Raw genomic sequence first — 72,089 nt, 5'->3', positions numbered from 1 at the left:
TCCCGGGCACACTTTGTGGTTACCAAGTCTAACCAGGCAGGCAGGCATAGCACAAAGTCTACTCGGAGAAGTTTACTTCTTCAAAGCCTACCCAGAAGACTTGTTTTACACTTAGGATTATTTTGAATATGTAATTTGGATATATACGATATATTTAGGGTTTTTAGAAGGAATGACAACTGCCCGGAGGTGTCAGGCCTATAAACGGAATATTTAGGGCACACCTCTGGAGAGCGGCTGAATACGATACTAAGTTAGAACATTTATTGAGCGACGACTGTTCTTAGAACTGTATGGACATAACTTTCCCATCAAGAAACCCTGGATTGATTTATCATTTGTACGATTAACCTTATATAAATGGAAATCTTTCAGTGAATCTTGTGTATTAGTTAACTTTATTTGATTACTCAACAACCAAATCATTTGTTATTGATTCCGCCTTTATCAAACGGTTTCTTTCTAAATATAGCAACCTGTCATTAACTCACTTGTCAACACATTATTGTGTGAGTTATAACTTAATTTGTTAACGATCTCCCTACAATCGGGGACCTTACATGTCTAATGATTCTCTTTCTAAGTAACTCACAACTAAGCCTTAAATTTATATAACAAGACTCCTAAAGAAACCGCACAAAACTGGCAAGTGTACCGATCACTAATAGTATAGCACTAAGGAAGTCCGAGTATCGAACACAAGGACACGTGAAAACGTTTTTAGTACTTAATCCTAACCAAGACTCACCTAAGAATAATATTTTTTAAATGATTTTTAATTATTAACTACTTGACCTAACTTACTCTAACTAACTTAAAAGACTTAACCTTACAAGACTAGACGAAACTTTGAGAATGAGACTTATAAATGGAGAAAACGTCTACCTAGGTAAGAATCATATTGAAGGTATAATAATCGAATGGATTGAAGAATCTCACGACACCGGTTTCTAAGGATGACACAACTAAGGCTCACTCAAGAAAGCTAGATCACCTCTCGGTCTCACTAACAAACCCTAATTTACACTTAGTAGATTTAAGAACAAACCGGGGAATGAATTGCTAAAGTGTTCTAATGTCGACTCTCCTCTCGGTCTCACCGACACACGACCCTATTGGAAACGAATACTACGCAACCAAGGATAGAGGAACCATTTAGTTTAACTTAAGATAGGTAAACTAATTGCTTACAAACCCAAACCCGACAAGAACCGAACCCGCTCTCGCGCGATCCTAATCTTAACAAGTAAAAGCTATGAGACGTTTTTGATTCCTATCACCTCTCGGTCTCTAAGAAGGTGCCTACCCACTGAATTTAACTAATTAACATACCCAACTAAACCCTATGGTTGTACTTCTCGCAAACAATCTCTAAACACAAAGTAAAGAGTTCAAACATGCTAAAATCAACCAAAACCGATTCAATCAATCAAAGCAAGAGGTATATGAGTATAACTAATCAAATCACAGCCACTAAACGCAACCTAATTTAATATTAAACCAAACTTTCATCAAAAATTCAAGTCATGAAGATCAACCATCCATATTACTTACTAAAACCTAACAATATTCATCTAACCTAGGTAGAACTAACAACTTTAGCCTAACATATTATTTGGACAGCAGCTATACGTCAAAGTAAACATCGTATAACTCAACCAAAACATAATTAAACTCATTCAATGATCAAGATCAATCAAGCACAAGTCAAACTTCAATTCAATTGCAAAACTATTCAAGTAAAAGATCAAAATCAACAAGTTAAGAATGTTGAACAAAAGAACAAAGTTTATGATTTTAATACTTAATATTAGGGCTGAGTTTATGGATGAATAAAGACCCTAATGCTGTACCAAGTCCCTCTTAGCCTTCTTCTTCCTTTCCTAGCCGCCACTAAGCCACCACAAAATATTTTTCTCTTCTCCTTGGCTGCTGCTGGTCCGATCGGACTGAACTAGGGCAGGTTAGGTTTTGTTGTTTTTTGTTATTTATCATATAATAAGATGTAAAAGGCTTGGGTCTTGTGGGATTGGGTCGGGCCTTGAGTTGTATTAATTCAAAATTGATCAAAAAGGCCCCTAGAGTCTTCAAACTTGAAACTTTTCTTCCTTAAAACTCATAACCTATAATCAATTATCAATCTTTGTAAGATCATGCAAAAACAGGCCATAACTCTTATTTATTATACAATTAAGCACTTAAAACATGGTAAAAAGGTACGAAAAGTAAGTGTGTTTTACAACACATCAAACATCCCCACACTTAAGACTTTTTTCGTCCCTGAAAAAGAAATTTACACAGGATCATAACCAAGTGAAAAACAACAAACTCCCAGATTATTTATCATTATTAAAGCACAAGAAACAGCTCGACATATTGACCGCAATTGCCGATATTGTTGTCCACTTTAACCCAGCCACCAGCCAATCAAGCCCCCCTTTTGCATTAAACTTTTTATGTCCAAAAATCAAGGCTACACCTACCCCATCTCAGACAAAGAGAGCTAGAAGAACTAGAGTCAAAGCAAACTGGTTCGACAAATCACCATAAGCCAAGGACTCGTTGATTGTACTAATTAGATGCACTCGGTAAAATTTGGATGGATGAATGGTCATGTGGAGGTCGTACGAGCTATTCTTAAGTATTATTGGACTTTGTCCTATAAATTCCTAGTTTGATATTTATTGACTAAGAACCTTTGAGCCCCAATAATGTAACCTCATAGTCACTATCCCTAAGGTAACACGTAAACTCTAAGTCTCGTCTAGTATGTGCATCTTTGGCCTCTTTTACTAACTTTAAACAATGCTTCTTTGGCATTTTACAATACATAACTTTCTTCACAAGCATTTGCTTTTCTTGAACAACTTTTGATAATACAATGCATAACTTTCATAACAAACTTTCAAAACATACTTTTTTTAAGTCTTTTATATCACCCTAAAATATATAAATATTTCTAAGCTCGTAAAAATATGGACATGTGGTGGTGTGCTAGTTTGAGGTGCATTTAATTCTTACCATCTCAAAATTTTCAGATTATAGTAATCCTCCCTAAGCATCGAAATTCGGTTTCACCGTTGTAGGTTCCCAGCCGGATCTACACGAGATATCTCGTTCTACGTAGGTGCGGAATCCCTACGTAAGACGTTACGAGGGTAGAAGACGATACGATTAAACACACGTTACAATAACCAAAGACTCGTTATATTGCAACCGTAAACACGTGATATCAATCACAAACACTGGACTCGTTACAACTCGATAACTGATTAACTCTCTCGTACTTCTCTATTCAGCCGTAACCTAATGCATATATAACCACGACAACTTCGCCTGGCATGTTCAGGAGAAGTTGTCACTAACTTCGCTTATCTAACAAGTTCGCCTATATCAGCGAACTTGTTTGCTAACTTCGCTTAATACACAATACTAATCCAAACGACTCGATTACAGACACTAGACACTGAACTACTGACATCATATACCAACAGACTCCCCCTTGGCAGTAGCTTCATATCTTTATCTTCAAAACACGTGTCTTGTAATCTTCAACAATCTTGCATCTTCATCTTTAAGCATGAACTCCTTCGCGTACACAAACTGATACAACTCTTTGATATTTCTTCGCTTTGTCTTTCCAAGCAGGAATATAAAATATCTTCTGTTTCATTCAGCACCTGCAGATCAGCTTGTGACAAGTTCACTAGATGCATCGGATCATACACTCTCAGCAGCTCTTGTTCATCTTCGTCCTCCATCACTGCTTCAGCTGTCTCACAATCTACAAACCACCACTTCAGATCTTTCAGCACATCCTTGGGCATTAGTTTCATCTGCACTTCTTTAAGACACCGGATCGGCTTATACTTCATAATCATCCAAGGTTTACCATCTGCTCTCAATCCTCTATCTTTGTCTTCAATAAGTCTTCCCTTTTGTGGTTTCAACAGCTCGAACTTCTTTTCTTTTAGACTTTCCATCCAAACAATCTTCCCAATGACTCTAGCCATATTATCATCACTTCGGTTAATCAATCCCAATCTGGCTAAGTCTTTCACTTCACACTCTGGCAATGTATTCAATGATCTCAACATCCTTTTGAAGTACTGAATACCATCATACCTCTTAATAACAAAGAGCCTCAACTGCTCATCATATATCCAGCATATAATCCCCTTTCTCGATTCAGCATAGCCTCTAATGTTGTAAGTCTTCTTAAACATAGTAGGGGACCGCCGGTTTCTTCGTTTTGACGAACCACTGAGCATAGCCTACTTTCCATCTTGGCTGCTCTTCCATTCCGTCTCATCACTTCCAATCTCTTTACTCATATCAGCCTTATCCACTTCCGGAATTTCATGCTCAATATTCTCTTCTACTATCTCTCCCTCTTCAATCTCATTATCAATCACAATCTCTTCACCAATCTTCTCTATCTCATCAACAGGTAATACATCATCATCACCTATGAACTCATCATCCATCTCCTCAACTTCCACGACCACCACATCATCACCACCAGCTGCACTTGTTGACTCCCCCTGAGTTGCGGAAGTCCCAAGAGCTTGTTCAGTTCTTGGCAACTCACCACCTGCACCTTTTGATGCATTGGGATCATCGTCTCGATCATTTCTCTTCTTGGTCCTCAACTCATCGCCTTTACAGCTCGTCTCCCCCTGAGATGCCAAGAACTCCTTCAAAGCATCAATGATTTTGCCATGTTCTACCAGCAGGGACGACTGTATCTGATTCTCTGCAACGAGGCGTTGAATAGCATGGGTCTGGATAAGATTCACCCTTGATTGTTCTGCCACGACCCGTTCAAGTGCTTCTATTAGCTCAGAGTCTGATAAGGTTGCATCGAAATCAAACCTCAGATGAGATATATCTTGAATGTACTGAGGAGGGATTTCCGATGTAACCAGGACCTCAGAAGTAGGCATAGACGTAACCGCAGGTGGTATCGTCACCGATAACCCTGCAGTGGCCACAACCGTCGACTCAATAAATCGTGCCACGACCTCCGTTGGAGTAAGAGTTGGAGGTGGCAACGATACAATCTCCGGAGCCGAAAGTTGGAATGAAATGGGTGGGAGGCCAAATGTAGATGAGGTAGCCACCACGGGAACATCCGTGGCGCTTGGCCTTGTAACTTGTAATGTTGAGGGAACCATTGTCATACCGGACAGTGCGGGTGGAGTGAAACGTACCACCCTTGATCTCTCACCAGCTCCCGAACCTGCACCTATCCGTTCCCTTCTTGATCTGCGAATCAACTGTTGTTCTTCTTCCTCATACTTTAACTCGCTGTTATCATCAGTTCTCTTTCGTTTCCCATGAATACGTTCTTGATTTACCAAAAATCATCTCGCTAAATTCACATCATTATCAGAATCAGAGTCAGCTACCATTGTAGCTGCCCTAGTCACGTTCACACTCGAGACTTGTGCAATCGAGACTTGTACATCTTCCTCAGGGTCAACCCTCTCCATGTTAAATAAGCCTTGACCGCCAAACGCGGCATCAAGGTCTACGTTCTCCTCCGGTAACACAACAGGAGCAGCAGGTATAGCTTGAGGTGCTCCAGCCTGTTGTGGTGCCTGGTCCCGAAACTCTTCCCCACGAGCAGGCACATACTCCGGGTTGATCAAGTACACAAATAGTGGAGTATGTCGAGGACGGAGCTCAGGTTTACTCCTCGCACTGGAAGATCTGCATTGGGCGAAGATTCTTTTACTCACACTTTCTACATATCTGATTGGGCGGCGCTGAGGTAGCGTTGGAGCAACATGATTCAAGATCATTTGGAGAAATCTTTGATACATGAGAAATCTCTCACGCGCCACCGCTCTTCTTTGTCGATCTATCTCATAGAAGACCATCTGACTAAAGCTGTAACGCTTATTATAAGTCAGAGCAGTCATCGCCGACTGCATGGTCGCGCCCCATCCCATCAGTGCCCGCCTTTCTCCCTGACATGCACACAATCATGACATGCATGAGAAAGCGCCACTGGTCAAGCAAGAACCCCCTTCCTTCTCTGAGTATCTCCCAAGGGACCAAAGTATCCCATCCTCAGAAACGCACCATCTCGGAATGGAGCTACAAAGTCTGTCGGGTCATCTCTCGTCTCTTCTCCAAACCGTAAAGCTGCCCGGATCTGTTCAGATGAGAACTGAACAAACTGATTGTTGACCGTTGCTCGCATCACCGGGGGCTCGACGCGACAGTCATATTCCACGGTCTGCCAAAAATCCTCGATGTTTGGCAAGGATATCGGCAGAGTTGTGGTAATCGCGTGGAATATACGCGAGCGTAGTAAGAACGTGATGATCTCGCGGAAATCATCAACACCACTCGCGTCCGGGTCTAATGTTATGTACATGTTATGACCCGGGAAAAACAGTCTTTGGTTGTCCCCTCCATCATCACCACCTGCGCCTCCTGCTCCAGCTACAGCAGCCATTTCTGCAACAAATAGACTAAGTTAGATAAATGTCAAGGCAAATCACAAGTTCACCTATTACCATGAGCGAAGTTGTGATTTATTCTGTATAGGCGAAGTTAAAGGTGGGGTGAAGTTGGGAAACAACTTCGCGTCAACTTGAACTTCGTCTGTTAACTGTTAAGTAAAAAGGTCCAGGCGAAGTTAATGATAACTTCGCCTAACCACAACATCGCCTCAAATACTGTTACATAATAAATTATCAGGCGAAGTTAAACCTCAGGCGAAGTTACGGATAACTTCGCCTAAACTGTAACTTCGCCGAATACGAATCGGCAACAGTTAAGGTTTCAATTCGACGTGTAGATGATGAATTTGGAGATTGAGGACTCCGTAACACATGATTTTATGAAGTTTTAGACGTTCAAGTAGATTACGACCACGTAATAACTAGTTTGAAATCGGGTGTTTAATGTTTCGAAAGACGAGGTCGAGAATCGAGTCGAAACGACCGATGATTAACCTCAATAACATTGATTATACGATACTATAAACCTACACACCTTTACTCACGGATTGGAATCGAAATAAGAACACAGATTGAATCGAACGATAAGTTCGCTGAGGGTTGATAGTGAGTAAGTTCGCCGGGTTTTGGAAATAATGAACAGTCTGACCTTTAAAACTTCTTTATATAGGGTCAAAATTTTACAGGCGAAGTTATGGATAACTTCGCCGGTATTAAAATTTTCAAAACAAACCCTATAATTTGAACAATTTGCAATTAAGTTTTAAAACATCCTTTAAAGTGTTAAATGATACGATCAAGACCAAGTAACCAGGCATAAAATCAAACAGCTACATAAGTAGAAAAATATTTTAACGATAAAGTACACGGGATCAAATTTCAGTCTCGACAGGGACTACTACGTTTTAGAAAAGATCCGAACAGAAATCATACTAACTACGTGACTGTCACACTGATCCGTGTTCAGCTGTATTATGACAAAAGAAATAGGTTGTAAGCAGGTAAATAACTTAGAATGGTTTTCATCGTTTCTGTGATACGGGTTAGGTTCAATTAAGCTCAAAACTTAAGTGGGCAACAACTCAGAGATTATGATGCCTCCTATCTATTCTCAAAGCGTATTTGGCTTTCCCCAAGTCACCCCGAGTTGACCTCGACCCGTAGTGTCTGATTAACTAGAAAGTACTCTTCGATCTTTAGACTCTGCTTCCCGTTCTCTTTCTTACACCTTGATTGAGAAGTATTAATTTATGAACTCTAGAATGTCTCAATAAATCACATTTTTTTTTATTTTTTATTTTTTTTTAACATTTACACAACTTCCGATAAACTACTACAAGTCCCGAATCAGGATCACTGCAGTATCTTGACACGTTATCTTCACGGGAATCAGAACACTCACAGGCTCGTGTATGACTGGGTAATCGCTTTTCTACCTATCATTCGGAAAGATATATATGAAGACATGCACAACTCTTAAAGAGTTTCCACGTAAAATCGAGTAGATTTAGTTAGTATCACTTCTACTTTTACGCACCATAAAAAGCTACCATGACATACAATGACTGTTCTAAAGTCTTTAAGGCGTAATACTTCACTAGTTAAGCACACAGAATCAGTATATCTATCACTTTCCAAGTTTGGATCAATTTTCTATTAAACATAGTAAAGTAACTTCTTACGAAGTAGTAGACTTGAAAAATAATTTCATCTCCCTTAAAAAAATTTCAAGTTCTATCGCCCCAATCAAGTCAAAGTCTTCAGGTAAACGGCTATCCTGAAGATCCAAGGGATCAGCTGGACCGACCACATACAAGTATGTGTCCTTCTAACTAAGTATGATCGACTAATTTTCAGCGAAAGAAAAAAAACACATCATAAACCGCCCCGGTCACTTTCAGTCATCTGGTTAATGGCTATCCTCATATTCTACAAGTAGAAATGAGGACCAAACATTTCCGAAGATATGTCCTTCAAACTGAGGCAACCGACATAGTTCTAAGCGATAGTGACATTTTTTTTTTTTTTTTTTTAAACAAAGTCACAAAGCACGGTTACTCGGGATTGATCATCCCATTCAGCTCAACAAGGTTTTGAAAACGATTTTTGTCAAACGCTTTAGTAAACAAGTCAGCGAAATTATCTAACGTATCAACCTTTTCGAGCACAATCAGTTTCTTCTCAGCACAATCCCGTATAAAATGATGACGGATGTCAATGTGTTTAGTTTTACAGTGCTTTACAAGATTGTTAGTTACTGAGATAGCAGCAGTGTTATCAATGCAAATAGGAGTATGAGTGAAATTCAGACCGTAATCGCGCAACTGTTGTTGAATCCAAAGAACCTGGGAGCAGCAGTTGGATGCTGCCATGTATTCTGCTTCACAGGTTGAAATGGCGACTGAGGTCTGCTTCTTGCATTGCCATGACACTAATCTGCCACCAAGAAACTGACATCCACCTGTAGTTGACTTCCGACTCTAATTGCACCCTCCATAATCATAATCCGTGTAGGCGACCAACTCCAAGTCTCCTCCTCTCATGTACCACAACCCCAGCTTAGGCTAGCCTTTGAGATACCGTAGAATCCTCTTCGCACCCTTCAAGTGAGATTCCTTTGGGTTTGCCTGAAAGCGAGCACAAAGACAAACTGCAAACATTATATCAGGCCTAGAAGCAGTTAAGTACATTAAAGAACCTATTATTGCCCGATATTGGGTTGGGTCCACGTCTGCATCGTTGTCTGAATCAGCACCCAATTTGTGATTGACGCAGACTGGAGTATCGTATGGAGTGTTGTCCTCCATCTTGAAGCGTTTGAGAACATCATGGACATACTTAGTCTGATGAATGAACATCCCATCTTTCTTCTGATCAACCTGCAGTCCTAAAATGAAAGTTAGTTCACCCATAGCACTCATTTCAAATCTCTTCTTCATGACGGCCTCAAACTCCTGACACATGGCGACTTTTGATGCAGCAAAGATGATGTCGTCCACGTAGACTTGCACCAGTAGAAGGTCGCTCCCTTTTCTCTTAAAGAACAATGTGCTGTCAATCTTACCTCTTTCAAACTAATTCTCAAGCAAGTAATCGGATAAAGTTGAGTACCAGGCACGAGGTGCCTGATGTAGTCCATGCAGCGCTTTACTTAGCTTGTACACGTGATCGGGAAAGTCTGGGTCAGGAAAACCCGGAGGTTGCTCAACGTACACAACCTCATCGACTTTACCGTTAAGGAACGCACTCTTCACGTCTAGCTGAAATACCTTCATCTCCTTGTGTGCAGCAAATGCCCAAAACAATCGAATGGCTTCCAATCTCGCCACAGGAGCAAACACCTCATTGTAATCGATCTCCTCTTGCTGATTAAAGCCTTTAACAACCAGCCTCGCCTTATTCCTGATAATTATCCCTTTCTCATCTCTCTTGCATTTGAATACCCATTTTGTGCCAATCGCATGCACATTCTTTGGTTTTGCAACCAAGTTCCATACCTCCATCTTCTTGAACTGGGCTAACTCTTCTTGCATGGCTTCGACCCACGAGCTGTCCTTGAGAGCCATTTGATAGTTCTTTGGTTCAATCTGGCTGATGAAGCAGGTGTACAAGCATTCATTAATTATGCCCGTATCTTTAATGATTGTGTAAACACAGGTGTGCTCATTCAAGCTTTGTCTTGTTTGTACACCATCGGACAGATCACCTATCACGTTCTCTATAGGGTGATTTTTGTGAATTCTCGTAGTCGGAACCGAACTGACATTTAGATTGTCTTCCAGATTCGAAGATAGCTCATAAATGGGTGATTGTTGTTGAGAGTGAAACGGATTGAAGAATTCCTCTTCTGTAGAGGCAGCAGGGGTATCGACAGCATTTGACGAGGAAGGCTGACATTCATCATACTGCGGACGTTGCACCAAAGTGTCTTCCTCATCGTATATCATCTTCGTAGCAATTCTTTCATCAACTTCTGCACAATCCAAATAAGGCATGTTAAAAGATTTAAAAAGTCTATCATAGTCGAAAACCCCAGCGGGTCCCGTGCTTGGTTTTGGTGATTTGTAACTTGTGATATCAGTGTTACACACCACCTCAACCTTGCTGGTCGATGTTTTAAAGACCCGTCTGTTGGGTGTCTCAACAACGTATCCGACTAAAATTCCTTCGTCGGCTACTTCACCAAATTTAGAATTTGTCTTTAATATCGAACCCGGGGACCCGAATGGTTCAAGACCACTCAAGTTGGGCTTTCTCCCATGCATAAGTTCATAACATGTTTTATTTAATCTTTTAACAGTTAACACTCTATTATGGATATAACAGGCTGTTGCAACAGCTTCAGCCCAGAACACCACAGGAAGTTTCGAATCAGCCAGCATGGTTCTGGCTCCTTCAATTAAAGTTCTGTTCTTCCTCTCAGCCACTCCATTTTGTTGCGGAGTATACGGAGCGCTGTACTGGTGTTCAATCCCTTTCGGTAAGCAGAAGATCTCCATCTCATAGTTTTTGAACTATGTCCAATTGTCACTCCTGATGTATTTAACCCTTTTCCCCATGATATTCTCAACCTTGGTAATCAAATTCTTTACCATTTGAACCGTTTCCTCCTTTGACTTCAGGAAATATACCCAAGAATATCGAGAGAAGTCATCAGTTATCACCAAGCAATATGATGTTCCTCCTAGGCTTTTTACATTCACTGGACAGAAGAGATCCATGTGAAGTAGTTCTAGGGTACTGACTATTGAGTTAACCTTCTTGGTGCGATGGGATTTCTTGTGTTGCTTTCCCTTTTTGCATGATAAACATTGGTCTTCAAAGTTAAAATTCTTCAAGGGAACACCCAGCACCAACCCATTCTTGACAATGTAGTTCATTTTCCGAAGATGAATATGCCCCATTCTCCTATGCCATAACTCGGACTCCGATTCAGTTGCTTTTGACAGAAGACACGATTCTTCTGTGGCCATCTCAGTCGACCTCATGTCCATAATATACGTGTTCTTTTCACTTGGAGCCATCATAACAATCCAATCCTCTGGTATCTTGAAACCAGGATACAGCACGATCGCCTCATTCTTGGTAAAGTGCATGGTGTAGTCTTTGTCACAGATCTGGGAAACACTCAGCAGATTATGCTTCAGTTCTTCAACGAAATTTACTTTCTCTAACGTCATCTTTCCGTTAGTCACAGTCCCAATTCCTGTGATCCTTCCACCACTTTCTCCAGCAAAACTCACTCTTCCTCCCTGAACAGGTTTCCATTCGTGTAACAAATTCTTGTTACCCGTCATGTGCCGGGAACAGCCGCTATCCACAACCCATAGATTGTTTGCAGCCCTGTTCAACTGTTCCTGCACGATTAAAGCAGAGGATTAAAATCTGGGGACCCAAGACCTATTGGTCTTGGGTCGATACATCCCGTACCTTGGCTGTCCAAAGTTAGTATCAGAATAATTTCTGTAAGTCCTGAACGGATACCTTCTTGGAGATTGACTATGAGGCCATCCTAACCTTCGTGAATTAAATGAATTATTACTTATGGTTTGGTTGTTAGCAGTGAAAAACTGAGATCGATTTCTTTGAAAACCTAGATTAGTCCAATTTCTGAATTTTGATGGGTTTTCATTTTTACCATTATATTGATTACAGTTAGTTCTTTTCTCAGATTTTGAAGGCCTCACACCTCTGAATCTCTCCTTCAGAGGACAATCAGCAATCAGGTGTCCTAATTGATTACATCTGAAACAACTCCTGTGTTCAACTTTCTTCTCAATAGTTGTTTTAGATGTTGAGGCTCCATTACTGCCAGTTTGTCTCACATATGGTGGGACATACGGGTTTAGTGGAGAATTCTTTTCAGTTGTTTTAATTTTCTCTCCACATTTTGGTAACACTTCCTCTTGTTTTGTCTCACTCGACTCGGATGACTTGTCCGAGTTTGATGAGACAGGACTAGGAACAGAAATCTTCACATTAGAGACAGGCTCTCGTTTCGCCTTTACTAACTTTTGGATCTTTAATAGTTACCTTAACCGGAACTGTCTGACCAAAATCAACATCAACAGATTTCTGATTACTAGGATCATAAGTGTAGTTATGATTGTAAGGTGGTGGAACTTCATGATATCCAATTCCTCCCCTTTTAACTGGGGAACCTTGATCACTAACGAGGTGATCAAGTATAGCGGAGGAATTTCTAAATTGCTCAAGTTTCCTGTTAAGTTCCACCACTTTCACCTGGTGATCAGCTATCTGTTTATCCCTTTCAGCTATTAGTTTGGTTTTCTCTTCTAGCACTTCATAACTAAGATCAATCACTTGAATTTTTTCAGTTAGATTTGCTTTAAGACTTCTAATATCTTTCTCACTAGCTTTTATTTTTACTTTATAACTGTTTTCTCTAGCTTTAGTGAAATAATGATCTTCTTTTAGCGTTTTAAATTGAGCATCCAAACTAACAAACAGATCAGTTATAGTTGTCAATTGTTCAGACAGATTTTCACACTTAGTACAAGGGAGTTTGGTACTTACCTCAGAGAGCTGGCCTTTCACATCTGCCATGTAAGCTTCATTTTCGCCAGTCTTTTTCTCACTTTCTTCAGTTACGATGTTCGCTAAATTGGCCTGTTCGAACACCTCTTCGACATGCAGATTCCAGTTGTAGTCCCCATTCTGTCTAGAAATCATGGCTCTATTCTCATTACCGCCCCCACTCTGATGTGTAGACCTGTTTTGACTGCGTTCTACACGTTCATTTGTGCACTCATTCGGAAAGTGGCCATTTTGTTGACAGTTGTAACACCTAACCTTCGACCTATCAAACCCTGGTTTTTCACCAACAAACTTCCTACCGGTCTTCTTCATAAACCGTTTAACCCTTCTAACAATCATCGCCATCTGCCACTGTAGATCCATCTCTTCCAGATCATCAGCATCGATCTGATCATAATCATCATCCAAAGTTGATGGATCAACAATCTTACCTTGAATGTAATTCTCATACGAAGCAATGAAAGATGCATAGAGAGCAAACTGCTGTTCAGCAGATTTAACACTCATGGGCATCTTATAGTAGTTGTTGTTAGGAACACTTAAAGAGAAACTACTCTTGGTTTCTTGAGGTTTAGAAGCATTTGATCCTCCAGCTATAAAACACACATCACCATTCATGTTGAGAGATACATGACCTTCATGTGTTGAGTTAGCGCCCGACTCTCCCCCTTTGAGTGATAGGCAGATGATTCAGACTTCGAACTTGAACTTGTGTTAACCTTTGCACCATACATTCCCGGATCTTGAACCTGATCAGTAGGTGTCTCTTTTCGAACCATGTTTAGTTCAAAAGTTCGTAGCTTGTTAACTGCTGTTTCCAAGTCATAGTCGGCAAAGTCTTTGTCTTCTCTCATCAACACAGTGTACATCTCCCATTTCGGTGGGAGAGCATCAAGAAGCTTTTCAACAATTTCATCTTCTTTGTAAGCAATTGAATAATTGCTGAGTTCTGTCATCAGATGATAATATCTAGTGATGATATCATCAAGTGACTCATTCTACAAATACTTGAAGACCGAGAACTGGGTTTTAAGTAGTTTAATCTTTGATGCACGAATCCCCACATTACCCTCAAACCGGTTTTCCAGTGCTTCCCAATGCTCTCGACAAGTTTTATACTTCCTGAAGGTGTGAAGAATCTCTTGTGGAAGAGCCATTGTAATTGCAGCATGAGCTTTGCTTTTGGCCTCATACATTTTCTTTTCTTCTTCTTCCATCTTGTTGTATTTCTTAATCTGATCACGACCCTCATACTCAGCAGTTGGTGGGATGTAACCATCTTGTATGCACACCCACATTTTAGCATCTTGGTACTTGACATATTGTTCAAACCGATCCTTCCAGGCTACGAAATCGGTTCCTTTCAGCATCTTTGGTGCTTTAGTAGCTGAACCCGCTTCCACTTCCATCTTCACCAGTTCCGTAATGTATATTGAAGTTATCTTTTACGAAACACAAAGAAACCCGAAAAAACAAAAATTTTATTCTTAACAGTACTGTAGGCGAAGTTGTGGTTAACTTCGCTTAAGTCTTAACTTCGCTGATTCTTAACTTCGCTCTCTTTCTTAAATTCGCCTGATTTGGCGAAGTTGTAAATAACTTGGCTTGAGGTAAGCGAACTTGTGAAGTAGGCGAAGTTGTGGGTAACTTCGCTTAGGCGAACTTGTGAGGTAGGCGAAGTTGTGGATAACTTCGCTTAACCTTATATCTTCGCCGAAACCCTACGAATAGTGACGGCAACTTCGCCTGATGAACACGATGGTTTTGCAGGTTTGATTTCTGGATTTTGCGAGATTTGTGACGGTGTAATGGGTTGTTTATGATGTTGGGAGGTGAGTATGACACAAAAACTCGGTAAACTCGTTCCGCGAATAGTCAAACGGAACGATTTCTACACCCGCGTGATAATCTTGAACCACAATCACGAGCAAAAGCTCTGATACCAATTGTAGGTTCCCAGCCGGATCTACACGAAATATCTCGTTCTACGTAGGTGCAGAATCCCTACGTAAGACGTTACTAGCGTAGAAGACGATACGATTAAACACACGTTACAATAACCAAAGACTCGTTATATTGCAACCGTAAACACGTGATATCAATCACAAACACTGGACTCGTTACAACTCGATAACTGATTAACTCTCTCGTACTTCTCTATTCAGCCGTAACCTAATGCATATATAACCACGACAACTTCGCCTGGCATGTTCAGGCGAAGTTGTCACTAACTTCGCTTATCTAACAAGTTCGCCTATATCAGCGAACTTGTTAGCTAACTTCGCTTAATACACAATACTAATCCAAACGACTCGATTACAGACACTAGACACTGAACTACTGACATCATGTACCCACAACCATTTTTCAAATTATTATATATATAAAAACTTGCTAAAGAGGACTATCAAAGCTAGTCGAGCCTACCGACACATCCCAAATCAGATATGCAAAACATCTCTTCTATTGTTATTACTATTATATATTTCAAAAGTTCCGAGAGTTCGTTAGCACATTGGTAATAATATCATTTACTACTTAACGTAGAATAAAATCAATTTCCATGGGACATTTTTTTTTTCTTTAATTTTTTTTTATATATTCAGTCGCCCCAGCTACTTTCAGTTTTCTGGTGAATGGCTATCCTGCGTGTCTACAGGTAGATAACAGGACCAAACATATACAAATATATGTCCCTCGAACTTATGTAGCCGACATAATTTTCAGCGAAAGAACAAAACAATTTTGTTTATTTTTTTATTTTTTTATTAATTTTAAAATATAAATTTTTTTTCCTACATCTATGTAAAATAAAATCCCATCCCCACACTTAGAAAGAAATCGTTCTCGATGAGAAACAAGGAAAAAAATAAAATAAAAATTAAAGCAAAAAGTAAAATAGAGAACGGGTTACTCCCCTAGTTTATATGCAGAATCTGCATCAGTTGTGAATCAATCGAGCGACCGTATAGCATTTCATTTGCGGCCTCAATCTCAGGAGAACTAGTTCCAAAACGCCATCAGAGCTACCATGCGTATAATAATACCTGTAATAATTCAAACTCACTTGCATGTAGCGGTGTACAAAACAGAAAGCAAAAATATAAGAAATAAACATATTTTTGTTTTTTGTATTTTTAATTTTTGTTAATTTTTATTAATTCTTTTAATTCTTTTTTGTATTTTATTATAAATAACAAAAATAAAACGGATAATAAACCAAATCATAATAAACACTCTACAACTCGGGCTGTCTCCCGAGTGATGCATCCAAACTCGTCTACGCCTCGGTGAATGAGTCAAGGTAGAACATCTCGACTGTCTGATATGAAACTGGCTCGCCTATGTAGTGCTTCAACCTATGACCGTTCACCATAAACTTCCCGCTCGGATCTTGTATCTCAATTGTGTCATACGTGAATACCTCAGTGACCGTGAACGGTCCCGACCATCGGGATTTCAACTTTCGTGTGAATAACCTCAACCAAGAGTTATACAATAAGACCTTATCCCCACACTTGAACCACTTATTGCCCTTCAGCTTTCTATCATGCAGTTCGTTCGTGTGCTCCTTATACCTAAATGACTGTGCATACGCATGATCCCGGAGCTCCTCTAACTCGTGCAACTGATGGAAACGAGCGCCTTCTGCGGCGGATAAATCAAGATTAACCCTCTGAAGGGCCCATGAAGCACGGTGCTCCAACTCAACAGGAAGATGACAAGCCTTCCCATAAATCATCCAAAATGGTGTGGAACCAGTCGGAGTCTTGTAGGCTGTACGGAAGGCCCACATAGCATTCTAAGGAATTTCATTTCACGACAAAATGTTGCCAACACGCTGGCAACGATCACAACACCAAACAAACGCATGCGCGTCCTTAAAGATAGAAGGCCAGTAAAAACCGGAATCAAAAACTTTATTCGCCGTCGAAATCACACCGTGGTGACCTCCTGTCGGTCCCACATGACAATGGTTCAGAATCTGCCATCCCTCCTTGACATCTACACACCTCCTAATCAGCTGATCAGCACCGATGCGGAAAAGATACACGTCGTCCCATAGGTAAAACTTAACGTCAGCAAATAATTTCTTCTTTTGATGGTAAGACATCTTCGGGAGGTTCCCGTCAGCAAGATAGTTCGCGAAGTCAGCGAACCATGGAAAACCTTCCTCCTGTGCCGTAACAAACATAGGACTCTTTGTCAGAAAACGATCGTCCATCCTGACCCCCGAATCTCCTAACTCTGCTCCCTCTAGACGCTAAAGATGATCGGCCGCAACATTATCGGCCCCATTTTTATCACGGACCGCAATATCAAACACTTGAAGCAACAGGATCCATCGGTTATGACGAGGCTTAGCATCCTGCTTGCTGAAGAGATATCGAATAGCATCATGGTCCATGTACACAATCGTCTTGGACAAAAATAGATAAGACCTAAATTTATAGAAAGCAAATACCACAGCTAGAAGCTCTTTCTCGGTGGTAGTATAGCTCTCCTGTGCGCCATTTAAGGTCCGGATAGCGTAGTAGATTGGATGGAACTGTTTATCCCTCCGCTGTCCAAGAACCTCTCCGACTGCGAAGTCGCACGCGTCGCACATCAACTCGAATGGTAACGACCAGTTGGGAGCAACAATGATCGGGGCATTAATGAGTTTGTCTTCTAAAAGATCAAACACCTCGATACACTGCTCAGAAAAGAAGAATGGAGCATCCTTCTCTAGAAGTTTGGTCATGTGTCTCGCGATCTTAGAAAAATATTTGATGAATCGGCGGTAGAACCCGGCATGACCTAGAAAAATACGAATGGATCTCATAGATGTGGGTAGGGGAAGATTATAAATGGTCTCGACCGTTACTAGGTCAACCTCTATCCCCGCACTCGAAATCTGATGCCCAAGAACAATGTCCACGCGAACCATGAAATGACACTTCTCCCAGTTAAGGATTAGGTTGGTGTCGACACAGCGGGACATCATCCTCTCAGTATTAGACAAACAATGATCGAAGGAACTCCCAAATAGGGAAAAATCGTCCATGAACACCTCCATGGAGTCCTCGATCATATCATGGAAAATGGCCACCATACACCTCTGTAGGCTCCTGGACGGATCGTACACGGGACGTCGCTAACAACGCAGGTGCGGAATCCCTGCGTGGGTAGATACGAGTGTAGAGTATGTAGAGATCGAACACGAAAGCAATAAACCAACCACGTTATATTGATAACAAACACGTGACCCGAGGTCACAGTTACAGACTATGACACGAACACGTTCACTGAACAACTGAAAACAAAACCCTAAAACGACCAACTCCGTAAACTGTTCGCTGAACAGTATATAAACACGACAACTTCGCCACAGGCGAAGTTGTCAATAACTTCGCTGATTCAACAAGTTCGCCATAGCGAACTTGTTGACAACTTCGCGTTTTACATAAATAATCATAATCAAAACATAATTACATTACAGACTCGATTACAAATGCTAGACTATGAACTACTGACACAAGTACCAACAGACTCCCCCTTGGCAGTAGCTTCATATCTTGATCTTCAACTCTTGAGTCTTGTAATCTTGCATCTCTAAGCATGCGCCCCTTCTCTAACACATACCGACACCACCCGTTGATATTTCCTAGCTTGATCCTTCCAAGCAGGAATGTAGAAGATCTTTTTCTCATTGAGCGCCTTCAGATCAGCCTTCGATAGATTAACAAGATGCATCGGGTCGTAAACCCGAAGTACTTCTTGTTCATCCTCATCTTCCATTACCGCCTCAGCTGTCTCACAATCCACGTACCACCATTTTAGATCTTTGAGCACGTCCTTGGGCATGAACTTCATCGGTACTTCTTTAAGGCACCGGATCGGTTTGTATTTCATGACCATCCAAGGTTTTCCATCAAATCTCAGACCTCTATCCTTGTCTTCGACAAGTTTTCCCTTTTGTGGTTTCAGTAGCTCAAACTTTTTATCTTTAACACACTCTTTCCACACGATCTTCGCAATAATTCTAGCCATGTTGTCTTCGCTTCTGTTTATCAATCCCAATCTGGCTAAATCTTTTACTTCACATTCTGGCAGTGTGTTTAGAGATCTCAACTTTCTCTGGAAGTACTGAATGCCATCGTACCTCTTGATCACGAAGAGCCGCAGCTGCTCGTCATATAACCAGCAGATAATACCTTTCTTGGCTTCCGCCTATCCCTTAATATTGTAACTTTTTCTGAACATCTTAGGGACCGCCGGCTTCTTCGCCTTTACGAACCAGTGGGCACAACCTTCCTTCCATTTCGGTTGTTCCTCCCACTCAGCATCTTCCTCAGCATTCTCATCACCCAAACCTGTTCCGTCAACCTCCGGAATCTCATGTTCCACGGAGTTATCAACAATCTCACTTTCTTCTAATACGTTTTCAACCGTAATCTGTTCTCCAATCCTCTCAATCTCATCCACTGGCAGCACATCATCTGTTACAAATTGTAAGAGCCTAAGGCTCTGATACCAATTGTAGCGTAAGAGCCTAAGGCTCTGATACCAATTGTAGGCTCCTGGACGGATCGTACACGGGACGTCGCTAACAACGCAGGTGCGGAATCCCTGCGTGGGTAGATACGAGTGTAGAGTATGTAGAGATCGAACACGAAAGCAATAAACCAACCACGTTATATTGATAACAAACACGTGACCCGAGGTCACAGTTACAGACTATGACACGAACACGTTCACTGAACAACTGAAAACAAAACCCTAAAACGACCAACTCCGTAAACTGTTCGCTGAACAGTATATAAACACGACAACTTCGCCACAGGCGAAGTTGTCAATAACTTCGCTGATTCAACAAGTTCGCCATAGCGAACTTGTTGACAACTTCGCGTTTTACATAAATAATCATAATCAAAACATAATTACATTACAGACTCGATTACAAATGCTAGACTATGAACTACTGACACATGTACCAACAACCTCTGGAATGTGGTCGGAACGTTACAAAGTCCGAACGGCACACATTTATAGGCAAACGTTCCCTAAGGGCAGGTAAAAGTGGTTTTCTCCTGGTCGTCGGGAGCTATAGGAACCTAAAAGTACCGGAGAAACCATCTAATAAGCAGTAGTATTGCTGACCGGCTAAACGATCTAACATCTGATCAATGAAGGGCAAAGGAAAGTGGTATTTCCTGGTGGCATCATTTAGTCTGCGATAGTCGATGTAGACTCGCCATCCCGTCACAGTCCTAGTGAGAATAAGCTCGTTCTTTTCATTGGTGACGACAGTCATGCCACCCTTTTTAGGAACCACTTGGACTTGACTTACCCAAGCACTATCAGAAATATGGAAAATGATCCCCGCCTCAAGGAGTTTAATGATCTCTTTCTTCACAACCTCTTGCGGCTGAACGACAGTTTTGAAATTATCCTCCATGAGGATATTATGAGTGCAAAACGGAGGGTTGATACCCTTAATGTCGATAATCTTCCATGCAATAGCCTCTATGTGCTCTCCTAGAACCCTCAACAACTTCTCTTTCTCGACCTCCGTCAAAACAGATGCAATGATAACCGGCAGCTTCCTCTCTTCATCTAAAAACGCATACTAGAGGTGGGCGGGCAAATCCTTAAGCTCTAAGGAAAAGTAGGACTCTCGATGGAAGGTCGGTCCATAGGATCGTCTCGTACGATCTCAGCAGACATGCCTGATTTAGGGATATGCGACTCGGTGTCATCATCTAAGGACTGATTGGTCATGGAAACCATCTCAATCTATGAAATCTTCCTATCGAGAATCTGGGTTTCGGAGGCAGATCCTTCACAGATTTCGTTGAAAAACTCCCAACATGTTCCAATATTGTATCAATGAGTATAAAGAGTCATCAGCAGACTTGGGGTGTTTTCAGCGACTGTCGAACGTCAAAGGTGACGTTCTCATCCCCAACTCTTAAGATCAACTTACCCTCGCAGACGTCGATCAATGCCTTGCAAGGATGGTTGGCCCAAGATAAGTGGGACCCTATCGTCAACGTTTATGTACAAGATGACAAAGTTCACAGGGAAGATGAACTTGTCGACACGAACAAGCATGTTCTCGACCACCCCTCGGGGGTATTTCACAGAACGATCAGCAAGCTGGATGCTCATCCGGGTAGGACATGGTTCGCCTAGAACCAACTTGCGATACACTGAATACGGCATGAGATTAATACTGACACCAAGATCCGCCAGCGCATGAACAACCGTATTATAACTCAAGATGCAGGGAATCGTGAAACTCCCAGGATCGGACATCTTTTCTGGTAACTTTCTCTGCAAGACTAAAGAGCAACAAACACTCAGAGGAATGGAAGAGACTTCAGCTAACTTCTCTTTATTCGAAAGAATATCCTTAAGGAACTTCGCATATTTGGGCATTTGCGTGAGTGCCTCAAGGAATGGAATGTTAAGATGAAGTTGCTTCAAAAGATCAAGAAATTTGGAGTTCTGCTACTCGTCTCTATCCCTACGGACTCTCCCAGGATATGGAAGTCTAGGTTTGTAGACTCACGCTGGTGCACTAGGTAATGGCTGGTTCTCGACTTGTGCTGTACTTCCTGGGCTTCGCCTCTGATGAACCTTAGCCGGTGGAGACTCCAACTGAATCTCCTCGTCTACCTGCTCCTCTACATCTAAGACAGGTTCCTCAACGACTCCTCTCGTCACCTCCTGAATCACGGGCTCGTTACGTGCCCCTACACCGCTCCTCATCGTCATAGCCTTCGCGAACCCCTTCGGATTTTGTTCAGTATTACTTGGAAGTGTTCCTGGCGACCTCTCATTTAGATGACTTGCTATCACTTATAACTAACCCATTAAACAAAGCAATGCCTTCATCCGTATCCTTCGTCATCGATAAGTTGCCTCCCGTTGCAGTGTCGAGCATACTTTGAGTCGCGTACGTCACTCCGTTATAGAATTTTTCAACGACTACCCAGTCTTGTAGGCTGTGGTTCGGATATAAAGCAAGTAGATTTTTGAATCTCTCCCACGCCTCGTAGAAGCTCTCAGTTTCCTCCATCTGGAAAGAATGAATCTGCTTACGCAAACGAGCGGCCTTAGCCGAAGGATCGTATTTCTCAAGAAACTAGTTCTGCATGGCAGCCCAAGTAGCAACGGATCCCTGTGGGAGGGACTCAAGCCACAGACTCGCATGATCAAAGAGTGAGAACGGAAAAATGCGGAGTTTGATGGCGTGTTCGGATACGCCGACAAGATGAAAAGTGTCGCAAATACGTGTAATCGAGTGAGATGAGAATGCAGGTTCTCGTGGAGCAACCCGTAAAATTGAGCAGAATGAGAGATGGTGTTTAGAATGTTAGATGGAATTTTCCAATTCATTGGAACTGCGATGGATGGTGGTGCAATGCTGGATCTCGCGCCCGCATCGATCGGACGGGCCCGGTCTGCAACTGTCCTCCTCAGTGGTGGAATTGTGTCGCCCATAATCCTATCCTTAATGACGGATTCAGAAAAAATAGAAGAATAGGATGTATTACCAACAAACGTAGAAGAACTGGAAGACGGTCTGGTACAACGTCTCTCACGGAACTCTCTTTCTGGTTCGGAAAATCCCTCAGATTCAGGTGGTCCTAGAGATCGAGTACGTCGCATACAACTATTAAAATAAATAAAAGAAACTAAAATTAGCTAAACTGTTTAAACAAAAAAAGAAAAACAAAACAAGTAGCAAACAAGGTAAGTCCTAACTCGAGTTGTTCTCAATAAGCCTCTAACCGTGTCCCCGGCAACGGCGCCAAAAACTTGATGTGTGTCTAATGATTCTCTTTCTAAGTAACTAACAATTATGCATTAAATTTATAAAACAAGACTTCTAAAGAAACCACACAAAACCGACAAGTGTACCGATCACTAATAGTATAGCACTAAGGAAGTCCGAGTATCAAACACAAGGACACGTGAAAACGTTTTTAGTACTTAACCCTAACCAAGACTCACCTAAGAATAATATTTTTTAAATGATTTTTAATTATTAACTACTTGACCTAACTTACTCTAACTAACTTAAAAGACTTAACCTAACAAGACTAGACGAAACTTTGAGAATGAGATTTATAAATGGACAAAACGTCTACCTAGGTAAAAATCATATTGAAGGTATAATAATCTAACGGATTGAAGAATCTCAAGACACCGGTTTCTAAGGATGACATATCTAAGGCTCACTCAAGAAAGCTAGATCACCTCTCGGTCTCACTAACAAATCCTAATTTACACTTGGTTGATTTTAAGAACAAACAGGGGAATGAATTGCTAAAGTGTTCTAATGTCGACTCTCCTCTCGTTCTCACCGACACACGACCCTAATGGAAACGAATACTACGCAACCAAGGATAGAGGAACCATTTAGTTTAACTTAAGCTAGGTCAACTAATCGCTCACAAACCCAAACCCGACAAGAACTGAACCCGCTCTCGCGCGATCCTAATCCTAACAAGTGAAAGCTATGAGACGAGTTTGCTTCCTATCACCTCTCGGTCTCTAAGAAGGTGCCTACCCACTGAATTTAAATAATTAAAATACCCAACTAAACCCTACGATTTTACTTCCCGCAAACAATCTCTAAACACAAAGTAAAGAGTTTAAACAAGCTAAAATCAACCAAAACCGATTCAATCAATCAAAGCAAGAGGTATATGAGTATAATTAATCAAATCAAAGCCACTAAACACAACCTAATTCAATATTAAACCAAACTTTCATCAACAATTCAAGTCATGATGATCAACAATCCATATTACTTATTAAAACCTAACAATATTCATCAAACCTAGGTAGAACTAACTACTATAGCCTAACATATTATTTGGAAAGCAGCTATACATCAAAGTAAACATCATATATCTCAACCAAAACATAATTAAACTCATTTAATGATCAATATCAGTCAAATAAGAGTCAAATTTCAATTCAATTGGAAAACTATTCAAGTAAAAGATCAAAATCAAGAAGTTAAGAATCTTGAATAAAAGAAAAAAGTTTATGAGTGTAATTCTTAATATTAGGGCTGAGTTTATGGATGAATAAAGACCCTACCTGCTGTACCAAGTCCCTCTTAGCCTTCTTCTTCCTTTCCTAGCCGCCACTAAACCACCACAAAAGATTTTTCTCTTCTCCTTGGCTACTGCTGGTCCGATCGGACTGAACTTGGGCAGGTTAGGGTTTGTTTATTTTGTTGTTTATCATATAATAAGATCTAAAAGGCTTGGATCTTGTGGGCTTAGGTCGGGCCTTGAGTTGTAGTCTTCAATATTGATCAAAAAGGCCCCTAGATTCTTCAAACTTGAAACTTTTCTTCCTTAAAACTCATAACCTATAATCAATTATCAATCTTTGTAAGATCATGCAAAAACAGGCCATAACTCTTATTTATTATACAATTAAGCACTTAAAACATGGTAAAAAGGTATGGAAAGTAAGTGTATTTTACAACACATCAAGAAGAGAAGTATGGGAAATACATAAGAAAGCAAGAAAGTGATGTTAAAGTTTCAATTTCAAAACTTTAATTTATTAAAAGGTGAGACTTTTGAAGAGATGCTCACTCGGTTTAATCATTTGATAGCTTAAATGAACAAGTTGAAGATGGAACCAAGTGAATCTGATAAAATTGATACAGTAAATAATGCTTTACCTGGTTCATGTTCAACATTTCTAATGGTATTGAAAGAATACAACTATTTCAAGAATGAAGATCTAACGGCCATGGAATTCGTGCAAAAGGTGGAAGATCGAGAATATGATCTGAATTTTCAGAAATCTTCTAAGGAAACTCAAGATCCAACTCTTTAGGAGGTTTTATGCCTTTGAGTAGTTCTGCAACTCCAATTACTACATTCCTTACTCAAAGTGCACAAGAGGGATCATCTGCCTATAGTGATCCTAATGTATGCTTCATGTCTTTTGAGCTTAATGACAATTCTGGGGATCAGCTACTACCAATAGCTTCAATGCACTACCAAATGTTAACATGAAGGAAGCTGAACATAATTTTCCATTTCTATGTGCATTCATGACATCATATGAAAATTTGGAGGGTCGTAAGATTGCTACAAGTGAGTTGACTGATGAAGACTATGACCAAATTGATCTAGATGTTTTGGAACTAATGGAACTAAAATGGAATATGGTTATGATTGTTCGAAAGGTGTAGAAGTTTAAGCAACGAACTGGTAAAGACTTGTCATCTCTGAATAAACGAGTTGTCTTTGACAAATTAAAGGTCAAATGTTACAATTGTCAAGAGTTCGGCCTTTTTGCCAAAGAATGTAATAAACCAAAGAAGGAGTATAATGGACCTCGGAATCAAGACAACATTTGTATGAGGTTTTGGTATGTGAGTGCGAATATCAAGGTGAACGAATGAGACCTTTTGTTCAACCCATGTTCATTATATACGACAAGCCTTGCACACATTCCCATACAAGAATGAGTCCATTCGTGAACTCAAAATTAACGAATAGTCTTATTCGTTGTTTCATTCGTTAACGGGGTTAACGAATGAGAAATAAATTAAAACTCATAACGAATCAGTTAATATTCGTTCATCATTCGTTAATAATAATGATGACGAATGGGGTCATTCGTTATCAGTGTAGCGGAAGCGAATGATAATAACGAATGAACTGATTCGTTATCCAAATAAATACTTAAATAACCTTCATTCATTATCCATATTAATAGTGTGACAATCGTCAATTTCAGGTTAACTCCGTTAACGCAACTCCGTCAATTCAAACTTTAGATTATTGAATCTAAACGCAAACCTCATTACATTTAAACTAGGGTTTGAATGACGCTTAACACTTACTACATGTGTAGTAGTCTTTCGGGATTTGCACCGAAACGCAAACGATTGATGAATAAACGAAAAACACTAAAACACTAATTATGTGATAATTATGTGTTTGGATTATGTGTTATGTGATAATATTATTGTCATGTTAATTTAATGTGCAAGTTATGATAGAATGTTCTAGAAAAAGTAATACTTAATGTTAACTTAATGTGCAAGTTATGATAGAATGTTCTAGAAAAAGTAATACTTAGGAGTTGAGGAGCCAAAGTGTAACATATTCCTTTATAAATACATGGTAAACCTAAACCCTAACCTCCTACCTATTCCCCTACAAAATCGGCAGCCATCCCCTCCCTTTATTTCCTTGAGATCGATTAATATACACACACACACAATCAAGATCTTTCAAGTTTGATTGAAGATTAAGGTGCTAGGAAGGTATACACAACTATTCTATGTATCCTCTATGTTTAATTGTTAGTTTTATTGGGTTAATTGTAAACCTTTATGGCTGATTTCTTGGTATTATGATATTCATGTGATTCTTGATTTAATTGATGATGATTGATAACTAGATTGATATTGATACATGATTGATTGTTGTTCTTGATTTGAATTAAAACACAAACCCTAATCTTGTATGTATGGTGTGATTGATATGCATGGATAGTAGTTATAGTGTCTAGAGGGTTATATGGATGCATGATAGTTCATAGATTGTTATTATGATGAGTTTTGATGTGAACAGATTCTGGACAGAACGTATATACGATGTTTAACTGACTGTAACGAAGTGTAAACGTGAAAATTGATTGAGATTGTGGGTACTGCAGTAAACTAGGTTGAGTCTAGTTTCTATGAAGTATAAATTCGTAATTTTTGGATAAGTGGAAGTATACTTTTATGATTTTACAAAAACGTGATGCAAAGCTGAGCTGTTAGACCTGCTGTTAGGTTATGTTGTAAATGTTATATCTCATGAACTACGAGACCAATTGGGTTGGTTCCACTTCTGGAGGTTGACTCACTGAGTTAGGAACGAAACCCAAGTGGTCTTGCATTTATTGGATTTTTCGTTTAACGGGAATTGCAAATAACATTCTGATGTGCATGAATCTGACTGATATAAGTTAGCTGTAATGTTTTGATCATTATGAACAATCTATATGGAATAAAAATAAGATAAAAGATGTTCTGGAAACCTAAGATATGTATGCTCCTGTGGTAATTTTTGGTAAATTAATTGAGACGTTATAATCGGTAAACTAGTGCAATCTTTCAAGTAGAAATTCTGTCATAACGAAACTAGCTGCTGAGTTGTATAGGAATGCATGAAATATGATAGTTTTTATATAATTGTTGTATTTTGACCAAAATACCCTTGCGGGGAACAGTTGCTAGTTGATTGCCATGAATTGACCAAATTGCCCTTATGGGGAATAATGGTTAGTTAGTCTTTGTTTGTTGACCAAAATGCCCCTACGGGAATAATTGCTAATAAGTATGTTATTAATACGTGACACGAAAGTAATTGCTCACTCATGTATCGTATCACAATTTTACTTGTTTAAGTCACACACGATTCACAAACGAAACACGAAACATGTTACGTGCATAGGTATTATGTGCCGAGTCTAGAGACTCGTTAAACATTCCGATACTTAGAAAATCTCTTTGTTATTTTAGAACGCTAGAGAGTTTTCTACGACGCGCATCACTCGGTGATCTAGATCGGATATTCTTCGCAAACAGTGAGTTCACTTACCCCACTCTTAAACTGTTTTCAAACGTTTTTCACTTGGGGGAGATAACATACTCCGATAAACATATTTTCTGAGATAAACGCATATTTAAGATTTTGTTATAAATTATATATCACTTGTAAAGGCTAAGCGGCATACGTAACATTTGAAGTCCCACACATCGGACCGGTTAATATTTGGAATAGCGAGTCACTTTTGGGTAGTACTACTGGGTTTGACAAACCCCACCCGACGCTAAGCTCAACTGGAGGTTGAGTGGGTGTAAATTTTGGCTAACACTTACCATGGTCTGGAGGACCTGGTGACGGGCACTTGATAAACAGTCAGCTTCGGTCGCGAACCACTTAGCGATACTTGTTGTATAGATTAGCTACCTATCGATATATAATTTGACATAACACTATCTGGTAATGCAAAACACTTAAACGCTGTAACGTGGTTACACACTTAAACGCTGTAACGTGGTTACACACTTAAACGCTGTAACGTAGTTACACACTCAAACGCTGTAACGTGGTTACACACTTAAACGCTGTAACGTGGTTACACACTTAAACGCTGTAACGTAGTTACACACTCAAACGCTGTAACGTGGTAACACACTCAAACGTCGTAACGGGGTTACGCAACATTTAAACGTCGTAACGAGGTTACGCAAAACGCTAAACGATTTATCTTATTTTACTTGTGAACTCACCAACCTTGTGTTGACACTTTTAGTATGTTATTCTCAGGTAGCCGAGGCGGGCGCGCGGTTTAGGAGCATGCATTAATGAAAACACTTTTATTCTGCAAACTTAATTTTAACAGTTACATTTGGTTTTAAGTCGTCCTGCGTGACGCAACTTTTGAATTAAGGTTTTACGCTTCCGCACTTACTTTCATTTAAACGTTTTTCTTTGGTTTGGTTATAACTAATGATTCCGATCCTGCCAGTTCACACCCTCTGACGGTAAAACTCCGTTAGTGGATTTTGAGGGTGTGACAAATAGCGAATGGACTCTATTCGTTGTGATTTCTCATAGCGAATAGCCTTTTAATTTAAACAGTTAAAAAATAAAATCTTTTTCATTTTAAATTATAAGAATTAAATAATGCATCGAAACACATGTTCCGATGAACTTTACTTTAAAATCTTACCAGTCTTAGTAAGATTCAATACCTTAACGTGTTGTGCGTTCAAAACACATAACTAAAAAACAAGTAATTTAAATAAAATAATTAAAAAAAAAAATGAGAAAATCTGTTAAGAAATCACATAATATTAATCCATTAATCAAGGAACAAACTAAACCCGTTCCTGTGATTAAGGAGATTTTGAAAAGACCCATATCTTGTGATGATGAGACTCATATCATGTTTTTCAAATTTGAATCCTCGCAAAAGTGATTCATGCTAGTGAAAATTCGAGTAATTTTTAAACCCAAATTTGTTTCTAAGGAACCAATTTGCAAGAATGTGAAAATGAATGTAGTTCAAGCTGCATATTTGAAAAGAAAGTCGAAAAGACCTGTGACTTATTCACAAGCAGCTAAACCACATTTGAATTACCTCAACATTAAAACTTCAAGTGACACTAAAGAGGTGCCCAAGACTGAGGCCTAGGTGGCCTTTTTGAACTGATCATTTTTCATTTAGGTGCAGATTTCATCCAAGACTATTTCTGGTGAAAGCTGGATTATGGATAGTGGATGCTCTCGTCATATTACCGACAACAGTTAGCTCTTATCAAATTTCAAGAATATTCAAGGACAGTATGTAGCTTTTGCGGGTAATTCGGGTGGAATGATTACTAAAAAGGGAGATGTTTCAAATGATTGTATCACATTTGAGAAAGTAAATTATTGTGACAAAGTGGATCACAATTTGTTAAGCGTATTTCAAATTTGTGATAAGAAGTACACCATTGTATTTATTGATAAGGAGTGCATAATACTTAAACCAGGATATGTCATTCCTAAAGACATGGTTGTTATGCGATCTCCTCGATCAAATGATATTTATGTTTTAGATATGACTTCTAAGGCAACCGCTTATGTTGAAACATGTTTTTTCCCAAAAGCAATTGAGAAAGACTCGATTTTGTGGCATAGGCGTATGGGTCACATTCATGTCAGAAAGATGAACTATCTTATGGAAAATGATTTGGTTGATGATGTTTTAAATATGACTTCTAAGTACACCACTGTATTTATTGATAAGGAGTGCATAATACTTAAACCAGGATATGTCATTCCAGAAGACATGGTTGGTATGCGATCTCCTCGATCAAATGATATTTATGTTTTAAATATGAATTCTAAGGCAACCACTTATGTTGAAACGTGTTTTATCTCAAAAGAAATTGAGAAAGACTCGATTTTGTGGCACAGGCGTATGGGACACATTCATGTCCGAAAGATGAATTATCTTATGGCAAATGATTTTGTTGATGGGGTTTTCTTGAAATACTTCAAACTGACCGATCATTGTGTTGCATTTAAAAAGGGTAAACAGAAAAGGAAGTCACACCCTTATAAGTTAATTAATACCATTGATACTCCTCTGGAACAACTTCATATGGACTTGTTTGGTCCTGTGAATCTAAAACCTCAAATGAGATAACTATTAGAGGTTTCCAACTTCTATAAATTTTACTTTTTCCTCAACTATTTATGTTGACATGCACATATCTACTATTAAAGCCTTTTCTAGACTTTACACCAAATAAGTAAAAAAGTGGGTACCCTAAAAATTTCACACATTCTTCATATATGCAGACATCCTTCAAATAACTACCTTAAAACATTCAAAATCTGTTTTTCTCTTTTGTTACAATCAATGGGGTCTTAACTTGTATAGAGGGATTTGACCTTACTTTTTTTTTTGGACTTATCACTTTTTCTAACCTTTTCAGTCTTTATTAAATTTAAAAAAAATAAACTCAATAATAAAAACTGATTTTTTTTCAGTTTTTAAAGGTTTGCTTAAGTTTTGCAGTTTTCGGTAAGTGAAATACCGAAACCAACCAGAAACTCGGTTGTTAGAAAACCATAAACTATTTGTTATTCAATAAAAAAGGGATATGTGTATTAAATATTTTGATTTCATAAGCTCTAGCTTTGATCCCGAGACGTTTCGAGTTAACCTGTAACGCAATGTTCAGTATTTTTATGCTCATATGTTGGTTACAAATGCTTGGGATGTTGATCGTTGGTTGTCTTCCTCAAATAATTTTCTTTATATATTTATACAAAGTATGGTTTTGGGTTACTAAAAATGTTCGGTTTTCGACTTTCACGACGAGTTTGGTTTGGTTTTTTCACTCTTAATAGATTTACAAAACAAAAATTCAATAACAAAAACTGTTTTTTTTTTCTTTCAGCTTTTAAAGGTCTGGTTTAATTAAAGGTATGACTCTTTTTACACATATATCCATGTTTTTAAATCTTTTCAAGACCTTACACCAAAAAAGTATAAAACTTTATACTCTAAACACTTCAAACTTTATTCATATATTCAGTTTTCTTAAAATAGTTTTACGGTTGATACATTGATATATATTTCTCAATTCAATCTGCCTTTTTTTTTGTTTTGTAACACTCAATAAATATATTTTTTAATTATTGTTTTGTTCAGATGTCTGATTTATGTTCTCTCTATATCTAAGACGAACCGGAAAACTTGGTTGCTTGAAAAAACCATAAACTATCTGTTATTAAATAAAAAATGGATTTATATTTTTAAGTATTTCGATTTCAGGTATTCTAGCTTTGATCTCGAGACGTTTCGAGTTGACCCGTAACGCAATGTTTTGTATTTTCATGCTCATATGGCTTCTCCTCTTGCTTGGCATGTTGATCGTTGGTTTCCTTGGTCAAGTAATTATATTTATATGTTTATACAAAGTTTGTTATTTGGGTTACTAAAACCGTTCGGTTTTCAATTTTCACCAGTTTGGTTCGGTTTCAATTTTTTTCCAGTCTTTTATTAAATTTAAAAAACATAAACTCAATAACAAAAACTGGTTTTTCGGTTTTTAAAGGTTTCGTTCAGTTTCCGGTTTTCAGTACATGAAAAACCGAAACCGAACCGAAAACTCGGTTGTTTGAAAAACTATCTATTATTCAGTACAAAACAGATTTCTACTTGTGTAAAAGAAACGTTTTTTTAAATTAAAAAAAATTAAGTTATAATTTTGCATTCTTTCTTAAAGTTACTTTAAAACACAGATTTGAAATTAATCTCATTTGTCTTTACATATATCCTAATTTGATTTGACCATACATATAAAACCTCAAATGAGATAACTATTAGAGGTTTCCAACTTCTATAAATTTTACTTTTTTCTCAATTAATTATGTTGACATGCACATATATACTATTCAAGCTTTTTCTAGACTTTACACCAAATAAGTAAAAAAGTGGGTACCCTAAAAATTTCACACATGCTTCATATATGCAGACATCATTCAAATAACTACCCTACAAAATTCAAAATATGCTTTTCTTTTTTGTTGGTTTTAACTTTTATAGGAGGATTTGACCTTACATTTTTTGATTGGGACTTGTCATTTTTTCTAACCGTTTCACGTTTACCAATAGAGATTCAACTTCTTGCTTTTTTGATACATACTTAAAATGTTTTTTTGCTTTACATTTCAACATTATAAATACTACTCATTCTCCATCACATTTCAAGCAAACCCTCTTCTCACTTCTTTGTGTTCATTGGGTTCTTACTCTACTAAATATCACTCCACTCATGGAACCCAAGTACTATTATTCTCTCTTCATATTTTGTTTCATTATCATGTTCAACATACTTAATACATTTTTAAACATTTATTGATAAACATCTATATTTCTATACAGCTTGCCTGTACTCGGTAACGTTACCTACCGAAGGATCTGGATCTGTCTCGCCGTGATAATACGGTCAAGGTTCGTGTCATCCGGTTATGGAAACAACAGATGTACAACAATCTTGAACAATTGTACTCCATTGAAATGATCGTTGTTGACGAGCAGGTATATGTTTCTTCATTAATCATATTATCATTAAGTTTATTTAATAAAAAAACATCACACCTTTTCATTTTATTTTTGTAGGGTACTACTATGCAAGCAAATCTTCTTCATCGATGGATTTCTAGATTTGAAAGTATTCTCAATGAATTAGGTTATACTTTATGACTTATAAATTTTTTTTCATGTACACTCTTTACTTAAAGAATAGTCCTAGGTTTTCATCTATGTTTAGCAAATACCTCATTAATCATTGTTTTGTAGGACTACCCTTCGATAAGTAGTCTTTTTTTTGCTATTATTCATAGCATTGTAAATTGTTTGGATGATTTAGGATTGTAAATTGTATGGATCTAGGAGAATATTTTATCTCACTTTATGAAACTTGGGATTTAGATTCTGAGTCAATGTAGGTAATAAATATGAAGCTAGGTTAATACAATCGGTCAATGAATATTAGTTTGAATGGTTATACTTATGGCTGTTGCAACTTGAGATTTAAAAATTGTAAGTCTAGGCTAATATATTATGTGAATGAATATTTAATTTGAATGGTTCTAATAATAAATGAGTTGTAGTTATCACTTTAGAAAACCATTCAGTTTTTATTTAATTCCAATGATTTCAATATATTTAGCTATTAAGACCTTACAACTAAGCTAAATATTTTACAATTATTAACATTCTATAACTATAATTGTATGGACCTGTTTTCATTCTCTCTCCATTAAAAGCTTGACGAAATTATTTTTGTTTTATTTGCTGCTCTATTTAGAAAGTAACATTCTATAACTATAATTGTATGAACCTGTCTTATGATTATAATAATCTTATTTATCCATTGTTATAGTAATTTGAAATTTACACCACCTTGCATTATTAAACAATTTAATTAAAGCTATTAACATTTATTTTTTAAATCTATTTTTTCTAGATTGTTACTACATTGTCAAACCGACAATTGGTTTAAACGAGTCCAAATACAAGTACGTTGAAAACCAAAGCAAGCTAGGAATCTATTGTGACACCGAAGTCTACCGATGCAATCAATTCTCTGGTCCAACATATGGGTTTTCCTTCACAAACTTTAAGGGCATGGTTGAACAAACTATTCCTGAAAATGAACCACTAGGTAATAAAACACCTCATCAATTTTATTCATTATAATTTTACAATACTTATTTGTTTATTATATATTTTTAATGGTTATTTGTTAGATGTTATTGGATTTGTTGCTGATGTTGGAGACCCTAAGAAAATCATAACACAAAGGGGGGATGATACAAAGAAACTGAATGTCGTTCTTCAAGATCTACAGTTTGTTTTTTTCATATATTATTTAAATATAAATTCTAACTCTCACCAACTATTTGATAAACATTTTTCTTAATTAATTTCTTGAAGGATGAAAAAAATATACTTGTCGTTGTGGGGTTCTAATGCTGATATGATGCTTGAACATTGGGAAAAAAGAGAACAAGATGGTGTCATTGTTGTTATCCTACAATTTGGTTCACTGAAGTACTTTGGAAGTTCTGCTTTTGTTGACAGTTGTTTCAGTGTTTCAAAGCTTTTCATCAACTCTGACATTGACGAAATAACTTTCTTTCGAAACAGGTATCCTTACTTTAATACTAAAAGAAAACTTTTTAACATCTTATTATTTACTTCTATTAATCAGTTGATGTTTTTTTGAACAGCCTTCTAGAGAAATCTGCTGCTTCTTCATGTTCCACTCAATCTTCTAAGCTCTCAGGAATGTTTTTATCTTTGTATGATGAATTCGTTGTAAGATCTAAGTTCAATAACATAGCAAAACTGAATCTTCATTAGGTTATATACATTAATTTATTATAATAATTGCTATTTCTTTTAAGTGCTTATAACTTATAAATATATTTTTTTAGGTGAAATCTGTTGTAATTGTTGGGAAAGTTTGGTTGATACCCAGAGACTTGCCGTGGTATTATTTGGCCTGTAAAACCTGCAACAAGATGGTTAACAAAGTTTTTACTGACAAGGGGGAGGTTTACAAGTGCAAAACTGAAACTTGCAATAATAGTCTCATTCACTTTCTGCAAAGGTATTAACATATTCATGTGTTATCTTAATTACAATATATATTTCATATTGTTTATATTTGCTTACCGACTTAACTACAATATACTATTTAGGTTTAGACTTCCATTAGCTGTCCAAGACTCAAGCGGAATTGTTTCATTGACATTATTTGATCGGGATGCTTGCAAGTTGCTCAACTCAACAGCCTCAGCTCTTATCGACAAATATGTAAGTCTAATGTCCGCATATTACACATAAACTATAATTAAAGATTTTTAAAATTTTTCCTTCATTTAAAATTTCTTTATACTACAGGGGATTGATACCGGCGACTCTCCCACTGAATTTGATGTCCTTATAGGAAAAAAAATATGTTTTTAAGATTGACATCTCACAGTACAACTTAGATACCGGTTCCTCAGTTTTTGCCATTACTAAATTGACTAATGACATGCATGTCATTGTTGAACTCGAAAAGAAGGCAAACAATGTTGATGTTGTACTTCTATATTTTGGCTCATTAAAGTTTTATGTTTTAATCATAATCATTTTTTTATAATCAAGATTTTTATTAATATGTAGGTGGACGACTCTACTTCCATTGGCAACAAAACCAATGATAACCAGTCACAAGGAACTGTTGAGTTGAAGGTATGTCTTGTATGAACCTCTTTTATTTTTTTCATTACTTACATTTGTGATAGTAATTATTTGAGTTAAAATGTAGGATGCTCAATCTGAAGATCTTACTATGGGAGTCCTTGCTGTTGACTCAACACAAACTGTCAACTCAAAGGTATTTTACATGAAATACAAAATTTTGATATTATGTTTCAACTATTAATGTTTAAGTAATTATATATCTATTACATATTTTGACACGTTTGGTTTATGTTTATGTTTAGGTCGTAGCTGAATACATGACTGAAAATAGCACTCCTTTGGCAAAAACTTTGAATGAAAAAATGCACTGGAAAAAAGCATGTGGTTGAAGCTGTAAAATTTAAGAGGAAGTCAAAACATCCAGAATTAAAGAAAAACTTAGTTGACAGTTTTGATTCTGAGGATGCTGGCCAATTGTCTACCACCAAGCCCCCTTCTGATGGCAAGCCAACTCTTCTTACTCCTAAGATTGAAAAATGATGTCTTCAAAATCTTAATGTTCAATGTTTAATTGCCGTATTTTCTTTAAATGTCTTTGCAATTAGTTTCATGGTTTAAGAACTTCAAAATTGTAGGACTTAGTCCAAGCTTTGTGTTAGGAAATTTCATTTCCTTTTGTTGGGGTAACTTTTGTAACGTTTGTTTGAAACTATTATTATCTTTTGATTCTTTATGTGACGTTTATTGTTAGTAGTTGGATGTTGAATTTCTTGGTGGTTTTATGTTTTTTTAACGAACTTTTTCCAAAAAAAGTAATCTTTATTTTATTATAAACTTTTTGACAATTGCAATACTCCTTTATAAATTCAAAGTCTTACATCTTCAAGTTTGTATATTAATTTTTTTAACGGATACAACCATTAGAAATACATATACAAAACTTATGCGAAAGAGAAGGAAAATTATATTTGGATGTCAAAAGATCAAAACTACTCAATTCCGATTGCAACGTCAAAGTTCATATTCTCAATACTATTTAATATGTATCATATTCCAAATTCAAATAAATGAACACTTAAAAAAACACTTCTAATTTCTTACTATTTTAATTGACTGTTTATGTTAGGTTTACACAACATACAGCAAACTTTAAACCCGCTAATAGATTATGGAGGTTTTGGTTCTAGGCCAACAATGCTTAGTCGTTGTACGTCAAATCCATTTGAACATACCAATATTTGTTCCCCAAACGTACATGCTAGAAGTCCATTATCTAACATTACAAATGGTATAAATTTACTTTGTGTGTGTGTATTGGTTTTGTTTTTATTATCATAACTTGTATGTTTTAATTTTGTATAGATTCAAAAGAAAATAGACTAATTAGAAAAGAAAAGATGGATAAAAGAAGATCCAACAACGTTAAAGGTGAGATATTTCTAAATATGGTTTTTCATATTGAAAGAACACTTGCTGGATTTAAAGTTAAATTCAAACATTTATTAATAAATTTACATTTTTTAATAATATGTTTTTGTTTTTAATAATAGCTTTGCATAACATGGAAATCAGCTCAAAGAAATTAACAACTAATGGAAGTTCGGCTTATTGAATGAAGTTGTTAGTCCATATAAATCAATTCAATATCATCACAACAATATTACTTCTTTACAAACACATGCTACACTTCCGTTATCAGACATTATCAATGGTATAGCAAAATAAACCTTAAATGTTGTTTTCTTTAAAACCAATTAAATTATTCCAATACTTATGTTTAATTTCAAACATTATGTTTTGTAGCTTCAATTACCAATGATGGTCATACTACCCCCCAAATTACGTCGACACATCAGAAAACAAATTACAGATACAAGAAAGTAAAAAAATCAACGTACTCATTTCACATTTAAGTGTTCAACGGCAGCAAGATCTATCCAACTATCACAAACTATACCAGGTAATATATATTTTAAATTAAACTTTTTACCTTCAAATTCTATAATAGCATCAAATTCTATAATAGCAGAGGTTTATAAATATTTATATATAGATTTTACATATTAGTTCCTTTGTAGGTATATGTACGTCCGATAACAATAATCAAGCATCTTCATCCAATAATTCACAATTGAATGGTAAATCCAAGTCAAACAAGAAAAATATATCAAAAGAAATTTCGTTAGATTTATAGAAGAAGATCAAGATGGACGACTTATTGAAGACATTTTCTCTGGTAAATCAAAAGGTACTATTCAATTTCACAAATGTATTTTTTTATTATAGAATTAAGCTACACAACAGTATCGTGCTAAAAAATGGTTATAAAACTTACAAAACATCATTAACAGATTACTTGGATCATGGTGATCAAAGTCATATATGCGACAAATGTCATGCAAAATTGTGGAAGGATGAAGCATTAAGAGGCAATAAAAGACTCTCCAAATCAAGCTTTTCTCTATGTTGTGGTTAAGGCAAAGTTAAACTTCTAGATTTGAAGGAGCCGCCAGCTGATTATAAAAGTCTTTTTAGTTGTTCTGATTCAAAAAGCAAACATTTTTTGAAAAACATTCGCCGTTACAATTCAATGTTTTCATTTACTTCGATGGGTGGTAAAGTTGATTCATCCATTAACAGAGGTAATGCTCCCTTTGTATTTATACTTGGTGGTGAAAAATACCATGCTATTAGAAGTCTGCTACCAATGAATGGATCAAAGCCTAAATTCTCTCAGTTGTATATATGACACTGAAAAAGAGGTTTTAAACAGACATCATGCTTTAAGGTAATTTCTCTTAATGATTACTAATTAACCTATTTAATTATTTCAAATTTTTAGTCGGTACTTACTTGCTATTTTACATATTCTAATCAGTGAAATCAACAATGCTTCCACATCAAGTTCAGACATTATAGATCTTGAGATTATACAAGATCTGAAGCTCATGTTAGATTCACATAATGAGTTGGTCAAATCTTATAGAATGGCACGAGATTGTTTTGAAAAAAATCCTAATGTGGATTTAAAGATACGCCTTATTGCAAAAAGGCAACAAGATGGAAGGACATATAACTTGCCTACCGCTTCCGAAGTTGCAACTTTAATAGTTGGAGACATTGACAACTCATTGGAACCTTTAGATATTATTGTCAGGACTAAATCAGGTACAATTCAGCGGATAAGTGAACTACATCCTTCGTATTCACCGCTTCAATATCCGCTACTTTATCCGTACGGTGACGATGGTTATAGAATAGACATCCTTCATCGAGATGTTTATGCTTCAAAAACTCTAAACGACATACACGCACAATGAGGGAGTTTTTTGCTTACAGATGCCAAGACAGAGTTAATGTTTTCTCTTTGCCTCAAAATGCAAGGAGGCTTTTTCAACAATTGTTGGTAGATGAGTATACTATGATTGAAAGCGAAAGACTCTTTTATATACGTAACCAACAAAAGAAACTAAGATGCGAGACTTACGAGAATCTACGGTCTCTTAAAAATCAAGGAAAAAATGATGTTTCTAAAATCGGTCAGCGAGTTATATTACCTTTTGACTATAACCTTTGCTTAAGAAAAGTTATTTTATTCTTAATCGTGATCAAGGTTCGGCTATAACTTCGACTATAGTCTTAAGCCCTTTATAATAATAATAACTTGGCAGAACTCCTTAGCTCGCACGGGTATTCGGAGTTAGATATTCCTAAGTTTATATGGGCAGCACTTCTACTCTATGCAAGCTTATCGATACATTCTTGATCAACTCTTCTTGGCACGGAAATCGAGGCAATGTTTGGTCGCCGGGTCTTGCACGTATTACGAGACGGAATGTCGGGTTATTTTGGATGGCATGTACATCGAGGAAAACACTGGGTATTTGGTACGGATTACGAGGTCATGATTGTCAGGTCAGTGGCATGCAAAACGATGTTCGGCACGCAAACCAAGGTAGAGAGAGTGAAATTTTAGAGAGAGTGGCTGCGAAGTGTGGAAAATGAGCCGGATCCCTCCCATTTTTTAACAAATTTTGGATCCCATCGCGGTACGCGATGGGTCCCCTTTTTCAACACCGTCGCGTATCGCGACGGGTAGATTTCTACCACGTGTCACTAGAGTGTGACACGTGTCCCTGAGTCATCACGGCCCATCGGGGTACACGATGGCCGTCTTTTTTGACTCATCGCATAACGCAATGGGTCCCTGAATAATATTTTTCTTTTTCAGTCCTTCATCTTTTGTAGCTTGTCACTTCTAGGTCTAAATCTTGATGCCCAAAAATACTAAGGCGGCTCGCGGCGATGCGAGCGTGCGAAGTGCAAAGTGCGCCATCAAAGCGCCACATTGCGCCTAACGCCCTTCCTCGTCGCCTTCTCCTTCGCCATCAACCTCGTCCTCGCCAGAGTCCGAGCCCGTGTGCGTGCTCGTCGGGTGCTACGCACCCTAGCAGGACCACTTGGTGCATGATATTCATAATACAATATTACTATGGAAATTCTATCTCTTATAAAGAGCTTCCATATTTTTACCACTTCCAATTTGGGATGGATTCCATTTCCCTTATTTATACCTTGGTGGAATGCTTCCACTTTCTTACATCTTCCAATGTGGGATGGAATTTCTTTCATGTAAGTAAACTTAACTTAGGAAATATTTTTATTTCCTTATTTTTCTTATATTTCTTTATTTAATATTTTCTCATGTCTTGTCTTGATATTATTTTTGATCCCTCAACTTTCTTATGTTGTTAAAATTGGGATCGAAATTTTTGGGATGTTACATGATTTGCTTCTTGTCCAAATATATGTTGATTACATCATATTCGGTTCAACAAACGACAAGCTGTGTAAGGAATTTGAGTAGTCGATGCAGACGAAATTTTAAATGAGCTCGATGGGGGAGATAAATTTCTTCTTAGGGTTGAAGGTTCATCAATTTGATACGGGAATTATTATTCATCAAATAAAATATCTGAACGATGTCTTGAGCTGATTTAAGATAACTGCCAGAAAAATCCCTTCGACGCCTCTTCTCGCGGGTCACAATTTTTTACCAGATGAATTGGAGGATACCGTTGATCTAACCATTTTATCGAGCAATGATTGGTTCATTAATGTATTTAACTGCTTTTCGTCCTGATATAATGTTTGTTGTTTAATTGTGTGTAGATATCAATCGAGTCCCCGAGTGACTCATCTGGTGACAGTTAAACGTATACTTCACTATCTGAGGGGTAAACCTGACACCGGGTTATGGTATCCCAAGGATGATAGCTTTGAATTCACTGTGTTTTCCGTTTCTGATTATGAAGGATGTAAGATCAATTTCAAATCTACTACAGCGGGTTGTCAATTTCTTGGAACTTGGCTTGTTCCCTGGCAATGTAAGAAGCAGACAACGGTCTCCACTTAACCGCATAAGCAGAGTATGTGGCAGCCTCGAGTTGTTGTTCACAGGTTCTTTGGATCCAGCAACACTTGCGGGATCACGGTTTGAAGTTTCTTACTACTCCTATTTTTATTGGTAACTCTGCTGCAATTATCACCAAAAACCCCGTACACCACTCTAAGAAAAAGCATATCAAAATTTGATATCATTTTATCCGAGATTTCTTTGAAAAGAAATTGATTAATATTGAAAAGGTGCACACTGATTTTCAGAAAGCCGATCTGTTTACCAAAGCTTTTGACAAAACGCGTTTTAACTTTTTGCTTGGTGTTAACGGATGAAAACTCTTGTTGATATCCTTAAGCTAAGATAATTATCTTTAATTTTGGTTTTGTTTATTTTAATATGCTTAGTTTTATGTTTGGGTTTTGGGGGTGAATATGGAAAAAGTCAAAAATATTGTGATTTTTGTTTATATAGAGAAAATTCAAAAACATTAAAAATTAAAATTTTAAAATCAACAATATTGTGATTTTTGTTTGTATAGAGAAAATCCAAAAACATTAAAAATTAAAAATTTGAAAAATCAAAAATATTGGGATTTTTGTATGTATAGAGAAAAACCAAAACATTCAAATATTTCAAAAATGTCAAATATATTTTTGCACTCTCTCGCTTAAAATCATGCCAGTTACTCAGATTTGAAGGACATATACGTGTATATGTTTGGTCCTTATATTTACTTGTAGGTATTCGGGATAGCCATTTACCTGACAATGGAAAGTACTTGGGGCGATTTTTGTGTGCTTTTATTTAATTCTCTCGCTGAAAATTATGTCGGTTATTTAAGTTTGTGGAACAGGTTTGCATGTATGTTCCTGTTATTAACTTGTAAATTTATAGGATAGTCATTTATCTATAAACTGAAAGTGACTGGGCCATTGAATTTATATGATCATCAAAAACGAGTTTTGAAACAAAAAGAGAAAATGATAGTACATTGATCATCTGGTCCCATATCCCGGAAGAAGTATGTTTAAAAGGTTGAGTGATTAATTGCATTGGTGCATTGATCGGTCTTAAACAAGCTGCTAAGGTAAAGTATGTGATATAAACATAAAGAAATTCCAAATTAAAAGAGGTGTTAGTCTCTTCCAAAATTCTCGGTAATGATGGCAGAAATGTAATAGCCAATAAACATAAAATGTATGGATGATGCTTTGAATAAACTGAAGAATGATGATGATGATCCTGATGCTCCGGGGTACTAGAGGAAGTGAGCCGAAACAAACTCACGGCTCATCTTTTGGGACTAGTACTAGTGGTGGTGGAGGTGAAGGCAATGATCGACAGATAGTTATCTATCAGGAATCAAAAAACGTTCAACCTATCAATTCGATCAAAGCCAACACTATCCTATTTATGGATTTTGTGAAGGGGGGTGGTGATGAGCACTACCAACGCGGATGAAATCGAAGGACAATTCTGCCCTAACTTGCAAACAGATTTCACTATTATTATGGCTAAACGATGAAGAGTTAGACACGTTGGAGGCTGAGGAGGATATGGAGGTTGTTAATGATGAGGAAGTGCTTCTTGACGCGAGTATCCAAACGGGAATACGTCATTTATCTATGAAGATGTGGAAATTAAAATGAAGGATATCACAGCAGAGGAATACCCAGATTTATTTCATCTTTCAAATGTTGATCAGGGTGTTCCTACATTTTTGAAGATTATTTTAAATCTGCTGAAGATCATATGGAAAAGACTACAAAGAATAAGGAGAAAATGCCTGATAGAAAGTCTGATCCGTCTGAAGCTGATATTTTAGGCTGGTTCGAGAACCGCAGCAAATGAACCCGTAAGATTATTGAAGCTTACCTATACGTCAATCGAGAATAACAACTGGATGCTACTGCACGAGCTAAACCAAATCAGAAGACCACATTAAAGTCGTGCCGACAGTAAAAGGTGATATTGTTTCTTCGTTGTACGAGTCTGATTTTAAGGTACGTATAGTCAAGCGGGAGAAAGATGTTCAGTATTTCCAATACATCACTGACGTTCTCTCACTGCCGAGGTGGGATGTTTGGACACTCGCCAATAGGCCTTTTATAAATCGTGGTGGAGATCGATTAGCAGAATGGTTTCACCAACATCTGCTCTTCGAGGTAAACCATGGATTAAAATTCTTTAAGCCACAAGTCCCAACCCGTAAGTACATTGATGAAATTGATCCTCGTACGGTGTTGGAGGAAACTTGTACTTAAACTTAAACCGCCTAAGACCATGAAACGTGTACCAGTGAAGACTTTTCCACAGAGTCTTCACCTATCGTTCAATCGATGGTACTACGATAATCGGACAGGCGAGACGGTCATTCTGCTGGGAAAAGGATTGAAGACCAGCTTTATACGTGTTATCGATCCGATGTGGCTCTTTAACTTATCGGAGACCGACAATGACGTGTTATTTGAGAACAGGATTTTGATTGAACGTCAAGAAGATTATGATCGAGCTATGCAATTCCAATGCATTGTGCGTTTGTGTCATGCGTTCGGGATTCATAGTTGTCGAGATTGGAAGACGAAGATGTTTAAGTAAACTAAAGACAAAGAGCTCAAGACAAGGGGGTGTTTGTTAGTGCACGGTTTTGTCGTCTCGAGTCTTTGTAATAGTCGGTTGTAACTTATTATTATTTTAACGTTAAATGGTATTTATGTGATTATGAACCCATTCGTTATGTAAGGCTCATTCGTTAAGGATGTTTAATGAATGAGCCCTTCTCTATTATTTACAGTTCAGTCGTTAAGGATGTTCAACGAATGAACCTTAATCGTTATATGTAATTGTCCATTCGTTAAGGATGTTTAACGAATGGACCTCAGTCGTTATGTATTTGATCCATTATTCATGGAATGTTGACGATTGGGGTATATCGAATGAGTCATTCGCTATACCATATGTTAACGTAGGTAAAAGAAGACGAATGGAGGCCATTCGTTACAGCATGTGTAACGAATGGCATCTCATCGTCTATATAAGGTTGTTCTGCTATGTTTAATTTAAGTATTGATTAAAGTATATCGTTACTCTGTCCAATTGCTTTCTCAATCACTTCAACTTAATATTATTGATCTATTACCTAATATATCAAGTATATCATATAACTAGATCCTTGATCTAATCAATATGTTATGAATTCGTATTGATTGGATCTATTAATTCTGGTGTTCAACAAACATTTTATATACAAGGAATATAGTTAATACATTGTTTCTTCATAATTAAGAAACATAAGATTTTACATACAAAGGTAGCAGTCAATGAATGTTTCCTCTTGAAGAAGAAACAAATGATAGATGTTTCTTCATGAAGAAGAAACTCAGCGTATGATTTGGTAAATAAATAGAAACACTATATGTCTAAATATTTATGTTCAAACAAATGATCAATCATGGTTTAAAGCTATTAAAACAAGAGTAAAGGCCTGTAGCCGGATCAAGAGACGATCTGGGTATTTATATAAACCTATTTGGTTATAGGTTAATTATCAATCAATCAATCATTCACAAAGGTTTTCAAATGAGATCAGCACATCATTCAGAACATACAATCATAGGTGAATACGTTAACCTTTACAAATAGTCAAAACATATTTATATTCTATAAGATGAACGGGTTGTTTATCTTATAGAACCATTTATCATTTACATGAGATTACGTGATCTCTAAAACGTTATAACACAAAATAGAAAATAAAAGCAACTCAGACCGAATACACATGTGTCTGGATCCACACATAATTGTTCAACCTAAACAGTCAAAGGCTACGTGGCCGCAGGCTACAAATCCCAGGAATGAAATACTCTCTCTGAGCTTGTACAAGAAAACTATATTTGTATTGTAATGTCAATTTAAATATTTTTAGAGTCATACGTGTTCACCAGCACATAGCTGATGTGTTTTTCCCCCATTTCAGGGAAACAGATAACACTAGTAGCAAGGAAGTATAGTCATTTTATGGAGTTAGATGCTCGCAAGTTAAAGATGGCTCCGTTTTAAATTATTAAAATATTATAACAAGATTTACACTTGATTTATAAATCAAACACTAGGGTATTTATTATTCGAGAAGTTTCAAATAAATTAATTTTTTATTATAACAAAAGTCTTCCGCTAAAATAAACCACAAATCTGATGTATTTACAAAACAGGTACCGACTATTAATCATACGCCTAGGCCCTAAGCCGGGGTGTGACACTAGCACCACTCTCAATTTCCAACTTTTTGCAACTTTAATCCTTGTTTACTTCACTCAAATGTATGATTTCTTGTATTTTTGTACTTTATATGTGTTCTTAGTGTTAGTTTTTGCTTTTATTTGGTTAGTTGGTTGTCGGCTTTGGTCAAGAACTGGTTGTAGGAATTGGTTTATGGGTGTGTGTCACACCCTAACCTAAGGAGGAAATGCCGGGGCATGAGCTGATTGTACACAGCTCTCACGGTACTATCATGCAATAATTAAAAAGTAAAAATATCTATTAAATTAAATTAATTATTCAAATAAATCCAGTCAACAAATTAAAAATAAAGGCAACAAGATAATTCAAAATTTCAAATTTAAAACTAAGTCTTGGTTCATTCTTCTAATAATAAAACTCTCTAAATTCTTCACCAATCATGATATCAGTTTAAACGATAGCCCATATGCGTATAAAATAAAATAGTTTTGTCAACACAAGGTTATGTGAGTAAAACACCAGTTAATTTAAGATAAAATATAATATAAAAACGCAAAATTGTTCGTATGAGATAAAAAATTAAGCCAATGAGCAGATAATGAGTGTCGGTAAAACCGTTGCCTTGCAAAATGGGCATTGGCTAGTATGACGGTCGTATGATCCTACTATTACTGTGATTATGATGGACCTCTCCGAATGCGGACAATTAAGCAAATAAAAATATAGAAAGTTAGGCAAATAATTGACATGCACACAAGGATTAAACAGTTTGCAGGTGCGAATACTAAATAATAAATAAATATAATATGATATGTATATGTCCCCAAAACAGTTAAATATAAGTAAAAGGGGAGGGAAATACTCACATTATCAATAAGCGTATATTGAATAAGATAAGAAAATTAATACTATGAGTCACGCTCCCTGAGAATCATAAAGAACAAATCATAAGCAAGAGTGATAGTCGGAGAAATACTATCAGTTAATAGATGGACTACAAGAGAATTTGGGTATGAATAGATATTGTTGAGTTAAAATATTTTATTCAAAGTTTGTTTTATAAAGGTTATTATAAATTATAATGGTGTTAATATATAAATACTATAACTTAATAAGTATTATAGTTGTAATAAATAATATATATATATATAATGATTCGAGGTCGATCGGTATTTGAAATAATCAACTATTACATTTTATTATTATTAATAAAGATCTCTTTTAAAGTAATATTGTAAAGAATAGATAATAAATAATAATAAATATATATAATATAATTTTTTTTATAAAATACTTGTACTTATAACTATATTTTAATATGTAAATTAACGTGATAAATTTTTGTTAGTGCACGGTTTTGCGTCTCGAGTCTTTGTATTTATTGTTAACGTATTGTTTGTTTTATTTATGTAATAAACAATTAATTTATCTTTGTAATTCGTTAATGTATTGTCTAGTCCGCTAAGTATGTTTAGCGAACTAGATATAAGTTAATATCCCTCCTGATTTGTTAAGGTTGTTTAACGAATCAGGAGGTGATTCGTTAAGTTATTTACTTTTTGATGTATGTAACGAAGTGAACTCTAGTTCGTTATGGAATGTTAACGAACTAGATTCATCTTCTATATATAGTGGCCTTTGTCCACTGTTAATTTAAGTGTTGAGTTTAGCATTAACGAATTGCTGTCCAATTCTCTCTCAATATTCATCTTCATATTAATATTATCAATTCCCATACATACACCTAATATATACATATATATAACAATATAATCAAGAGTAACAATGAGCTAGATCCTTAGGTTAATTATATATACATACATATCAGATCCGAGATCTGTGTGTGTTAAGATTAATCGATCTGAGTTCAAACAAGTGGTACCAGAGCTTTCGGTGCTCTCGTTTACGCTTGATTTGATTGTCTAATTGAGGTTTTTGATTAAGTTTTGGTTTAGTTTGATTTTGGATTGAATTGAAGTTTAATTGGTTGAATTATGGATGATTTGGAATGGATTTGAATGTGTTAAGGTATTGGTAAGCTTTGGTTAATTGGATTTGGATTTTGGATTGTGTTTAGAGTGATTTGGTTTAGATATGGATTTAGCCGAGAACATAGGATGGTTTTTTGTTAAATTGGATACGTGTTAAGGCTTATTGTGTTACAGGATAATACAAGTTGGATTCGTGATTGATTTCCGAGTATTTTGGTAGCCTTAGTGTGCGATTTGGCTGAGTATTGATTAAGTATTACGGATTTGGGTTCTGGGTTTTTGTTCTTGAGATTTCCAAAAATCTGGAATAATACATTTGAAGGTTTTAAGATTTGAATATTCAAATTAATTAGTTACCTTTTAAGTTTGATTCGTTAACATTTATGTCTGATTCATTAATCATCCAACTTAATTCGTTAATATTTTAAGCTAATTCGTTATGGGTATTGATTGATTCGTTATTCAAGTCGTTACACTCTCTAATTCATGCTCACTGATTCGTGTGACATGTGTTTCATCTCGATAAGTGTTTTATAACAACTTTTGCCACGTGGCACTTGTTGTCAGAGGGTTGCAACAACCGTTGTAACAACCTAATTCGTTATCAGTTTGATTCGTTATCAACAGTAGACTATTCGTTACTTAATTCTCTAAGGCTACACTTCGTGATTCGTTATAGAGAATCACCTGATTCGTTGACAACTTGATTCGTTATTTGATTTAATTCGTGATCCAGTTCATTATAAACTATATCTAATTAGTCAAAGTTACTGTTATCTGATTCGTTGATCATCTGATTCGTTGATCAATTCGTTAACTTCAATTCTGATTCGTTACCTTATCAATCTTAACTTTGTTAAGGTGTGATTCGTCAAACACTGTTCATAGTTCGTTACAACTGTTCACTGTTCGTTAATTAAAAGTTTCAACTTTAACCCTTGGAGTTTGAAAACATTTTCAATTAACAAACATGGCTGGTATGTATGCACTAGCTTCACAGAACATGTTAATGCAACAAATGTTGCAACTTGATACTGATATAGGCTCACATTCGAAATGTCCAAGGTTGATGAAATTTAGCGATTTTGCTAAATGGGAACCCCGTTTTCGTGCTCATTTGGGTTATGTTCACCCTGACTGCTCATATTGCTTGATGAGATATATGTTGTTCCAATGATTGGAGATGACACTATTGGTTTTACTCCTAAAGCTATTTCTCATTATTCACAAGAAGAGAAGAAAGCATTAGAGATTGAAACAAAGGCTTATTCTACTCTTACTACAGCTTTACCCGAAAACATCTTTCACCAAGTGGGTAGCATAAAGATATGTGCTTCTCTATTTCAACATATTCGTATGCGGAGTATGGGAAATACAGCTGAGAGTAAGAAGGTAATGCTTAAGTTTCAATTTCGAAACTTTAACTTGTTGAAAGGAGAAACAGTTGAGGAGATGACTACTAGGTTTAATCACTTGATTGCTGAGATGGGCAAAATGAAATTGGAAACTTATGAGGTTAACAAGATTGACACTATCAAGAGTGCACTACCAAGTTCTTATGCTATTCTTAATGGTTCTGAAAGAGAATAACTATTTCTTGAATGAAGACTTGACTGCAACAGAATTCTTGCAAAATATTGAAGCAAGAGAATACGATCTTAAATGTCAGAAGTCCTCCGAAGAAAGTCAAGATCCTGCTTTATATGGTGGTAGCATGCCTCTAAGTTCGACTATTTCTCCAATCACTGCATTTCTTACACAGCATGCAAGTGAAAATGAAACAACCATATATAATGATCCAAGAGCATGTTTTTATACTGCTAGTAATTCTGGATCACCTTGTGTTTCTGTTGGGTCTGGAAATTCATCTACTACAAATCCATTTCCTCCACCACCTTGTGTAAACAAGAAGGAAGTTGAACAAAACTTTGCTTTTCTGGCAGCATTCATGCCTTCATATGAAAATTTGGTGAGTAGTAAAATAGCCACAAGTGATCTGACTGATGAAGAATATGATCAGATTGATCCAGGTGATATAGAGATCATGGACTTGAAGTGGAACATGGCTATGATTGTTCTTAAGGTTAAGAGATTCACGCAAAGGACTGGCGAAGATCTTCCTACCTTGAACAAGAAATTGGGATTTGACAAATTAAAGGTGAAAAGTTGCAATTGTCAAGAGTTCGGGAATTTTGCAAAAGAATGTGAAAAGTCAAAAAAGGAGTATACTGGTCCTCGTGGTCAAAATCAAAATTCTTCCACAACACGAGGTAATGATGCTGAAAAGAAACCGTCTACTTCTGGGTCACAAGAAATGTTAGCTGATGGAAATGATTGGTCACAACGACTGCTGTGTAATGATAATTAAGCTAATTTGGCTGTGTTTGGGCTAACTAAAGACTTTCAAGATGCAAGTGGAAGTGTGCTGTCCTCTGACAATGATTCTGAATCTGATTCTGACGACTCTTGTGGCAAGCCTACAACTATGTTTGCCTGCATGGCTAAGATCAATGAGGTTAGTCATTCTATCTCTGCTACTTCATCTGTTAAAGTAACGTGTGTTGAATGTGAATCCAACTAACCTAAGTTAGAATCTATAAAGAATCATAATGATAATTTAATGAGAGAAATTGATTCACTAAAGGGATACTTATCGACAATCTCTTGAATTTCAAATGAGATCTCGTGAGAAGATTGAATCATTGCTAACAAGTAACCACGATCTCAAAGAGGAGTTATCTATGAAAATGACAATTAATGACCAAAAGTTTCAAGAAATCGTGAAACATCGTTCAAATATAACTGAGCTCTAGAATGAGGTTTTGGAGTTGAAGAACAAATTGGGTAAATTTCGAAATTCTTCCTTTTTGCTAAACGAAATAATTGAAGTGTCTGGAAAGCAAAAAGATTCAAAGAAGGTATAGGTTTTGTTGAAATTCCACCACCTTTTCACAAAGATTATAAAGTATATCCTTTTGCTAAAAGAGAAGAAGAGGTAATTGTGAAAGACCCGGTGATTTCAGAAAATGCTAAACCTGTAAAAACTGTTAAAACCCAATTTGCTTCTCAAAAACCTCATGTTGAAAACAACAAAGTCTTTGTTGAAAATGTTAACAAAGTAATTATTGAGAACGTGTTTGAACCTGAGGTTATACACAAGAACAAGAACATCCCAAGTTCTAATCATATTCTTTGCGAGCCTCATGAATTTGAGGAAGCTGTGTATGGTTCACACAAGCCTCATTGAAAAAGGAAGATCAGGTGAAAGTCAAACCTATGAAGGTTCAGAAAAACCAAATATTTCTGATGAGGACTTGATGCGTTTCATTAATCCTCCTAGTTTTAAACCATCATCTGCTAGAGTTTTTAAGTTAAAAGGGTTTGACACGATGTTCACTGAGAAAGACATTCCAATTAGTATCATTAAACCAGAATTGACTGAAAGTGTTTTTCACAATGAAACCTGTAAGTTTCAAGATCTTGAACGTCAGTATGCTCAAGCTAAAACATCAATGACATCTGATCCTTTAACTAAAGTGAAACAAGTTTTAAAACATGCTAAGAAAGTTCAGTTTGTAAAATCCACTGGAACTAATACTTTGCATAGTTTTTCTAATTGCTCTAATTTGGACTTTTATCTAAAGAAGAAGTCAGTGTCATCTGATGATTTAGTTAAAAGCTTTAACAAGAATGTGACTTATCATCCTTTTTGTCATATGCTACTGTTAAACCTCATAATGATCGTGTAGACATGCGAAGTTGTTTTCTTTGCGGTCAACAAGGTCACGTTGTGAGAAATTGTGGACAACAATAATTTCAAAATCTTCATCATTTTATCAAGGACCATTCAAAACCAATTTCTGTGATAAAAGAGATTCTGAAACGTCTTGTGTCATATGAGGATGATACACACATTATGTTTTCAAACGTGAATCCTCGAAAGGTGATTCATGTTAATGAAACTCATGGTCAAGTGAAATCAAAATTTGTTCCAACTGAGCCCATATGTAAAAACACAGATTCAAACATTTTTCAAGCTGCTTATCTAAGACAAAAGTGTAAGAAGCCAGTAACTTATTCTCAAGTTGCTGAACAACAGTTGGATTCGGCTAAGTTTAAAATTTCTCAAGAAAACCAAAAGGTGCCCAAGACTGAGGCCTGGGCTGCCTTTTTGAACTAATCATTTTCTTTTGTGTTTAGGGTACATCCAAGACCATTTCTGGTGAAAACTGGATAGTGGATAGTGGATGTTCTCGTCATATCACTGGAAATCTCAACCTCTTAACAAATGTGAGAAATATTCAAGGGGGTTATGTAGCGTTTGCTGGGAATTCTGGTGGCATGATCACACAGGAAGGTGAAGTTTCAAATGGTCATATTACTTTTGAAAAGGTTAATTACTGTGACAAGTTGGACCATAATTTATTGAGTGTGTTGCAAATCTACGATAAGTATACCACGATATTTACTGATAAGAATGTCTTATCTTGATACCGGGATACGTGATTCCCGAGTACATGGTTGTCATGCGATCACCACGATCAAATGATATTTATGTCTTAAATATGAGTTCTAAATTATCACCGTCTATCGAAAAATGTTTTGTCTCCAAAGCAACCGAGAAGGATTCTATTCTATGGCATCGTAGAATGGGTCACATACATGTTCTAAAGATGAATTATTTAATGGCTAATGACTTAGTTGAGGGTGTTTCCTTGAATAACTTTAAGTTATCTGTTCACTGCGTTTCATGCAAGAAGGGCAAGTAGAAGAAAAAGTCTCATCCTTCTAAGTTATTGAATTCCATTGATACTCCTCTTGAACGACTTCATATGGATTTGTTTGGTCCTGTGAATCGTGCTAGTATCTCGGGAGACTGGTATTGTCTTGTTGTCATTGATGATTATTCAAGATACTCATGGGTGTTATTTATGAGTTCGAAAGATCAAACGCCCGTTTTGGTACAAAACCTTATCACTAAGATCGAATTACTATACAAACACAAGGTGAGGAGAATTCGAAGTGATAATGGTACTGAGTTCAAGAACACTATGTTGGATTTCTTTTGCATTCAAAAAGGAATTCACCGAGAATACAGTGCACCCTATGTACCGCAACAAAACGGTGTTGCTGAACGAAAGAATAGAACTTTGATTGAAGCTGCAAGAACTATGCTTGCTGATTCTAAGCTTCCCGTCCAATTTTGGAATGAGGCGGTGAATACAGCTTGCTATACGCTAAGTCGGGTTTTAACTGTTAAACGACTCAAGAAGACAAGTTACGAGCTTTTAAACAATCTAAAGCCTAACTTAAAGTACCTGGAACCTTTTGAGTGTCTTTGTACAATGTTGAAGAAGGATGCGAGTAAATATGAGAAAAAAGTTATCGAACGTTATTTCTTGGGATAAGCATCTAAAAAAAAATGAGTATTTAATTTCACTTCTGGTTGTGTTGAGGAATGGTATCACGTGGACTGTCAAAAGTACACCACTCCTCCTCAAGGGAAAGGACCGACTGGATGTTTGACTATGATGGCTTATTTAATTCATTTACTCCATCAACTGAGAACATAGATGAAGATCTGGTTCGAGCATACTTTGAAGATCATTTGGCTATTCCAAGATTTACAAGTTCTAATGATGTTGAAGCTCCAACTTCTTCTCTAACTGAAGATCCATGTGATGATAATGAGGTTGATAATGTATCTACTTCTTCATCCGATGACAGTCAAGCTGTTGGACTGATTATTGAACTTGACAGTGATAATGTTTCATCTCCTGAACTTGCTGAACATTACACTAACTTATTTGATAATGTTGTTGTTCCTGAAAATCCCACTCTTCGAATTCATGGATATCATCCACAGGAAAACATCATTGGAGAACTTGATGTGGGCGTACAAACACGTTATCAAGTTGCTTCGTCAAGTGAGAATAACATATTGTGTGCATATGCTAATTTACATTCATCGAGAATTGTAAATCTTGCAAAATTCACTTGCTTTCTATCTCAAGTAGAACCGAAAACATCTCGTAAGGCACTCGAAGATCCATCTTGTGTAGAAGCTATGCAAGAACCATTACAGCAATTTGCATGTTTGGGTGTTTGGAATTTAATTGACAAACCTGCTAGAGTCAATAAAGCTATTCCGACTAAGTGGGTATTTTAGTGTAAGAAAAAAGATCGAGGTGTGATCATGAGAAACAAAGCACGATTAGTGGTGCAAGGTTTTCATCAGTAAGAGGGTATTGATTATACGGAAGTGTATGCACCAGTTGCAAGATTAGAGTCGATTCGAATTTTTCTGGCGTATGCTGCTATATAAGAATATCAAGGTCTATCAAATGGATGTTAAAAGTGATTTTCTCAATGGTGAACTACACGAGGAAGTGTTTGTCCTACAGCCTCCTGGTTTTGAGGATCATGATTATCCGGACCGAGTTTACCGATTAAACAAGGCCTTGTATGGTCTACATCAAGCCCCGAGAGCTTGGTATGGCATGCTCGCCGACCATCTTAATGATAATGGCTTCAAACGAGGGACTGTCGACTGCACTTTATTTCATAAGACTGTTGGTGATGATCTTCTCCTAGTTCAGATTTATGTCGATGACATTATCTTTGGGTCTACAAACGACACGTTGTGTAAGGAGTTCGAGAAGTCCATGCAAACGAAGTTCGAGATGAGCTCGATGGGAGAGATGAATTTCTCTTTAGGGTTGCAAGTTCACCAGTCTGCAAACGGAATCTTTATTCACCAGACCAAGTACGTGAACGATGTCTTGAGCCGATTCAAGATATCTACTGGAAAAATCCCTTCAACTCCTCTTCCCGTGGGTCACAATTTATCACCGGATGAATTGGAGGATTCCATTGATCCTACCCTCTATCGTGCGATGATTGGATCTTTAATGTATTTAACGGCTTCTCGCCCCGACATTATGTTTCCTGTTTGTCTTTGTGCTAGGTTTCAAGCAAGTCCCCGAGTGACTCACCTAGCGGCGGTTAAGCGAATTCTTCAGTATCTGAGAGGAAATCGAGACATCGGGCTGTAGTACCCCAAGGACGATAACTTTGAGCTTACTGCCTTCTCAGACTCGAACTATGGAGGTCGAAATATCAACTTCAAATCAACGACGGAAGGGTGTCAATTTTTAGGAAACTGGCTTGTTTCCTGGCAGTGTAAGAAACAGACAACGGTCTCTACTTCAACCGCCGAAGCTGAGTATGTTGCAGCCTTGAGTTGATGTTCCAAGATTTTGTGGATACACCAACATATTCGCGACTACGGTTTGAAGTTTTTTACTACTCCTATTTAGATTTATAATTCTGCTGCAATTTCTATCACAAAGAATCCCGTACAACATTCAAAAACAACGCATATCGAAATTCGATATCATTTTATACGGGATTGCTTTGAGAAAAATTTAATTGACCTTGAGAAAGTACACATTGACTGTCTGTAAGCCGATCTATTTACCAAAGCCTTTGATAAAACCCGTTTTCAATTTTTGCTTGGTTTAAATGGATTGAAGAACCTCGCTGATATCCTGAAATAAGGATGACTATCTTTATTTTCTGTTACTTTTTATTTTAAAATTTATTTTGGTTTTAGGTTTTAGGGGGTGAAATTTTAGAAAATACAAAAATATTGTGCTTTTCGTTTGTATAGATAAAACCCAAAAACATAAAAAATTTAAATTCCAAAAACACTAGAAAATCCGGAAAAATCAAAAATATTGTGATGCCTTGTCTTTATTGTTTTTCTTAAAATATTTTGAAAAACCAAAAGTATTTGAAAATTTTAAAAGTCAAAAAGATTGTGTTTTCAGTTTGTACAGAAAAATCCGAAAATTCAAAAAGATTGTAAAGTTCATCTTGTCTATAAGAAAATTTGAAAAAGACAAAAAGATTGTGTTTTAATGTATGTATAGAGAAAAACCAAAAAGATTTTTGCATATGTTACCTGAAAAGTTTATCAATTACCCAAATTTGAAGGACATGTATTTGTATATGTTTGGTCCTGACATTTACTTGTAAATGATCGTGTTAGCCATTCACCTGATAATGGAAAGTAGTTGGGGCGTTCGTTATACATTTTAGATTATTTTCTCGCTGAAAATTATGTCTGTTATTTAAGTTTGTGAAGCATGATTGCATGTTTGGGTCATATTATTCACTTTTGAATTGATAGGTTAGCAATTTATTTATAGACTTAAGTTAACTTGGGCGATTAAATTTTATCTTTATTTTTCTTATGCTCCACAAAATTTTTAGTTTTTGAAGCAAAAAGAGAAAATGATAGTACATTGACTATCTTGACCCCAAATCCAGCAAGAAATAAGCTTAAAAGACTGTGTGCTTAATTGCATTGGTGCATTGATAGGTCTTAAAACAAACAATTAAAGTAAAGTATGTGATATAACATAAAGAAATGTGTTAGTGCACGGTTTTGCGTCTAGAGTCTTTGTATTTATCGTTAATCTTTGTTTATCAATTAATGTAATATTTAATGTTTATATTTATCTAATTCGTTAAAGTTATGTCTAGTTTGCTAGGAATGTTAGCGAACTAAGACTAGTTCGTTAAGGAGAAGTCTAGTTCGCTAGGGATGTTAGCGAACTAAGACATTATAATGTATCCCCTCCTGATTCGTTAGGGGATGTTAACGAATCAGGGGGTGGTTCGTTAAGTTAAGTTATGTAACGAAGGGGAAGCTGGTTCGCTAGGGGATGTTAGCGAACCAGATCGCCTTCTATATATAGTGAACTACTGTTCACTTTAATGTAAGCTTTTTCAATCATAAGATTTCAGAGTCCAGATCTCTCTCAAGCTTCACCTAATATTATACAAACACTATTGATATCTTAATGATAATATATATACAACACTGAATCTATGTTAATTATGAGCTAGATCCTTACTCGTATTAATCTTATATACAGATCTGTGATCTGTGTTTATTGTTATTGATTGCTGTATACGGGAAGTTCAAACAAGTGGTATCAGAGCTGTTGGTGCTTGTTACACTTGATTTGGTGTTTTTAATTGTTATTATTATTAAGTTTTTCAGTTTGTGTTTGATTTTGAATCAATTGGTGGTTGAATTGATTGATTTATGGACGAATTGGATTGAATTCGTGTTGGTTAAAGTATTGTAGAGGTTTGGATTGGACGAATTGAGATTTGATTTGGATTTGAGTTATTTGGTTTTGATTTCGGTTTAAGTCCGAAACAGGGGTATGATTTTTGGTTAATTTGGATTGGTTAAGGTGTTAATCGGTTACGAGGTTTTGTGTATTGGATTCGGAATTGGTTTACGAGTATTTTGGTAGTTTACTTGTGCAATTTGATTGAGTAACGAAGGTGTAATACAGATTTGGTATTATTGAGTTTCTGAGTTTAATCTTCATAATTTCTGGAATTTCGTTTGAAGGTTTGAAGATTTGAAGATGAATCTGATTCGTTATCTTCTTCCTGGTCGCTATATTTTGATCTGTGATTCGTTATCAACAGTGCTAATTCGCTACTTTGTTCGTTAGCCAGTTCGTGTGAGTTATTGATTCGTGTTATCTAGTTCGTTAACTAGATTAACCGATTCGTGTGACACGTGTTCTTCTTGGGATTTGTGTCATAACAACATTTGCCATGTGGCATAAGGTGTCAGAGTTTGTTACAAACAGTTGTAACAACCTGATTCGTTATAGTATAATTCGCTACAGTGTTGATTCGCTATCAACTGTAGCTGATTCGTTATCTTAATTCGCTAAGTTTATTTTGGCGATTCGTTATTAATTAATATCTGATTCGCTAAACTAATCTTGATCAATTCGTTTGGTCAATTCGTTAAGTTGACTTGGTCAATTCGTTTGGTCAATTCGTAAAGTTGACTTGTGATTCATTAAATCTTCATCACATTCATTATCTGTTTCGCCATTTGGGTGATTCGTTAACCTTATTTGTGATTCGTTAAGTTGACTCGTTATGTTGACTTTTGATTCGTTAAGATACTTCGTTATTGATCAGTCTTAATTTTATTAAGGATTAATTCGCTACAACTGTTCATAGTTCGCTACAACTGTTCATAGTTCGCTATAGCTATTCACTAATTCGTTAAGATATTTCATTATTTGATTCGATTTTCAAAGATGGCTGGTATGTATGCATTAGCGTCTCAAAATATGTTGATGCAACAGATGTTACAACTTGATACCGAGATAGGTTCACATTCTAAATGTCCGAGATTGATGAAGTTCAGTGACTTTGCCAAGTGGGAACCTCGGTTTCGTGCACATTTGGGATCTGTTCATCCTGACTGCTCATACTGTATTGATGAAGTTTATGTTGCACCAAAGATTGGTGATGATACTATTGGGTATACTCCTAAAGCCGTTTCTCAATACTCACAAGAAGAGAAGAAAGCTTTAGAAATCGAGATAAAAGCATATTCTACTTTGACTATGGCATTACCAGAAAATCTCTTTCATCAAGTTGGTAGTATCAAGAGATGTGCATCTTTATTTCAACATCCGCGTATGAGAAGCATGGGAAACACAGCTGAGAGTAAGAAAGTGATGCTCAAGTTTCAATTTCAAAACTTTAATTTATTGAAAGGAGAAACAGTTGAAGAGATGACTACAAGATTTAGTCATTTAATTGCTGAAATGGACAAGATGAAAATGGAAATTTCTGAAAGAGATAAAACTGACACTATCAAGAGTGTGCTTCCAAGTTCCTACTCAACATTTCTAATGGTTTTGAAAGAGAATGATTATTTTCTGAATGAAGACTTGACGGCACTTGAATTTCTACAAAAGATCGAAGCTAGAGAATATGATCTTAAGTGTCAAAAATCTTCCAAAGAAAATCAAGATCCAGCTTTCTATGGTGGAAGTATGCCTGTCAGTTCAACAATTTCTCCAATCACTGCTTTTCTTACTCATGCTGCAAGTAAAAAAGAATGAGCTATGTTTAATGATCCAAAAGTTTGTTTCTACTCTGCTGGTAATTCGGGTGGATCTGGAAGTTCAACCAATACCAATCCATTTGCTTTTCTGACAGCTTTTATGTCTTCATATGAAAACTTAGTGAATAGTAAAATTGCCACAAGTGATTTAACAGATGAGGACTATGATCAGATAGATCCAGATGATCTAAAAATCATGGATTTAAAAAGGAACATGGCTATGATTGTTCGTAAAGTTAAAAGATTCTTGCAGAGAATTGGAAAAGATCTTCCAGCTTTAAACAAGAAGTTGGGTTTTGACAAATTAAAAGTAAAGTGTTACAATTGTCAAGAATTCGGACATTTCGCGAAGGAGTGTGACAAACCAAGGAAAGAATACACTGGACTTCGTGGTCAAAGTCAAACTACTTCTTCACCACGAGGAAGTGATGCTGAAAAGGAACCATCTTCTTCTACAACACAAGCAATGTTAGCAGATGAAACTGATTGGTCACAACGGTTACTATGCAATGATGTTCAAGCAAATTTGGCTATGTTTGGGTTACATGAAGATTGTCAAGATGCTACTGGTAGTGTAATGTCTTCTGATAATGATTCTGGATCTGATTCTGACGACTCTTGCGACAAACCTTCTGAATCAATGTTTGCTTGCATGGCCAAGATCAATGAGGTTAGTAATTCTATTTCTACTACTTCATTTGTTAAAGCATCATGTGTTAACTGTGAATCTAACAACTCTAAGTTAGAAGCTTTGAAAAATCAAAATGATAATCTTATTAGAGAAATTGTTTCTCTTAAGGATACTTATCGACAATCTCTTGAGTCTCAAATGAGATCTCGAGAAAAGATTGAAACATTGTCGACAAGTAATCACGATCTCAAAGCTGAGTTATCTGTGAAAATGACCATTAATGACCAAAAGTTTCAGGAAATCTTGAAACATCGTTCTAAGATAACTGAGCTTGAGAACGAGGTTCTTGAGTTGAAGAACAAATTGGGGAAATTTAGGAATTCATCTTTTCTGTTGAATGAAATTATTGAAGTATCTGGAAAACAAAAAGATTCTAAGAAAGGTATTTGTTTTGTTGAAATTCCACCACCTTTTCATAATGATTATAAAATTAATCCTTTTGCAAGAAAAGAAGAGGATTTGATTCAAAAGGAATCTGTGATTTCTAAAAAACCTAAGATGGTTAAACCTAAAATTGTCAAACCCCAAGTTGCTTCTTAAAAACCTCATGTGGAAAGTAAAAAGGTCTTTGTAGAAAATGTTGACAAGGTGATTATTGAAGATGTGTTTGAACCTGAGATTATACACAAAAATAAGAACATTCCTAGTTCTAATCATATTCTTTGCAAACCTCAAGAGTTTGAGGAAGCTGTGTATGATTCATTCAAGTCTCAGATAAACAAGGAAGAAACTGGGAAAACTAAACCAGTGAGGACAAAGAAGTCAGTTAAACCAAAGATTTCTGACGAGGACTTAATGCGTTTCATTAATCCTCCAAGTTCTAAGTCTTCTTCGGCTAGAGTTTTTAAGTTAAAAGGAATGGACACAATGTTCACTGAAAAAGACATTCCAATCAGTATCATTAAACCTGAACTTATTGAGAGTGTTTTTGTCAATGAAACTTCAAAAATTCAAGAACTTGAATGTGTGTATGCTCAAACAAAAACTTTAGTTCAATCTGATCCATTGACTAAGGCAAAACAACTTTTAAAACAAGCTAAAAAGATCAATTTTGTGAAATCAACTGGAACAGATACACTAAAAAGTTTTTCGAACAGTTCTAATTTGGATTTTTACTTAAAGAAGAAATCTGAATTATCTGATGAGTTTGCTAAGAGCATGACTAAAAATGTGAGCCATCATCAATCATCTGCTTCATTTATTCCAATTACTTCTAAACATCATCATGTAAACATGCGAATTTGTTTTTTATGCGGTCAACAAGGTCATGTTGTGAAGAATTGTAGTCAACAGAACTATCAGACTCTTCATCCTTTTATCAAGGACAAATCCAAGCCAATTCCAGTGGTCAAGGAGATTCTGAAACGACCTGTGTCATATGCTGATGATACTCATATTTTGTTCTCTGACGTGAATCCTCGGAAGGTTCTTCTTGTCAATGAGACACGCGGTCAAGTAAAACCAAAATTCATTCCAACTGAACCTATATGTCAAAACAAGAATTCATATATTGTTCAGGCAGCTTATTTAAGACGAAATTCTAGGCAGCCGGTAACTTATTCACAAGTGGCTGAACAACAATTGAAATCTGTTAAAGTTAATGATTAAAGAGAAAACCAAAAGGTGCCCAAGACTGAGGCCTGGGCTGCCTTTTTGAACTAATCACTTTTTTTTGTGTGTAGGGTTCATCAAGACCATTTCTGGTGAAAACTGGATCATGGATAGCGGATGTTCTCGTCATATCACTGGGAATCTCAACCTATTAACCAACGTAAGAAATATTCAAGGGGGTTATGTAGCGTTTGCTGGGAATTCTGGGGGCATAATCACACAAGATGGTGAAGTTTCAAATGGTCACATTACGTTTGAGAAAGTGAATTTTGTTCGAGATGAGCTCGATGGGAGAGATGAATTTCTGTAACACCCCGTAACCGCAGCGGAAACGTACACGGGATGCAACAGACACCTCTGATATCAACCACATTGTTTATAAAGAAAATCGAATGTATTAATATACTTCAAAATTACATTGTCTCGTCTTTCATTATCGTCTAGGTGATACACACTTCATACAATACGATTCATAATTCTATCTGTTATAATGTATCCTAACGTCCAGCACGCAAAACTTACACACATCAAGCACTTAGCACGTAATCAATCACTTTATCTTAGTTGTACCTGAAAAGCATGTGAGAAAACGGGTCAACTACGAATAGTTGGTGAGTTTCACTAATTTAAATACACCATAACAAATCATTATGGTAATCATAAATAAGCGATGTAATTATACTGAGCCCACAAGTGAAAAAAAACACTATTAACCCCGAAACATATCAAATAACCCCTAGGGACACTGTTAACCCAGAACACTTCCAATAACCTCTGGGAACTCTGTTACCCCAGAAACACATTTAATAACCTCTGGGGACACTGTTAACCCAGAACACTTCCAATAACCTCTGGGAACTCTGTTACCCCAGAAACACATTTAATAACCTCTGGGGACACTGTTAACCCAGAACACTTCCAATAACCTCTGGGAACTCTGTTACCCCAGAAACACATTTAATAACCTCTGGGGACACTGTTAACCCAGAACACTTCCAATAACCTCTGGGAACTCTGTTACACCAGAAACATATTTAATAACCTCTGGGGACACTGTTAACCCAGAACACTGTTTCGGGCCTTACACTGTTAGCAACTCAGACAATTACCATCTTAATTCATTACCGTACGATTTCCGTACAATAAACCTTATATAAATACGTTCATTTCCATGCGATCAGCATGTACTTAAACACTTTGATAAAAAACATGCTTTCCGCCCCGGGAAAATATTTAAAACAGTTCAGTAAAAGGGGCTCGTGAAAACTCACCTTAGCACATGCAAGCAGGTAACAACAATCATTATCAATTAACACGTCCAATCTGTAATATGATCCCTACGATCGTTATTATACAATTATTGTTTATATAAACTTTAACCTTATCAATCGGTACATCTGGGGACACTGTTAACCCAGTACTGTACCTGTTCCGGGGGCAATGTTAACCCAGAAATACTTCTCCGGACTCAGATTGTGATGTCGTTTAGAGTTCCATGATCACAATTTCTATTAATCGTTTTCTCGTTTTGCGTGCCTAGCACGAATATCCGTTTTATGTTTCAAAAATGAGTTTGGTCACACACGACCCGATAATAGTGGTTGTCTGATAATTTAATTTAAAATGTGAAATTATAGCTCGGTTTAGACGTCCCGATTGCCGCGGGACCCGTTTCCGTCTTTGGCGTACCGGAAACTGTTAAAATAGATTAAAATTACTCAAATCATCCGAATTATTTTCGGATGATTTATTTTTACTTGTTTAGCTCATTTATATGAAAATAGTTCATTTTTAGGGTTTTTGTACACCAGTCAGCTCGCTTAAGCGAACTTCACCGGTTTACGCGTTTTACTTTAAAAGTTTGATAATTAGCACAAATAATTATCCGTTAACTCTCGGATCTTGAAATTTTGCACAAATCACTTTTTAACAGTGGGGAATTTTATAAAAATATTTTCAGAATTAATTCTTATATTTAAAATTTACTTATCTATTTTTAAACACCATTTAAACACTAAATATGTCGTAAATACCAAACGATCTTAGAAAAATCTCAAATTTCTCCTGGATGTCCCCTGCCATCCACATATTCCCCTGTAATTTTTCCAAAACCAAAATTTTCTTTTAAATGCCGTTTTTACTAAAACCGTGCTAGAAATCCCTAGAACTCGTTTAACCGAAAAGCCTACTTAGACTTCTCCAACGGACCTCAAATTTTGTGTTTGACTTATACATGATATGAAAAGCTTATCCAAAATTTTCCAGAATTTTTCATGATATTTAACTATTTTTCACCATTTTTGGCCAAAACCGAGCATTAAATTCACCAAATATTCATCCTTCATCCAAAAATTACCAAAAATTCACAGAACTCATATTTCCATGTGTTTAACACCTTTGTAAAATTTCGTGACCTAAATCTAAACGACCAACAATCTGTCCAAAAACACATACACCGACAAAAAACTGAATATACCTTTCGTTTTCCGCCACTACAAGCTACAAACTCATCTTTCCGCCTTATCTACCACTAAATACAGAGCCTACAAACAACATACCACAATACCAAGCAAGTTACACTCACGATCAAGCCATTTCTTTCATGGTTACGGTTATGATAAAGAAACAAAGATTTTAACCGTAAAAATTCGTTTTTGACTCTTTTAACTCCTTTCTAGAATCAAGATCCATTGTATAACTTGTATACATCCCTTGATCACACGAGAATCGGTTTCATCTCGGGTTTTCACCCATTTTTCATTTGAAACCTCATTTTCTCAAGACTATAGAATTAAAACTATGAATCCACCATTAAAATCATGTTTTACCTTGTGATTCTTGCTTAAACACTTGGGTTTTTGGATGAGGAATTGAGAGAATTGGATGAAGATGGATGATTGTTGTTTGAAAAAAAAAAAAAGATAATAAAGGCCATAGGGCCGATCGGAAGTTTTGGATGTGTGGGGTGGGACCCACATGTTCAATCTTGGCCGCATGTTTAGATTCTCATAATCCGGATAATGTTTTGGATAATCTGGTTCAGTTCGTTTCTCGGTTAAACGTTTAATTCGGTTTACAACGAGGCCAAAATGGTTGTTTTTCGGCTTAAAAATAAAATTTATATAAAACCGATTTAAAAACTTAAACCATGGCATTTATTAACTCGAAACGTCATATTATTAGTTATTACGCATCTTTTTCGGCTTGATCGATCGTCTCTTGCTCGGTTTGGTATTAAAGGTTTCGTTTATCGTACCGACGTACTATTAAAACGAATTCCTTTTTCTGTACTTTAATCCACTTATCCCGAAGCTTTAATACTTCGTAACATCACTAAATAACATATATCTCGTCTATAATTGAACCCTCGATTCATTCGGGTTTCAATAACTATCGATCGTTTGATCGCATATTCAATACGGTGAGTTATATATTCACATACGATCAATACAACGAACCATGTATTCTCGTATAATTACCATGGTAACTCATGTACCCGACATTACATATGACGTAACTAACGTCTACCGGTTAGGGTATACCTGGTGTCGTCGGAATCGTTACATTCTCCCCCCGTTAAGAAATTTCGTCCTCGAAATTTTACGCGCCCACTATCTCCTTTCGAGAGAAAGGTGGGGGGGGGGGGGTTTCCTTCTGAATTCACCCTCGCGTTACCAAGTATAATCTGGTCTTCGCTGTGAATTCCACTTAATCTTAACAAAACTTGGTATGTCCAAACTGTTTAGTTTTCCCGACTATTATTTCTACGGGATTATTTATGATATCAAGCATGTCTTCTATGAGTACCTCTATTACTAGTACTTTCGTTGCCACATCGCTTAGGCACTTTTCAATCCGTATACATGGCAAAACATCATGTATAGTACTTAGCCCCTGGAGTACTTTAATTGATAAACTAAATGACTAACCATGGAGATAGTTCTCATGGGGTCCAATTTATCTAGAGGCTATTTTCGGTTTTGCAAAACCTCATATCACCTCTCTAAGGTGATGCCTTAAAATACCTTGTCACCCCTTTCAGGCGACAATGGTTTCCTTTGAATGTTGGCATAACTCCTTTGCCAATTACGCGCTGCTTTCAATTTGTCTTAAATATTATAAATCCGATTGATTGTTTCTCGGGTCAATTCAAATCTTATGGCTTGATCGACGCCCATTTACAATTTAACAAATTGGAGATAACTGCTTCACCCATAGAAAGCTTCAAGCTCTCGATGCTTCCTTCCCCTCCTTCCAATAATGGAAGTAGGATGACTATTTCGATCTGAGATCATTGAAAATGGTACTCCACGACGAGTTACCATTTCAACATCATGAATTTGGGTGAGAATTCATTGTGGTAATCGTCATAGATTGGAATGAAATGCGAGGATTGGTTAATCGATCCCCGATTACCCAATTTTCCTCATGCCTTTGATATAACTTGGGAATTTGCATCCCGAAATCCAATGTAGTTTATTCCCACTATCATTGGCGAATTTTCTATCATTGTGGCGTTCCCAAGGGTTTTCGGTATGCAGCCTTATCTCTTGCATAACTTAAATTTTCACCAACATATGTAACCATATCTTTCTCCACTCTCGGTCATTAACAAAATCTTTTCAGATATTCGTATCATCAATAGTCCAATCCGATCCCGGATGTATGGAATATTTCGATCTATGCGCTTCGTCCATGATTAATTCACTAAGGTCATGGAGGGTCGGGATCTAAACCCGATTTTTGAAGTAGAGAATTTCGTCCACGCGCTGTTCGAAATTCTTCTCACTGCCGTAAGGTTCCTTCTTCTCCAATTGTTCCTCTTTCAACGCCTCACGTTGAGCGACTCGAATCAGGTTCGAAGGTTCAACTGGACTATCATCGCCAACGCCCTCATTCGCAATGGCTTAACCCGATCTTTCCTACTCAAGGCATCGGTTACGACGTTAGCCTTGCCGGGTGGTAACGGATGTCACAGTCTTAATTGTTTAACAACTCAACCCATCTTCGTTGCCTCATATTTAGTTCTTTCTGATCGAATATGTGATGCACACTTTTATGATCAGTGAAGATGGTGCACTTCGTATCGTAGAGACAATGTCTCCACATTTTAAGTGCATAGATAACCGCTCCCAGTTCTAAGTCGTGAGTAGTGTAATTTTACTCGTGTACTTTTAACTGTCGGGAAGCACAGGCTATAACCTTAATATACTGCGTCAACACGCATCCTAGCCCTTTACGCGATGCGTCACAATACGCGACAAAACCATCGTCTCTATCGGGGAGACTTAAAATCGGCGCTTGGCACAATTTTAATGGTTTCTATCTTATTTGGTTCTATGTGAAATCCTTGTTGCTTTACAACATGACCAAGGGATTATGCATTCTTTATTCAAAATCACATTTCAAAAATTTCGCGTACAACTCCTCTTGCTTTAATATTTCCACAATTTTCCTTATCCGTCGCTCGTGCTCTTCTTTACGTTGCGAATATATTAAAATATCATCACTGACTGTTATGACAAATTTGTCAAAATAAAGTTACAGACTCGGTTCATGAGTTCCATGAATGCTGCCGGCGCATTTGTTAGCCCGAAAGGCATAACTAAGAATTCATAATGGCCGTAGCGAGTCCGAAACACTGTTGTTGCAACGTCTTCCTCTTGGATCTCTCATTTGGTGATAACTATATCCACGATCAATTTTTTTTCTAAAAATAAATCGTCCCTTGCAGTTGTTTAAACAGCTCATTCACTTCGAAGAAGTGAGCACCTACTCTTGATCGTCACTTTATTCAATTCTCCCTAATCAACACATATCCTAACACTTCCGTCCTTCATTTCCCAATTAAAACTGGTGCACCCCATGGTGACTAACTAGGTCGTATAAAATCTTATCCAGCAATTCTTGTAACTGATTGGATAATTCTTGCATCTCAGACGGTGCAAGTCGGCAGGATATTTTAGCAACAGGGCCAGCTTGAGACATTAAATCGATTCTGAATTTGACCTGTCGGGTTTGCGGTAATCCAGGGAGTTCTTCTGGGAAAACTTGTGGAAATTTGCGCACCACCGGGATATCTTCTATATGTTTTCTTTTAAATACTTTGGCAATCAAGTTTGTCAAATACACCACGTCTTCTTGTCGTAAATATTATAACATCTCAAGATGAGATTTGAGTGGCAACATAATACCGTACACTTTTCTCTGTATGTTATATATTTTTCTGTACCCAACACATATATATTTCTATATATATGTGTTTCTCCTTCTAATCATCTTCTTTTCATATTTGATTTCTACTTCATGTTGAGTTAGCCAATCCATGCTAACCATTACGTCAAAACTTCTTTGCTTTACTGGTCGTAGGTCAATAAGGAAAAGTTAATCGTTCAGAATAATAGGACAATTCCGTACAATTTAGTTAACCATTAGGGATTTACCGTTAGCGATTCTACAGTATAGGGTTCTATAGTTTCACTAATCGGTATCTTTCCAAAGGGTAGGAGGTTAGCAGGAACCAACTTCTATCGATGACCGTAAAAATATCACTGAAGCCTATTGATTTAAAACTACAACGTACTTAACACCACTTTTGGATCATGACGTGCTTTATACAAATTACTCACAAAAGCACGGCTCCTTGCTTGATCAGAGATTGATGCTTGTCATGAGGTTCATCTTCCAACGACATCTTGGTTCAACTTTGGGCAATTTCTTTTGAAACGTTCGGTACTGCCACATTCATAGCCAGTACAACTGTTTGGCATAATTTGATTTCTTTGGGTGGATTGTTATTGAAGTTGTTGGGTTCGGAGTGGTCGTACAGGGATGGGTTGGGGGTTGCCGGTTCACAAGGCTTCAATTGGTTCTACAATTGGGGCATTACGTCCATCTTTACTACACCTGTGGCCCACTATCACTCGACATTCTTCTTCCTGCCGATAACCATATATTTTCCACATTCAGGGAAGGACCCTTTATGCGGTTCATGGTTTCACACCAGAACTAGTCTTAGTATAATTCTGGGTTGTAGGACATACCTACTTATTCACAAGTCTATCTTGCACTATACCTTTATCATTTCCCTTCTTTAACACTCGACGTCTCACCTAACGTCCTTCCATTCCGCTTCCCATAAAGTCAAATATATCAATGCTGGCTTGTGCCACAACCCTTCCAAAGGTTGTATATATTTTACAGGGTTGACTATACTCCTTATCGATGGAGTTAGTCCCCAATCTAGCACTCACTTTGCTTTGTTTCAGGAGTAATTAGCCATGCTACCAGACATGACAATTCCTTCAAACGATTTGCGTGTTCTAAGTGATCAGCACACAACATTTCTATCTTTCATAGCTCAGTTTCCAATCTCTGAGTTTAATTACTCGAATAAAAATGCTCTAGCACAAGAATTTTAAATCCTGACCATATCATCTGAGTAATAATTTTCCAACTATAAATTTTGTACCATCGTGTTCCATCACGATATAACATAATCTACCAACATATCTGTAGCATATTTCACTACACAATATTCTAGACTCTTACCAATATCCTTAACCATTTCGATCTTTTCCATCCACTCGCTAATCTATTCCTCCCTTTACCATCAGTAAACTATTAATAATTTTCTTACCACAAACAACAAACATATCCTTCATACCGGGTCTAATTCATTACGACTACTATTCATGTTTAGTTTATAACTAATACTTGTAGTTATAATAGCATTCGGTGTAACATTTTCACTCTTAGTAATTACATTAAGAGTTGAAATATTCATAATCATGTGATTGCTCGATCTATAATTCTGCGATCACATTTGCATCAACACTAGCAGTGAACAGTGATACGACATTCGGTATCATCATCTGCTATCTTTGAGCAATCAACTGAATCATATCAATCTCCATCATTGGAGTTACTCTTTTTATGTCATTCTGCCGTACTCATCCCGTACGCAGTAATCAATACTAATCTCACCATATAACTCATTACCAGCTCAATCATAACAACAGGTACACATACATACCAAATATTATCACATATATTACACATACCGGCATCTAGTATATATGTCCCATAAATATAATAACATATGGACTTAACCTGACATCGGTTAACGTTTAAATATGTTTCATAACCCTTGTCACCAACTGACGTATCAACCTTTCTCAACAAAGATCAATGTTTAATATGCTTGATTTCAATATCCTTTTGCATGTCAGCATAACTGATACATGCTCACCGTGAGCACCGAACGATTACGTACCACGGAGTTATAATATCCGTGTTTATTCGTATATCCGGCATACACAGTATACCTCCTACGAACAAACAACCAACTATGCTATAATGACTCCAACACTTCTTTGTGTATAGGTAATCATTCTATTCGAGCATACATGGGTGTAAACATCTAACGGATGTAAGGATAACATAGGAAGTTATTAGAATAGGCGGTACCGGTGTTGGTAGGGTATGGGATTTATCAATTTTTGGTTGGGAGTGACGGTTACTAGACATTTCTGGTTAATGTCAAACGGGAGATTTGATTTGGTACCATCATAACTATAACCCGATAAGTCCGACTTATCACCAACCGATGCTCTAGAAATTTCAGCATCCTCAATACTTTTTATTATCACATCCCCCGGTTCCTTATCCGGGTCTTATTTCCCAATACTTGAACCCACAAGATATGCACACGTATATATATATATACTCATTGGCACATATAAATAATATTATATACTGTACACATATGTTGCCATTTTTACCTATTAATGTACCCCGTGACTTCCCCTGAATTCCCTCGTGCGGACAAGTCTGTTATTATGTTCCGGACCATAATAACCCACTTGTCCAACCAAGTTCATCCCGATCTCGTCACAATAAATTATTAGTTGATATTCAGATCCTATAATACTTGAGCTACTGGTTATATTTTAGGTATCTTTTAAAGACATTCTAATTCTTTATAACCAATGGCTCTGATACCAAGTTCTGTAACACCCCGTAACCACAGCGGAAACGTACACGGGATGCAACAGACACCTCTGATATCAACCACATAACGTTTATAAAGAAAATCGAATGTATTAATATACTTCAAAATTACATTGTCTCGTCTTTCATTATCGTCTAGGTGAAACACACTTCATACAATACGATTCATAATTCTATCTGTTATAATGTATCCTAACGTCCAGCACGCAAAACTTACGCACATCAAGCACTTAGCACGTAATCAATCACTTTATCTTAGTTGTACCTGAAAAGCATATGAGAAAACGGGTCAACTACGAATAGTTGGTGAGTTTCACTAATTTAAATACACCATAACAAATCATTATGGTAATCATAAATAAGCGATGTAATTATACTGAGCCCACAAGTGAAAAAAAACACTATTAACCCCGAAACATATCAAAGAACCACTGGGGACACTGTTAACCCAGAACACTTCCAATAACCTCTGGGAACTCTGTTACCCCAGAAACACATTTAATAACCTCTGGGGACACTGTTAACCCAGAACACTTCCAATAACCTCTGGGAACTCTGTTACCCCATAAACACATTTAATAACCTCTGGGAACACTGTTAACCCAGAACACTTCCAATAACCTCTGGGAACTCTGTTACCCCAGAAACACATTTAATAACCTCTGGGGACACTGTTAACCCAGAACACTTCCAATAACCTCTGGGAACTCTGTTACCCCAGAAACACATTTAATAACCTCTGGGGACACTGTTAACCCAGAACACTTCCAATAACCTCTGGGAACTCTGTTACCCCAGAAACACATTTAATAACCTCTGGGGACACTGTTAACCCAGAACACTTCCAATAACCTCTGGGAACTCTGTTACCCCAGAAACACATTTAATAACCTCTGGGGACACTGTTAACCCAGAACACTGTTTCGGGCCTTACACTGTTAGCAACTCAGACAATTACCATCTTAATTCATTACCGTACGATTCCCGTACAATAAACCTTATATAAATACGTTCATTTCCATGCGATCAGCATGTACTTAAACACTTTGATAAAAAACATGCTTTCCGCCCCGGGAAAATATTTAAAACAGTTCAGTAAAAGGGGCTCGTGAAAACTCACCTTAGCACATGCAAGCAGGTAACAACAATCATTATCAATTAACACGTCCAATCTGTAATATGATCCCTACGATCGTTATTATACAATTATTTTTTATATAAACTTTAACCTTATCAATCGGTACATCTGGGGACACTGTTAACCCAGTACTGTACCTGTTCCGGGGGCAATGTTAACCCATAACTACTTCTTCGGACTCAGATTCTGATGTCGTTTAGAGTTCCATGATCAAAATTTCTATTAATCGTTTTCTCGTTTTGCGTGCCTAGCACGAATATCCGTTTTATCTTTCAAAAATGAGTTTGGTCACACACGACCAGATAATAGTGGTTGTCTGATAATTTAATTTAAAATGTGAAATTATAGCTCGGTTTAGACGTCCCGATTGGCCGCGGGACCCGTTTCCGTCTTTGGCGTACCGGAAACTGTTAAAATAGATTAAAATTACTCAAATCATCCGAATTATTTTCGGATGATTTATTTTTACTTGTTTAGCTCATTTATATGAAAATAGTTCATTTTTAGGGTTTTTGTACACCAGTCAGCTCGCTTAAGCGAACTTCACCGGTTTACGCGTTTTACTTTAAAAGTTTGATAATTAGCACAAATAATTATCCGTTTACTCTCGGATCTTGAAATTTTGCACAAATCACTTTTTAACAGTGGGGAATTTTATAAAAATATTTCCAGAATTAATTCTTATATTTAAAATTTACTTATCTATTTTTAAACACCATTTAAACACTAAATATGTCGTAAATACCAAACGATCTTAGAAAAATCCCAAATTTCTCATGAATGTCCCCTGCCATCCACATAGTCCCCTGTAATTTTTCCAAAACCAAAATCTTCTTTTAAATGCCATTTTTACTAAAACCGAGCTAGAAATCCCTAGAACTCGTTTAACCGAAAATCCTACTTAGACTTCTCCAACGGACCTCAAATTTTGTGTGTGACTTATACATGATATGAAAAGCTTATCCACAATTTTCCAGAATTTTTCATGATAATTAACTATTTTTCACCATTTTTGGCCAAAACCGAGCATTAAATTCACCAAATATTCATCCTTCATCCAAAAATTACCAAAAATTCACAGATCTCATATTTTCATGTGTTTAACACCTCTGTAAAATTTCGTGACCTAACTCTAAACGACCAACAATCTGTCCAAAAACACATACACCGACAAAAAACCGAATATACCTTTCGTTTTCCGCCACTACAAGCTACAAACTCATCTTTCCGCCTTATCTATCACTAAATACAGAGCCTACAAACAACATACCACAATACCAAGCAAGTTACACTCACGATCAAGCCATTTCTTTCATGGTTACGGTTATGATAAAGAAACAAAGATTTGAACCGTAAAAATTCGTTTTTGACTCTTTTAACTCCTTTCTAGGATCAAGATCCCTTGTATAACTTGTATACATCCCTTGATCACACGAGAATCGGTTTCATCTCGGGTTTTCACCCATTTTTCATTTGAAACCTCATTTTCTCAAGACTATAGAATTAAAACTATGAATCCACCATTAAAATCATGTTTTACCTTGTGATTCTTGCTTAAACACTTGGGTTTTTGGATGAGGAATTGAGAGAATTGGATGAAGATGGATGATTGTTGTTTGAAAAAAAAAAAGATAATAAAGGCCATAGGGCCGATCGGAAGTTTTGGATGTGTGGGGTGGGACCCACATGTTCAATCTTGGCCGCATG

The 72,089-nt window shown here is 36.7% G+C and overlaps 2 protein-coding genes across 2 annotated transcripts; both read left to right on the top strand.

Moving 5' to 3' along the window:
• Positions 1–31,675: 31,675 nt before the first annotated feature.
• LOC143565491 (uncharacterized) lies at positions 31,676–36,036 on the top strand. The gene is made up of 13 exons (XM_077052450.1): positions 31,676–32,417; positions 32,517–32,672; positions 32,754–32,823; positions 33,604–33,801; positions 33,887–33,986; positions 34,074–34,286; positions 34,370–34,502; positions 34,577–34,752; positions 34,844–34,958; positions 35,046–35,226; positions 35,313–35,381; positions 35,458–35,526; positions 35,636–36,036. Exons 2-7 carry the CDS (start codon positions 32,616–32,618, stop codon positions 34,500–34,502), a joined length of 771 nt encoding a protein of 256 aa, XP_076908565.1. The 5' UTR covers positions 31,676–32,417; positions 32,517–32,615; the 3' UTR covers positions 34,577–34,752; positions 34,844–34,958; positions 35,046–35,226; positions 35,313–35,381; positions 35,458–35,526; positions 35,636–36,036.
• A 1,905-nt stretch (positions 36,037–37,941) lies between these two features.
• LOC143565492 (uncharacterized) lies at positions 37,942–38,653 on the top strand. The gene is made up of 2 exons (XM_077052451.1): positions 37,942–38,072; positions 38,176–38,653. The coding sequence occupies exons 1-2, from the start codon at positions 37,942–37,944 to the stop codon at positions 38,651–38,653; spliced, it is 609 nt and encodes a 202-aa protein (XP_076908566.1).
• Positions 38,654–72,089: the final 33,436 nt, after the last annotated feature.

The sequence above is a fragment of the Bidens hawaiensis genome, unplaced genomic scaffold (assembly GCF_021521415.1).
Source record: "Bidens hawaiensis isolate Kalapana, Puna unplaced genomic scaffold, B.hawaiensis_p1.1 tig00022367_1, whole genome shotgun sequence".
NCBI classification, from domain to species: domain Eukaryota; kingdom Viridiplantae; phylum Streptophyta; class Magnoliopsida; order Asterales; family Asteraceae; genus Bidens; species Bidens hawaiensis.
Note: the sequence above shows the minus strand (reverse complement) of the source record. Positions and strands in the feature narration are given on the sequence as shown.

Excerpts from the sequence above, each read along its gene's own strand:
- LOC143565492 (XM_077052451.1), top strand. The coding sequence starts at position 37,942 with ATGGGTGGTAAAGTTGATTCATCCATTAACAGAGGTAATGCTCCCTTT. Across the intron at positions 38,073-38,175 it reads AAGCCTAAATTCTCTCAGTT|TCGGTACTTACTTGCTATTT; the intron begins GTATATATGACA and ends TCAAATTTTTAG.
- LOC143565491 (XM_077052450.1), top strand. The coding sequence starts at position 32,616 with ATGTACAACAATCTTGAACAATTGTACTCCATTGAAATGATCGTTGTT. Across the intron at positions 32,824-33,603 it reads AAGTATTCTCAATGAATTAG|ATTGTTACTACATTGTCAAA; the intron begins GTTATACTTTAT and ends TATTTTTTCTAG. Across the intron at positions 34,287-34,369 it reads ATAACTTTCTTTCGAAACAG|CCTTCTAGAGAAATCTGCTG; the intron begins GTATCCTTACTT and ends TTTTTTGAACAG.